Source organism: Seriola dumerili, unplaced genomic scaffold, assembly GCF_002260705.1.
Source record: "Seriola dumerili isolate Sdu_G_001 unplaced genomic scaffold, Sdu_1.0 BDQW01000309.1, whole genome shotgun sequence".
Classification (NCBI taxonomy): domain Eukaryota; kingdom Metazoa; phylum Chordata; class Actinopteri; order Carangiformes; family Carangidae; genus Seriola; species Seriola dumerili.
In genome coordinates, this window is record NW_019174564.1 from 2665728 (window position 1) to 2731762 (window position 66035).

The 66035-nt window shown below is 38.3% G+C and overlaps 1 protein-coding gene across 3 annotated transcripts; it reads left to right on the top strand.

The window, feature by feature from the left end:
* The first annotated feature begins 28872 nt into the window (after nucleotides 1–28872).
* On the top strand, nucleotides 28873–60455 carry elavl2 (ELAV like RNA binding protein 2). 3 transcript variants are annotated; one of them, XM_022758761.1, is made up of 8 exons: nucleotides 28873–29275; nucleotides 42387–42477; nucleotides 43661–43904; nucleotides 49384–49487; nucleotides 52406–52559; nucleotides 54679–54865; nucleotides 55659–55697; nucleotides 57705–60455. In XM_022758761.1, the coding sequence occupies exons 2-8, from the start codon at nucleotides 42406–42408 to the stop codon at nucleotides 58033–58035; spliced, it is 1131 nt and encodes a 376-aa protein (XP_022614482.1). In that variant the 5' UTR covers nucleotides 28873–29275; nucleotides 42387–42405; the 3' UTR covers nucleotides 58036–60455. The 3 variants fall into 3 exon arrangements, with proteins under 3 accessions (XP_022614482.1, XP_022614481.1, XP_022614480.1); XM_022758760.1 differs by having other exon boundaries at nucleotides 28874–29275; nucleotides 43664–43904; nucleotides 54679–54904; XM_022758759.1 differs by having other exon boundaries at nucleotides 28875–29275; nucleotides 54679–54904.
* The last annotated feature ends 5580 nt before the right edge of the window (nucleotides 60456–66035 follow it).

A 66035-nucleotide genomic window follows, 5' to 3' on the forward strand; every position in this document is an offset into this window, starting at 1 on the left:
AATGGGTGATATGAGCAGTCTAACATGTAACATACTGACTTACATACTCTACTGCTCATAAACTGTAGCTCTATAGATTGATTTGCATCATACTGAAGGAGGTCTTATGTGGTAAAACTCATGCTATTTTGGTGTGCACAAATCTAAATCTCATACACCTGACTCCAAAAACAGGATGCTGCTCTCTACAGTTTCTCTACGGAGAAGGGGGTTTGTTGCCATGACAATAGTAATGTCACTTCAATGGCAGAGATGTTAAGATGGCGGGTGTGTTGCATTTCATATGCAGGTGCTATGCACAGAGGAGAAGTGATACAGATAATGGAATCAATTTCCTGTGATTTCTGAAGCAGAGAGCTTGCTGAGAAATAATAAAGGAATTAAATGAGCTAGCGCTAAACATCATTCACCGGTTACCGACGGCTATTTCAGTTCAGATTGCTACTTAGCCGGTAGAATTGAAAAAAGCCAGACTTTGCTTCCTCTCATTATTCGCTGTGATTCCTTATAAGCTCACTTTTTACCTCATGAACAAAATGCACAGGGGGCTTTCAGCATTTCTTTTTCGGCCACATTTTTTAAACATGTATGAGAGCTGCTGTGTAGCAGGAACAGAAGGAGGAGTGCTTTTACCCTAAAGACAACAGCCTAAACCACTCTGAAACAATGAACTAAAATAAAGATCTGTAATTGACTCCACAACTGTGATAATTTCCCATTCAACGCATGGCTGACTTGCAGGTCTTGTTATTGCACATACAGTAGCAAGTAATCTGATCAGTTTGCTGCTGTATTTGGCTATCTGATAGCTTGTTGCAGGTCAATGGCAATGATTTTTTCTTACCATCTGCCTGTTCAATACTAACATGCTTATTTTGTACTTTTGACCTGCCCAGCCTTGAGAGCAGCAGTGTCCCCAGAAAAACAAGCATCTGTCACAGATTAGATTTTCCATGGGGAAAAAAAAAATCTCTGAAAGCTTGGTTGTATGCACTTTTTATTGAATCTGTTGTCAGCTCTGAGAGGACAAGGCATGACATATATAAACTGACGTCTAAAAACGATACTGGGTACCGGTTAGCTGAAAATGTTTAGGCCAGTAAATTAAATATATACTTATCAAACATTTGTCTGCCTTTGGAAATTTTGGATGGCTGTACCTTCATGAATTTGCGTTCGCTGCATGCCAGTATCCACTTGTGCCAGTGTCTGCCTTCACGTCAGTTCACTTCAATTTATGCCAAACCAAAGACCATGTACACTGAATGCATCATGATTTCAGGATGTTACTCTTTTCACAAAATATGTATATCAAGTAAATCCAGGTAAAAACATTATTCCATGTTGGATGCCCTAATTAACAGTGAGATATAAGCGGGGAAGCAGATAAGTTAAAGCAGCACCTTTCAATATTTTTATATTAACAATGGATCAAATGTCTATGTATAATGTGAAGGGGGTTGCTCATAGTGGTGCCACAAAGAATTATCATCCTGCTCTGTTGTTTTCGCCTCTTTGAACTGATTGTTGTGGTGTTATGGGTGAAAACAGCATGTTTTGGTTGAGTCTCACTGTTCTGTTTCCAGCTGCAGGCAGCTGTTTTCTTTGAAAAACAATCTGATGACCTCAGTGTACACAACCTGCCCAGCAACAAACAGCAGACAGATAAGGTTAGGAACTAGCTGGTGAACACAGAGAAGCATTTATGTTCGATATCTACTGTCAGATTTTTCTCAAAACTTGGTGGAGACCAAAACAGAGAGAGTACCGGATTTACGTTCATACTCAAAATGTATTCTACTGTTGCTTGATATCAGCTTGCGAACTGGCAACTGTTGACATTTGACATATCGTCATTATAAGGCTATTGGTGCTGCTTTATAAGAGAATTTATTACCTTACAGCCAGTTTAGATGTTGACGCTATAAAAGGTAAAAGTTAGAAAAATGCCTTATATATTTTGCACATTCAGTGTTTGTCTTAGATGATCAGTCTCTATATAAAAAAAAAAAAAAGACTTTCCTCTCTGTAACCATGAACATTCATTCTCATTTGTCCTGTAAATAGTCCACTTTCAATACTGTCTTGTTCAGAGAAAGATTTGAGCATGGTGTTTAGAATGACAGCACTAATCTTTTACAATTTTAACTCTCTTCTTGTGTGTACATTTTTCAACCTCTCCACTAATATCGTTCCACTTCTTTATCAAGCCAATATACTGACTCTGTAGTCTGCAGTGTTTTTCTTGTCCCCAACAATTTTCAATTATGTTTGTGCTATCTGGAAATAGCAGAGTAAAAACTATCTGCTTCCTCCTCCTCTCAGACTAAATCATGCAAAGACCGATTCGGGTGCTGCAATAAATTTAGCTCACCATTATGAAACACCGACTCATTTGGCTACAAGGTGGCTCGGTCTCCCAGCGCTGGACAATCCCATTGATTGGACAGTCCTCTGAACATAATTTTAGACGTGTTGAAAGGGACATTAGCTGCCTGTGCAAGCTGTTCTGGGGAATATTGGTCCTCTACATCAACTCAAAGAGGCTGGGCAGCAAAGCAATTCTCTCTAAGTCTGTTCAGTGACAGTGAGCCGAATTACAGCAACTTAATGTATGACGGTTGTTATGTTTACTGCACATCCACATGTGTCACTTCAAGGTATGATTAGTGTGGCAATTAAGCAATTGACACTAAATGACACCGCTGTACGTGAAATGTTTTCATCATTATTTTGTCTGTCTTGCTGCATTAATTTTTAAATTGATTTTTTCCCTAAAGAATTGAAAGTTTTGGATGCTTTTATGCTTTGAAAATCGATTTTTAACTTAAATATCCATCTGACTTTGTGTTTACCACATCAGTCAAAAATACATTAAATGTTCAAAAATCCATGTCATACCCGCCAATTGACTTCTACAGCTTTGGCAGGCCTGCCAGCAGACGATATAACAGGCTTATAGTGTGCTCCATATATCGCCTTAGTCAGTAAGCCAGGGATCATCTTTTTCACATCATTATATATAAGGGACTGTATTGTATGTGAGAAAATTTCCATTTACAAGTAGCACACTTGAACATGATTGACATATCAAAAAGGTAAATTGTATGTGCTTTAAATAAGCCTTATAGTTAGTTGACATTTATCTTCAGTGAAAGGATGTGTCATGTCGAACGTAACAATAAGGTACACATATTCCTGAGAAGTTACCAAGAGGCGAGAGAAGGACTCAGTTCGCATCGTGAATAGTTCTGTATTCTGATCCCCGTTAGCTTCCACTGCGTTGTTGTTGTCAGTGTAAAGACTTAGTGGAACATTTGACATTAAAAACCAAACATAAATATCAGGAAGTGAATAAACTAATTTCTCAAATGAATGGGTAAACAATGAAAAAAATATTGCAATGATAAATAAATTTAGTAACAAAAAAGATTACAGTACTGAATAACTGAATCAAGGTCTAATTAGTCTGTCACTTATTATGTATTTGAACAAAGAACAAATAAGATCTCAAAATTATCATCACATACACTAATTAATGTAATCAGAAGTAATCAAACAGAATCTACTGATAAAATGGAAACATTGCATATTGGATTGTTTTAACTCTGAGAACTGACTGAAGGACTTGTTGGCAATAGACTGAGCAATGTCAGTACTCTGGTATTTTGATTAAGTAATGGACCCTGAGACTTCCTACTTAGAAAAAAAGCCAATCACTATTTTTTTTTTTTTTGGTTTACATATAATAGTATTAAGTTTTTCTGTCCTTTATGTGTTCATTTGGCTTTTTGAATTATAAAAATATACAATGTGTTCAGAAGGTATTCAGACGCCTTCACTTGCGTAGATCCTCTCACGCTCTGTCAGGTTGGATGGCAGTTCATGCGTGTGTGAAGGTCTTCGGGTCTCTCAACAGATGTTCTATGTATGTATCTATGTTTGAGTCTGCGCGTTGGCTGGGCCACTCAAGGACAATGAGAGACTTATCCCGAAGTCACTCCGGTGTGGTCTCGGTTTTATGCTTTGGATCATTGTCGTGTCGCAAGGTGAACCGCCACCTCAGTCTCAGGTCATGTGCACGCTGGAGAAGGGTCTTATTCAAGGGCTTCTCTATATTTGTCTCCATTCATCCTTCCCTCAATTCTGACCAATCTCCCTGTCCCTGCTGCTGAGACGCCTCACCGTAGCACGACACTGCCACCACCATGCTTCACCATAGGGTCAATTTAAATGTGCTCATAGAACGAAAGTTTTTGGGTGTTGGGATAATTTCTTTCTTTCTTTATTTGTGCTGTTTCTAGCTTGTGTCATTCGTAAACCAATGATGCACCTCTCAGCTGGTTCCTTACTCGTAAGTACTGGTGAGGTGATCGTGAAGTAATGAAGCATTCCTGATAACAACTCAGCATAATGCGCTACTCAGGAAAATGGGACACAAAAGTAGTAACTAATGTGGAGGAAAGTAATGATTAATCAGTGGTTATGGGCCATCTAGCAGCTGATTTAGTATTAATCAGGAGTGACTCATTGAGAAAATGTTCAGTATGCAGATTCACATATGTAGGAACTAATCAAGAGACATTTGTTCATTAACATATCAGGCAGTTTGTTATCAACAAACTTATGATCTACTATGTGATTCCTCACAAATTACATAATTACTTACTATCCTTTAATCACCAGTTACTTCCCGAGTTATTTTTATTCATGCAGTGGTAGCTACTTAAGATTTTGCATATGCCTTATTCGAAAGGGTTACCTGATGTATCCTTCCTCTGAAATGATCCCTAACCTTGTAGAAACATGAAGTCAGTGAAGGGGATAATGTTGCTGTTGTATGTATGTGTTGTATATTTGCTATATTTCCATGGGTGTGTGTGTCTGTCTGTTAGCGAGAAAGGGGAAGAGGGGGAAAAAAAAACTGGTGAAGGAGAATGGGAGAGATGTGAGTGGCCCATCTATGAAAGCGCCATTAAATTGTCAGTTATGATGGATGTTCCGCCTTTTCTGCATTAACTGGTACATTAGAAGTCATTAATTCTTCAGGATGTGCACTGGAGATCAGAGCCTCCCAGGGGGTCTCACTGCCTTGATAAAGCAGGGGAGAAAAAGAGAGAGAAAGAGAGAGAGGGATGAAGGGAGAGATAAAGGGAGTGTGGCAGCTGAAAGAATAGAGAAAGAGAGATCCTTGCAGAGTGATGACCGTTTTTGATTTTGATGCCTGCTCAGTTTGTGTCAGTGGCCTTGAGCAGAGAGACTGATGCGAGGGCGACTCTTTCACAGCCTGCAGTGGACATCTGAGAAGCAGCCTTTTGTTCTGTCAAGGAGAAGCAGAAAACACAATTAGCACTGTTTACAGCACTTTGCTTCCGACAACAGATAAGTTACGTTTTGTCTCTAACAACTGAAGTATGCTTTTAAGATCACATAGCATCCTTGTCCTTTCTTTCAACTCGGTCGTGTTAGATGCACTGACAAAAGGTCACATACACCCTCAAAAGATGGTAAATAGCAATGCTGTATTTTCTCATGAACTATGTTACGCACCAATCGGGGATGATTTTTATTATAAAGCAATATGTTTTCAGAAAACAGCAATTAGCTCACTTCGTTTTTTCTAAGCATTAGAGGTGGATATAGTGGAATAGTTTCCCTCCTAACGTCCTTTGTAAATTGTCAAACCAGAAAACAACATTTCACCGCCAATTAAACAACAATTACTGGACATGGCGCACTTTGATGCGTGACTAGGAATTGCTCACAACATTGCTAATGTGTCTCTCTCCTTCTCCCACACACAGGCCTCTCTGATTTTTTTTTTTTTTTTTTAATGAAACCTTGAAAAGTCGACGAGAGCGAAGAGCTCTAACAAGAAGCCAACTAATGGAGATTGAGCATTTCTCTTGCCCACCTCGGTAGAAAACTAAATAACACCCGCAGGACTTGAAATCATTCGGTATAGCTCCTTGGGATTTTATTTTCATGACCTGCTTTGTACAAGAGCAACCCCACCATCTGTTGTGTTTAAAAGCAGTAAATATGTTAAATTGGGGGTCAACAGGGACAAATAGGGGAAGTTAACGCCTCATGGAAAGCTGAAACAAAGCTCCCATCAGTGTCCCACAATCCCCCAGATAAGTTCCAGTCGACCACAACCAGCGCCAGGTATTTATCATGCCATGACAGGAGGTCACAGGCAAGTCGCACAACTATTGTTACTATTCTCTGTATGAACTGTCAAACTTTCTGGGCTGAGGCCATGGCTGCTTTTTCTCTACTTTTTTGATTAATGAACCGTCGCGTCCTAAGAAGAGAGACACAGGAAGTGCAAATTGTTCTGAAGGTGGACAAGATTTCTTTACTGAAAGTGCGTATGAAAGTTCAGGTCTATCAAAATTAGACACATCCACGTCACACAACCCCTCTCCCATGCACAGTGCTTTACTCAAAAAGTTAAAATAAAAATATATTATTTTTGGAAATAATGGTAATTCCAGACATCTGTACAAAATTGGTTTCAACTCCAGTTCTCACCTATGACCCTCTCAGACTTCAAGTCCCCAATTTAGAAATCCAAAAAGCTGCTCCCTAAAGATCCCCCTCTCTTTGACAAATATATCTTCCTCAACTCCGACATACCTCAAGGAAAAGACTGGGCAATTCAGGTCTTTGAAATGTGCTGCAACTAGTTTTGAACATTGTATCATACTTTTTGCATACATTCAGTCAAACTGGTCTTTCCATTGCTTTAAATTTCTCCATTGCTAAATGTATTTCTTTTGTATTTGATATAAAAAATTATGACATAATTCACATGCAATAGCACAGTTCCCATTTTCTCTCTCTACATGAGTACATTTTTTATCAATTGGAAAATTACATGACATTACGTTTAATTTCATTACAACAATGGCAGGTTCATTACATTGGTGAATTGTTTGAATTTCACTTTTGTCATATGTCATATACACACAAATTGGCATATAATAAGTTAATTGGACTGAATGCTGTCATTTTAATATTGCCAGTCTTGGACTTCCACAGATTTTAAAGCGCCATAATTCTTAAAATGGGATGTTTTACAGTCTATTAGATTGATAAATGGAGATTTAATGGGACAAGCAGCAGGTTCATACAAGTTTGATCTTTATCAAGTCATAAGATTAAGATCTTGATTCAAAACGCTATCTCTTAATATTAGAATAGAATAATGGTTATATAATCTGTGTTCAGGTGCTGTTTTCTGGACTTGCTATCCAACCACAAGTTTACACACATTATTAAAGTACCCTTTTGGTGAACAGTGTGAGGCTTCAGACTATTTCAAGTCACAATTGCTCATTTTCACCATTGAAACGGCTTCTCCGACTCACACCTATACTTTTTCTCTCATCAGCAGGGAGCCATATGGTTGAGAGCTGAATGTTCCCACCTATTAAAATGTGTCAGAAATATTTCATGTCTATAACACAAGCGGAATTAAAAGTTATCTCCCGAATCTAGTTTGACTGCTCACCACATGTAGATCTTTTCCCCATCTCCCCCTGCCGCATTGAATCTGTCATATCTACGATGTAGTAGCAGCATGTGAGAGGAAAGGAAAGACCTTCCAGTGATCGTGTGTGTGTGTGTGTGTGTGTGTGTGTGTGAGTGTGTGTGTTTTTTCCTTTATGGTTCTTGTCTGATGATGATCGTGGCTGACCCCGGGGGCGTTAAGCGTGCCGAACCTTCACTCTATTACTGCACTTCAATGCAGCCCACACATTTCAAGCACAGAGTTGAATGGAGAGGGGCTCTCTAAGCACTAAACCCTCCACTGAGCCGGCTGACCTGTGGCAGATTTCTCTCATCACCCAAGACCTTCCTGGAATACACACTGGGCCTGACTAATTACTCTTAAAAACAAGTGGGATGTGGGTGGTTTGTAATTGGCAAGTGTCAGCATCCAGTGAAAGATCACTCGTCTTCAGGGCATGTGTGTCTGAGCCTCCCATTCATGTAGTCTCTCCTCAGCCAGCCGATTTCTGGTTTTGCACTTCCCCACTGTTTTATTCTGCACGCTGCGAATTTGTTTAAATCAATGACTTTTGTAACAGCGAGAATAGAATAAAAGCAGCTCTCACATGTCACATTAAAAAATGGATATTTTAATTACAGTTACAACCTGTTACAAGCAATTATTCAGATGCAGGCACAAAGAAAAGAAACAGGTTTTGTTTTGTTTTTTTTTACTCATAGCTGTAAATTGGCCGGCCAGCGTGGCCAAGCAGTGTGGAAAACAAGCTAAACATTAAGCTGCGGTGTGATCTCGAAGTGAGTGGGTGGGATGCCATACATTACAAGAGGCATATCCACTGACAGGAGGCAGCCAGAAAAGTGGCACTCTGTTTCCAATTAGAATCCAGCAGTGGCCACATAGCTAGTAATTACATCACTCTATGTTCTAAACTGGACGTTTCTTTTATCTTTTTGCAAAATGATTGCTAAATATTCTATAGGTCACGCAGTGATGCATCCAGCTGATGATATTTCAGTCGGAGATGGAATTTCTGTTTAGTAGATCAACAGCACGGCTCCTTTGGGAGTTTTTTTGTTTGCTCTAGGTATGAGTGGAAGTTGTTTTACTTGGTATGACAAGGACTTGTATCGACGTTCACTGAAACCTGCTGCCTGAGAATGTGGAACACCAGCCGTTGAAAATGTGAAATCCGTTTCTCCGCCTCACGACGAGGCGGGGGCCGAGGCCTGCTGTTTAAGTCAGCCTTCGTCGGTTCATCATTCTCAATAAAGCCATGCGTCCGATACCCTTTTCAGGGGAGGTATAATTACAACGCATTCAGGGCGATTATGCAGGGGCACAAAATGGCAGGGAAATAATAAAGGAGATTTCACTTTAGCTGTCACATGACATGCTGCTGAATGACAAAGGAAAACATAAAGAAAGAAGGAGAAGTAGGTCTCAAAAGACGTATATGAGATATGCCAAGTACATCAAGAGCGACCTTAAACTTTTAAAGGAAAAGATATTGGAAATGGAATTATGAACTGTCATGGGCAAAAGTAGTAAGTCATTTCCTTTTCCCCCATGGCCATTCATGGCCTTTGCAGTGGCTCTAATATTAGAAAATATTACTGCAAGAATTATTTTCTGACATTCAAATGTTATTGCTTCCACCAGCATGTGTGTGTTGCTGCTCCCTCGCTCATTTGGATACTTGACAAGTGTCAAGATAGAGAAAGAGAGACACTGCTGGGGGTTTTGTTGTTTTTAGCCGGTAACCCTTCACTGTCCCACTGGCCTAACTCTCAGCTGCTTCTTGGAAAGACCATAAATGTATCAATAATTGAGCGTCTTCACTAAAAAGGGTGGGGTGTGGGGGCATTAAAAATTTTATGGCTTGTCATTATGCCCCCCCCAACACCACCACCACCACCACCACCACCACACCTCACCTCCCATTTTTTTCCCTTTTCCCCTCAGCAGTGTCTCTCTTCCTCTCCAGCAGGAAGAGCTGTGATATGGAGACGTCTCTCAGGAGCTAAGTATTCCCACCTCGCCTCAGTCAATGCCCTCAGCTTCACAGGAGCTTTTAAAACTATCATCTTGCTGAACGCCGCTGAAAAGCCACGAGGAAGCGATGTGTGTGAAACAAAGTTGACTTTATCATGAGATGTCGAGGACCAGCGTTGTTCCTATGCAAAGATGGAGTTCTCATTTAATAAAACATACAGCAAAATGCTTTAATCTTTTACCAATGCTTGCACTGAATGTGAACATGTAATATACGTATTTATAGATCTGTCTACGCAGTAATTCCAGTCACTTTCAAACACCATGTTGTATAAATAATCCAACTACAAACTCTAGTCCACCTCCACTTTATGTTTTGCTTATTGTTGCTTCACTTTGATGTTTGACCTTCACTGTGCAGAGAGATGTCTTCACATTTCTCTGCTGAAGGAGGAAACTTTTTCTGTGCTCACCTTAAATCTGAGTTTAAGACGCATACACTCGAGCACGAGTGCGCGGCATCACAACAAGTTTGGAAGTCAATCAATAGAGTGGTACAATAGTTTTTCTTTTCATTTTTTTAAACAATATCAGACAAATTATTATTCAAAGCAGATTATTTTCATACACCTTAAAATATGACTCAAGGGACCTTTAAAAATATGATGTAAGCCTATCATTAAAGCAGTCTGGCAGTTCAACAGTGTAATTAACTTAATTAAAAAAACACATCATGTATAAATTAATTGCAAAGCTCTTAGGATGTTAAATTAAAATGGGTGGGTGTTAATAGGGTTAAATTCACATTAGAGTTAGTGTTTATATATCGATGTATTATATGACCGAAGGTAGTTTGAAACTTTAAGCAAAAGCACCAAATCAAGAGTACAAACTACTATCAGTTAGTATTTTCTTTTCTTTTCTTTTTTTTTTACTACTTTTACATTAAAATACATACAAATGCAAAAAATGAAAAAATAGGAACCAGCTAATTTAATGGGAAGTGTTTGTCAAGCTGAACTAATCATGTAAATACTTGAGTGCTTGTGCATCAACAAGTCAAGCGATAGTAATACAATGTTGTGTCTAGACACAGCATTTTGGGGTTTTTTTTTTCCTTTAGTTTTTTAAGGGAGGGGGGCTCAGTTGGTCAGACATTCAATAATTTATAGCTGTTTTTCGTTTTTCCCCTAGGTGCTGAGTTTCAGAGCTGGCAAACAAGCAGAGCCTGAAGTCTTTCTGTACATGTGTTATCTTCAGGTTTTATTGTGTTAGGGAACTGTGTGAAAAAAAAAAAAAAAAACCCATAGCCGTGTTGTCCACACTGCTGAAATTAGTTTGTGAATCTGTCGTAATCTGCTAATGGTACAAACTGTACTCTGAGTTTTCTTCTCGTTTGAGTTGTTTGAGGCGTAACAGAGTGGCTCGTGGCCTGCCTCTTCCCGCTGACCCGACTTGACAGGAGGCCATTTTGTTTCTCTCGGTATGTGTCAAGTTATCTTCAATTTTTTTTTTTTTTTTTTTTTTTTTTTTTTTTTGCACTTCACGGTTTCTCTGTGTGTACACTGTGACATGGTGGTCCTTGCATGTTCGCTGGAGCATAAAATTCCGTCGTTACAGACAGCAGGACTCTGGTACGGTACCTGGTGTTTGACAGCCTCTCACACCGTCTCTGCATTTGATGACAGTGCGTTCGTGCCGGCCGCTGGTTTTGGTTTTGGGTCCTTCAGCTCGCATACAGATTGTGACTGTGTTGCCTCTAAGCAGGACCCCCGCCTTTCGGGGAAAACTGTATAAATGTGAAGTTTTTTTTAAGGTGAGACTTAACAAATTCCCACCGTCGCCAGGATTGTGTATATGTTGGTGGTGTGTATTCATTCCCTCCACACCCACAGAGACTTTTGTTTTTAAACCGTGGGTGGCGGCACCTCCCTGGACTCGCACTGCAGTTCCAGTTACTTCCAGAAAAAAAGCCCAGCTAGTGAGCCAGTGGGTCGGGGGGATTCACCCTGCAGTCTGTCATGCCACAGCTTCCAATTATTTGTCTTTCACCCACCCAACCTTCCTCTCATGAAGCTTTGTTTTACCAGCACCATTCCCTGAAACATATCTCAGCTACACCAAACCTGTCAGTAGAAGGGCTTTTAGGAGCCCGCTTTGCCCTTCCTCTTCCCTACTTGTTTCTTTCCTCCCCCTCTGCCTCATTCCCAGAATCCTCCCCTCTTCCTACACTGCCTGTGTGTCATCCTTCTGTTCTAATGAGAGGCAGGGATCAGCAAGGCAGACCCCTGGAGTTTGACAGAGCTACCTGTTGTGCCTCCACATTTCCTCCTCCATAGCTCGCGCTCTCTCTTTTCCTCTCACACTCTCTCTGTCTCACTCGCTCTCTCTCCCTAAACACCAGAGCTGTCGACTCTTGGCAGTTTGATTCTAAACTGTTCCCCCGTGTCGGGAGTAGCTGCCATGACAGAGAATAAAACGAGTGAAATGTAGAGTTTGTAGTGAACAATGTGAGGATTGGCTTCCTCTCTACATGGCGTGTGGAAGGCCAGAGTATTCTTCGTGTTCTTTTTTTTTTTTTTTTATCCAGTCTAGCAGGGATTTCTTTGTGTTTTCTTTATTTTTGTGAAAGAAATAGTTCAACATTTTGGGAAATACACTTATTTGCTTTCCTTCCAAGAGTAAGTTGGGAAGATTTCTATCAATCTCAGGTGGCCTGAACCTGTCCAAAGTTAGAAATGCCCATTTGTGACTTTAAGGGGAGTTTTGAATGTGTCATCTCCTCCCCAGTTCTTGTGTTAATTTTGTCCCAGATTTCCTCCTGTTGTCCTTCCTCAAATCCCTCAGTTCTTAAAGCATCAGGCCCAGGTTTGTGTTGTCTGTATGCGCCGAGCTGTCTCTGTCTTCTTTGTATAACTTGTACTGTCCTCACTGCTTCTTCTTTTCCTCGGACATTGCCACGGCCCCCTGAACGATACTTCTACTACTGTACAACAGAATTTGCTGGGAGCACATTTCTCCACACCGTCATCTCCTGGCTAACCAAACCGTAACTCCTGGAGCCATATCTTGCAGAGCAGCAGAGTGGAAACCTCAGTGTGACCACAAGGCTTAGGTATGCTGCTCACTGCGCCCAGCATTCGTTCACCTTGAGTAGCCCCGGCATGTAACTCCACAACTTAACATTCACTTTGTGTATGAGTGAGGCGATACCATGTGTTAATTAATCTACTTTAAAGGTTGTTACTAGGCATATTTTTCACATTGGTCAAGGCCAGGCTAGAGTTTTCTAAGCTGCGCTAGGCTAAACACACACCTCCCACTTTTAGAACTCAAATAAGCATATTTGTAACATACAGGTTGAAGTGTATTAGAGGGATTTACAAATGCATCCTGGGTTTTGTGTTGAAGCAATTTCTTGATGTACAACGTGCTTATTTGGTCCAGCCAGAAAAGGTTGCCAGATGATAACTTAACAGATGTTTAGCAAAAAGTTGCTCAAACATGTACTCTTTTTTTTTATACTTTAGAGGTGTTGGTAGGCGTTTTTATTTATTTATTTATTTTTTTTTACTTTGGACATACCCAAGCTAGTTGTTTCCCCTGCTGCTGGTCTTAATGTTAAGCTAACCTAAACCTGAAGCAAAAGCACGAGACTGGGATCGATCTACTCATCTCACTCTCCGAAAAAAAGAAAGCAGATAAGTGTGTTTCCCAAAACTGTTATACTGTACAACCAGGCAGGATAAACAAACGCAGTCCAGTCACATTGGTGATAACAGATTAAAAGAAAACTAAGTTGCAAATAAGCAGCAAACTTTGGCATTGTGCAGAATGTGTCAGTGGGATCTGGCTTGTGTGAAATTCAGAAATGTCAGCGCCGCAGCAAGAATTCCTAAAGTAGCATAAAACGCAAACAAACTGTAGGATTCAACTCCCACCTCCGCTGCCTCGACACTTATTCACTCTCACATCATGGAGATTGAGAAATCACTCCGCAAACTGTGGCACACGTGCCATTGTGCTTTTAACGTCAAGTCACTCAGGTATAAGCCAAGGAAAAGAGAGAGAAAGCCTAACTCTTAACTTTCTTTTTTTTCCCGCACAGGTTCAGCTGAAATATTATTTAACGGGTTTTTTTAGCCTTACCAGCAGTTACCATAGCAGCCACAAAATGAGTGACAGCAGGAGTTTTTGAGCAGCCACCAGTGAGGTGCACTATTTCAGTCTGGATATTTCCAGTATTAATGTAGACCTGCTTCAGGTCAAGTCAGATTATCTTTATTATTTGAACTGTGCCACTTCATGAACTATCTTAAACAGCAAATGTTATCGTGTTCACTGTAAGAATTTTAGATAAGATGGCAGAGGTTTAAGTGGTGGCATAACTGCACAGCATCGTGTTTTACCAACTTGCTTTCAGGGGTGCCCTTGGCAACTTTTCCTTATTTTCCTTCTTGTCAGTGAGATATTGTCTCAAAGAGTTGTTTTCATTCAACCTAAATGCTTCTAATTTGATTTCTAAATAAACAAAATAAGAGCTGTGATATTTAATTAGACTCATGAAATTGATTTTTATTCATAGTGAAATGCCACTTTGTCCTTTATGGTAATAGATTTATTTGTTTTGCACTTCTCCATTGCTTTAGCACATACTGTGATTTACACAATGCAGCAAAACGCAAAATAGAGAAACAGAGAAAAAGAGGAAAGGAGAGATGGTGAGAAAGAAAAAGACAGACAGTGACTTCTCCAGCTCTCACTGTTCAGCTCACACACCGCTGTCAAGTAGGTCAATGCGACAGGCTTGACTGATTTCTCTTCTGTAGTGTTTTTTGTTCAGGCTCTCGCTGAGTAGGTGCCACGGTGGATTCACCTGTTTGATAAAGCTTGCACAAATGCAGAGTGAACTGCACGTCAAATCTTGTGTGGAGAGACCCCTGTGTGCCTCCTTTGGCCAAAGCAATAGATTATCCATTAACCTGAACAAGCAAAAGAATCACCAAATCACTTCAAACACCAAAAACTTTAAACAATGTAACGAAGTTCATCTGAAGTTCATCAAATGCCGTGGGACATATGATGATCTTTAAGCTTGGATGCTTTTTTTTAGGGACAGATAATCTCCATGGGGACCAGCTGAGCCATTCTTATTGAAGTCATCTTCCTTCACAGTCGTACATTTTGGAAAATGTTGAGCATAATGACTTGTACCCTCCACTTCACGGGCCCTCTTCCTGCACACTCGGCTGCTTCAAAAAGACCACATCTGACTCATAATAGACCTCATTAGACTTGTATTGAATAAGCTCTGAGCCGGCGTAACTTAGCCTCACTGTTAGCTGCTTTTTGCCTCTGTGTGTATGTTCCATTAGAGAATTAAAGATTAATTGCCAAATTTCTCCGGTTTAAAGCATTGATTAATAACACTGCGAATCACTGGTGGATCCAGAAGATTAATGTCGTGAGATTCACCCCCTTTAGATAGCTATTGATTTTGATTTGCTCAAATATGCCTGTCTTCTCTTCCCAGGAGGGCAGAGGCTGTATAAAGCACAAACTATGAGCCAGCCAGCTAAATTACATTTTGTGAGTCAAAGCTTAAAATATGAGCTTTGTGAATTAGGATTCACTTAATTGGGCAGCAAGTAGTTGCACCAAAGAGGTTACCAATGGCAACAAAGGATCAAATACTATATTACATAAGAAAACATATATTCAAATCAGCCATTAGCAAGGCACAAAAAGACTAAATGCAGCCTGAGCAACTGTTTTGATATCAAGGGACTCCTCCTAATTTTTAAAATGACGATTCTGTCTAGTTTCTATTTCAGGAATCACGTCTATCCCCTTTCTAGCTTCAGTTTATGTTGTCTCCTGCTGCCCACGAACCATGCACAGCATACAGTAGCACAGGCAAAGAGGAAGACAATTGTCTTTTTGTGGTTGTCACATTTTTACTGTTCAATTTCAGTCTCAGTCACAACAAATCAGAGCGACTGAAGCATTTCGTCTGTTTCAACAGGGGGTTCCTTATTATTTGCGCGCCACTGGGAGGTAGTCTTCCAAACACGGGATTATGCCCATTGTGATCTGCTTAAGCACACCGTATTAGCCATATTCTCATGAAATCGCATGAAAGCCACTTTGAAACGTAGGATGCTTCTGATATGCCTGTGTCAGGGGAACAGGCGCCATATCTGGGAGCGCGTGATCTCAGATTCAATTATGGTTCCATTTTAAATGAGATATCTTTGCTGTAAAAAATCCCAGATTGTGGTGCTTTGAAATGGAAAAGGGAGTAATTCACGAGACCTATGTGTGATCTGCAAAAAGGAGTTGTATCAAACGGATTTGCGATGCCAGTCTCTGTAGAATATTCATCCGTTTTTTTCACTGCAAGTGCAGGTATATTTAACATTGTACAAGAATGGGAGAAAAGATATGAGAGCATATACGACTGTGTCAATGGAAAATTGCACATATCCAGCTGCACCAAGTGTAAAATCAGAGCAAAAGCTTGTATTTGGAGACCATGGCACTGGGCTCAACGTGAGTGACAGTCACTGGGTGGTTAATACTCTCAGAATTATCTTCTTTCTTTTCTCTCCTCCTTCTATGATTCTCTCCATTCTCATATGTCAGTGCTTGAATATAATTCTTCAGAGACAACAACAAAAAAGTCTCCCTCTTTCTCCCTAGGTTCTGAGTTACCTGTCAGTTTCAAGTGGACGCCAGCAAGGCCCAACATCCCAAACCTGTTGAACTCAATCAATGGAGCTAAGATGGACCACTGGTTGCAGGTCACGTAATCTATGTTGGGGGAATGTTTGTCTCTTTGATTGAACTGTCCCCTGGGTCTACATTAATTGAGCTCCCTATAATCACAGGCAGACCCATATGATCAGTTACTGCAGCCCTGGAAAAGGTGGGTGAGATAATCCTCTCACCTGGATGTTCCATTTTGAGACAGAAATTGAAATAGATTTTTGTCATCTTCTATCACTTCCTGACTGACACCTAAAGTTCTCTGACTCACGAAGCTCCTCACAAACATGGACAATATGAAACTGAAACTTTTTGATAAGTTTTCAGTTAGTGTTTCAATGGCATTTATGCACGCTAGTAGATGGCAGTGTCGCTCTACCACACAGGCTGAAATAAAGATGGATGACGCCTCTCCACTTCCTCCCACTGTAAAAAAATGACGCCAAAATATCCTGAGTAAGAAACTGCGCAGCCGTGATCAGGGAAGTTTAGGAAAAGTTTAGGTCATCAAAAATTGGATAATCCTTAGTCCTTTTTCAGGGATTAAGAAATTGGTTAGCATACAGCTTTCCTGCAGCAATGGTAGTAAATGAAGAGTTTAAAGTTAATGTAAACAGTTTCTACGGCTGCCCCAACAAGCCCTCTGTCTGTACAAAGGTAGTGTTGGAACACTTACTACACCCTCTGATGCATTAGGAGTATACATTAATGCAACAAGTAGTGCAGTATATTGCTATCAAACTGGGGAGAAAAAGGCAAGTAAGAAGGGCAGGGAGACTGGTTGGTCAGGGATTCATCCCACATCAAGATAATGACCTAAAACATTAGAGGAAAAGAACGTGACAGTGGCTTCACATGATGAAAGAGCAGCACAGTCTCCAAACTTAAACCCCACGGAGCTGGTTTGGACAGAAGGTGAAAAGGAAACTACAATTGCAAAACGTTTGTTGGAACTTTCTGAACAATATTTGATTTCCATTGTAGGAAGAACGCCACGAGTGTGTTCAGCTGCTGGATGAGTCAAACACTTTGATTCAATTTAGTTGAGACATTGAATTATGTAAATTTAAATAACAGATGGAAGAATGCGAGTGTCCTAAAACTTTTGACCCGCAGTGTACATTTGCTCTTTTGGAACAACTTTCTGTTTTAAAATGCTACACTTACTTGCCCACCTTACCTTTGCTGTTTGTGTGTTTTGCCCCCGACATTCAGTGCATTAACTGTACACACATTAGCTAGCTAGCTTGCTAACTCACCACGAATTCCAGTTTTTACTGTTTTTTTCTTTTTTCTCCTGCCTCTTTACCGCCTGTATGACATGAAGACATACAGCCTCAGGATAAAAGCCAATTTTTTTAACTGGCACGGATGTGTCTTCGCCTTAATTCATGTTTCCCAGGGCAAATTTGTGTCTGTTTACATTGACTTCACATGCAGTCATGAAACCTCTAAAATTTGCTTTGTGTTCAGTTAGCATATCTTACAAAGTGCCCAGTAGCTCTAAATGAATGTGCAAGTCCTCCTTGTCCTCTATGGATGCATTTCCAATCACATCCCAATAAATCCTTTTGCAATAATGAATGAGATATATGCACAATTCATCTTCCCAGTAAAGCTGGGCTGTCTAATTTGGACAAATATTTCTTTGGGTGGAAGCAATTAACTGTAGTGATGCACTAATGTGACACTGCAGAGCTGAATCATACCTCAGACGGTGAACCAAAATAGGATCCAACGTGTTTCTCTTTAGTTAAATTCATTAGGGCGGAGAAGCCATTATCTCAGCAAACTGCCATGGCTGAATAATTAATCATCCCATCACTTGTTTGTTTGACCTGAATGTATAACATTTATCCCTCGCTCGTTGCCTCCTAATGAAATCCTTTCTTTAATTTGAGAAAAATGTTGGCTCTTCATGTTTAGTCCAGCAAAGCCCTGGCTGACTCTAGATTTGACTAATGCATAATAAATTGCAGTTATCTGGCACTTTTGAACTACAAGGTCAGAGACACCTTGAGATATAAAAGAGGCCTTATGGATTTCACAGATACGACCACATAATTCTTCATCTCGGATAAACACGTTGTGAGTTTTGCATGATTCTAGTTAGTTTCCACTGCAGTGGGGTCAGTTTTCATCCTTAGTGTCAAATGATACCCAGACATTTTCTCATCTCGATTATTGGCTTGAACATTGTAAAAGTAATAATTCAGTAGCTATATTCAGCCCAGGGCTGCCTGGTTCAAGCTCTAATGGAAGATCTTTTACCTAAACATAAACATCTTCATTGTGGGGAGATTACTTTCTGTTAATTCCTATAGAGAGGAACATATGTTCACATGATGAATTTCTGCTGCTGTGATGTGGTCGTGTCTCTGGTGGAGGTGGAGTCAGTCTCAGGACTCGGTCCCTTACATTAAGAAAAAGTAGCAATACCACACTATAAGAATACTCAATTACAATTACAAGTCCTCTATTGAAAATGTTGCTTAAGTAAAGGTATGGAAGTAGCAATATGTATTTAAAGTATCAAAAATAAAAGCATTCCCTGTGACTGTCGTGTAGGCTGTTATATTAGTAGATTATTATTCTTACTGACACATTAATGTGTAAGCAGTGATGTACTGTTGCAGAAGGTTGAGTTGGAGCTAATAAAGGGCTGCAGCTAATGATTGATGTCAGTATTGATTAATCTGCAGGTTATTTTTTTTGATACATCAAAACATTGTATGAATTGTAAACTGTCAGAAAATAGTGAGAAATGTCCATCACAGTTTCCCTGAACCCAAGGTGTCCTCTGCAAATTGTCATTCCAGCTCAAATTTCTTATATCGCATCATATTTTATGAGCTCATCATATCGTTTGTATGTAAATTATTCATTTGTAATATAGCTAAATGTAGTGGAGTAAAAAGTACGATATTTCCCTTGGAAATATAATGGTGTGGAATTCTAAAGTGGCATGAAAATACTCAGGTAAAGTAAAAGTATTATTTATTTAGTTACTTTCCCTTCAGAACTATTTAAATAAATAAATTTGTGGCGTTTGTATTCGAAGCCCCCAAATGCTATTTTCATGTTTGTTTTTGAAAAGCTGACATTTCAGAGCTGCAGCATTAGGCCTTCATAGTCCAACAGTCAAAGCACCACAACAATAGCAGGCGAAGGTGGAAATAGATTTTGGCTGACAATAACCACAATTAATTACACATGTGCCTGCAGTACAATAGGGTTTTCATGCTTTTAGGCTCAAATAAAACCACAGTAAAACACCCTATGGGCGCTCTTGTGTCCCTCATTTTCCTGGACTGATTTTTCTTACTGTAATTGATTAGTGGGTGAAATGATACGAGGACTGACTGTGCGGTGTGAGGCTGGTGAACAGGTTCAAAATAAAAAGATTGTACAGTAAATTGACCCGTGCTTTTGTCAGGCAGGTTGGCAGCTGAAAAATAAATAGCCTTTTAAAGGATTGTGCCATTCAGTAGAAAAAGAATCATTTAAGGAGCTTAGAGAAATTAGCTCATGACTAACTTTCCAGTAGTCACACTTTGACCCTGGTGTCTTCAGTGTTGAGTGCACAATGATGCTCTTGATGAAGCAACACAAGCCTGTGTCATCAATTAAGACACAATGTGCTAAAGCGTTACTGTTGTAATGGCCTTATAATGAGCAGGCACTACAGAAAACGAAATAAATACTGGAGACGAAACTGTTGCTAATCAAAGAGTTTATTTTCTCAAAAGTCAGTGTATTTTCTTGCGCCAGAGGTTGAAGAGAGAGACAATTGGCTTTCAATCAGACAAACGCTCAGAAATTCTTTCTACAACCTAAGACATTTGGATTTAAAAGGGAGCCAAAGATCAAATTGCACTTAAGAGACAAAGTGTGAGCAGTCTAGAGCCGCTGTTTAATGATGCCCTGTGTTTGTTTTGTGGGAAATTCACTTTCTAATCTCTTGGACTCTGTGAAGGCTTGCCAGGGAGTGGTGCCACATAAAACCCCTTGATTTCTTATTTTATCTGTGGACAACCAAATCGATCGTTGTCTCCCCTGCACCTGCTCCCTCCTCCCCTTCCCTGCACCCCCAAAGAGATAGGCCTATGCTGTCCATCCTGCTCTCCAATAAGACCATTTAGACCAGGCTATTTCAAGGGGAGAATGAGACACCGGGTGGTCAAGCGCTCCTCAGTGTCTCCCAGAGACAAGTGTGTGTAAAAAAAAAAAAAGCATTGAAATTTCCCAGGATCTTGACACATCTAATTGAGATTTCATGCCCTATTTTCTCAGAGATCCGAAACCTTGTTCTGTTCTACTGCAAGCAGTATTTCCCCAAGGATCGAGATGAAAGAAATTGTTTTCAGGTTTTATTTGGTTTTTGTTGCTTTAAGGGTTTTTTTTTTCTATCACATCGCTAGAGCAGCTTTTCAATAAAAGTGCCTTTTTTTTTTGTTCAGTAGACAAAGTGACTGCAGTTGATTTGGTTTGTCTGAAAGGTAGTGGAAAAAAAATGAATTCCAATAAAACTTTCTGTTTCTTTCATCAGAATAATTCATTTGACTGCATGCATAGGTTTGTCATGATTGTTGCGAAACAAAAAAAAAAACTGCAATACTTTCCGCAGCTGCACCCATTCTTGTTCATTTTTATTCATCTGACCATCACAGAACGCCTTCAGCTGTTCTTGGCTGTCAGTCAAAATGTTTGACAAGGGGTTTAAAAATTGATAATGCTCCTTTCAGTGTCCTTGACCTTGAATATTTGATCTATCTATTATATTTAAAAAATTCTTTGTCTAGATTTTCCCAGGTCTCTGAGGTCTTGAACAAAGCCTGATGTAGGCTCTTCTATTTTCGGCATACATTTTGGCAAAGGCCTGTGTAAAACAGTTTAATACACCAAATGATTAATTTTCAATAAATTACATTTGTCCCATATGGTATAGCCCATGTCAGTTTGTCTAGCTGTATTATGTGCTGCCATGTCACACTGTCATTTTTGTCTCTGTGGTCCCCGTGCTCCTGCAGTGACATCACCCAGTCTTGCATTACATAGCCGTAACAGTCACAGTGGGAGCACCAGCTTCCCAGCAGGACCCATATTGGATGCTCTACAATCAATGACATCATGCACAAGCATCAACCTCAAATACCATGGGGAAATATACAAAAAGGGGTAGTGATCTCAGCCCCCCCAAAGGCTTTTTTTCTTCTTCTTGTGTGAAGCAGGTGACATGACAGCAAGACATTAGCAGCACAAGAGCAAAGACATTAAGTGATTTTGTTCTTCGGGTTTGAGATTTGATGTTCTTTCTGTTTGTTCTTTTTTTTTTTTCATGCTTCACGTCTTCAGTGCTTACATATAAAGTCTGGAGAAAAACTATCAAGTTACCTTGAATGAAACATTTTTATATCCAAGACGACTGAAGTACAGTTAGGCCACATAAAAGAAAAGAAGATCAATGTATTTTTTTACTTTACGTACGGTATAGTACCTTTTCCAGTGCAGCTACTACTTTGTAGAATGTAAGTGCACATAGTACTGAGTGCTTATTTTATATAAGGGGCAGAATGTACTGGAAAGAGGGGTGACTTATGGAGTGACTGCTGTGTTATCAGTACATTGTTCCTTACTTCAATGTACCTAAAGATACGTTTTTTGTTGTTGTAACTTCTGCCAACAATGTTATGTTTTTATCTGTGTCTGTTTATTTGTCAGCAGGATTATGCAAAAAGTTATGAAAAAGAATTTTGGGGCAGATTCTGATCATTTACTATGAATTAATTTTTTTTTTCTCTGAAGTCTGGATGATGTTGTTTGACATAGACTTTGGCAGAGGTCTGCCCTCTCTGAGTGCCCTTCCAGTTGTTGTTGTTTTGAAGATATTCAGAGAAATATAATGAGACGTCATCACTGAAGGGATCAGAAATTTTGGTGACCCCTCTTTCTGCCCAAGTGTTCAAATCCAGGATCTTTTCTGCCTGAATAAATGTGAAAGTTTTAAAGGATCCAGTAGGGTCACAGTCTTTCAAGTCTGATTTAGAACAATAGTCAGTCAGTTTTATCTTGCTGTAATCATTCATCCTTTTCATATTGGCCATTAAGAGATCCTTTTATAATCCAATCTAAATGATGAGGGACAAAATCAACAGGCACTATTCAAGGCAAGTATTCAGAAGTTTGTCCGAAGTTAAGACGGTACTTCAGCAGTCTGAGTTAGACAAATAACATGGATGAAGTCTTTTATTACTAAGGTCCCTATTTGTGATTCCACAGACAGTATATTCCTACTGAATTTTGTACTAAAAAGATACATCTTTGGAAGTTATACAGTTTATTTGTCTAACTCAGCCTCATGTTAATTCAGATTAACTCAGGAATACATTTATAAACAGAACAAGACTGTGGATTTTGTCCCCAATCACTTACACTGGAAGCGTATTAGAGAGAACGGGAGCCAGCATGGATGATAGCAAGCAAGAAGAAAGACTTCTTGCTTGTGAATTGTGAACCTGTCCTTTAATCAGACCAGATATGTTAATTGTGATTTTGTGAGAAAACCTGGACTAGTTTAATCCTTTATCTGTGATGCATTACAAGTGAAAGTGACTATTTCTTAATGTTACTGTGAAAAAAATCTAAATGTTTCATATAACTGGTCACAGTTTAGTGGACATTTATGAACATATAGCATTTTCTCTGAAATCTGTAAATCACAGAGTAATCCTGTGGCTGTGATTTCACTGGAATGTAACATCAAAAGCTGCTTCCCATACATTACTTTCACTAGTTAGATACAAGATTATTTGCAACACAAAAATAACATTTGTGTTTTACAGTACAGTAATTGGAATCTCAGTTTGGTTCAAGACCTAAAATTTTACATCCTAGTGACATCACAAATTCGAGCATTACTTGTATCATATGGTGAGATATGAACTGCACTGAGGTCAGGTGTGGAACAGGAGTTTAAACTTGTCTATTCAGTCTTAATGTGAATAAAGAATGCTGTACTACAAAAACCAGTTGTTATGCTAAGAAATAATGGAGCAAAGCTTTAGTTTGGTTCCTAAAAGAGCCCATGACAAAATTCTAGACATGCCAGTTCATAACAATCTGTACTGCCCTGTTTCACACTCTGATCCCTCTGATCACAGCAATTTTTGGAGCAAAAGTGGAAAAGACACATTCAAAGAGATATTTTACCGCAGTTTTGCTTATTACCCTCTTTTGCAGCCTTTCAGGTCCCTCATCTCCACCTATTTTTGTCCAGTCCCAGCAGGGAGCATTAATAATCACCTCCATGCAACGCTGAGACCATTGTCACACAAGTGGCTCCAGCGCAGGGGACATTAATGTCTCACAGGAACCGCTATTGACATCTCAGTCTCTTTGCTAGAAGCTATTGGAGAGACAGAACGCCTGTGTGTGATAAAATGCAGGCCTGTCATCCTCGCAGGTTGCTAGTAAGTGTGCAGGGAGGGCGCAGAGGTCAAGAGCATTCACCCTTGACATTTGATAGCAAGGGGTGGGACCCAGTGGATCAGTCATACAGTTTATCAATAAGCAGAGATGAGATGAGAGGATCCGAATGGAGAGGGGATTTTTTTGTTTTGTTTTTGCCTTTATTGCATCAATGTGGTCACTTGTACAAGAAAGCATCAACTTTCATTAATAAAATACATTTTTCATCACCATAGCTTACAGAAACACATGAGTCGAGCTTCTAGTCATTAATTTTCATTCACTGTTTGTTGTCGGCCACCGTTTGGATTAATTATGAGCATTTTCCTTTGAAGTGTGCTGTGGTGGAGAAACATTTTTGATCTTTTAGTTTAAGTAAAAGTAGCAATACCACAGTTTAAAAATACTCTGTTACAAGAAAAAGTCCTGCATTAAACATTTAAGTCTGGCATTTGAAACAGCATTTTAATATCAGATCCTGCTGAACTGGAGCTAATGTTAAGAACTATATACTGTCGGATACCTTATATCATAATGGTCAATATATAACAGTTTATCTTACTTTAAACAATGCATTTTTATCTGAAGTAACTCTAGCTGAAAGATAAAGGTACTGAAATTTGACATTTGATATGTGATATTTTATGATTTATGAGTCTCTCAGACAGAAGAGAGCGCCCCCTGCTGTGCCTCATTATTGACCTGCTGCAGGTTTAAGAAGACCCCCATTCTCGACTGCTCGAATGGTTTGAGACTTTGGTGCTCCACATTACAAAGATGGATTAGGTTAATGACCCCGGCATTGACCTGCATTCCCTCCAAGTGGGTGTACATATTACATGTTTGTTCATATTTGTGGCCTTGAAATATAGATGGATATCTGATCCCCAGTCAGGTTCAGATGCTTGTGCTTTCTCTCCATTAGAGTTATATTGCTTTACAGTAAAGAGTCCCCTGATTAACCTGTTTGCCACCTTTTAGCCCATGACCAGTAAGTACTGTGCAGCATTACATAACTGTAGTCCTCAGATATTGAGGATATTGAGTTCTTGTAGCCAAAGTCCTCTGTTTTTTGTACTTAATTTTATTTGCACTTAATTATATACTTAAGTTTTTAAGGTGCTTAATTCTTGCTGTGATAAAAGTAATTTTGCTTGTAATGTCAGATTCTTTATTTCATCAAGAGGGAACATATAATAAGGTGAATGTCTAAAGAGGTATTCCTTTAAGGCCACACCCCCTCAGACAGCCAGTCATGGGTGTGGCCAGGAAGCTGTTGCTACACCATCAGGCTGCAGGTGAACATTAGAACAGGAAGTTCAGTTCACAAAGAGGAGTGTGTTAATCATACAAAACAAAGGCTGCTGCTGGTGCAACAACAGTGTAGAGAAAAAATTAAACTTGTGCATGGAAACTAAAAGCTGCTGGTTGAACACTTTATCCAGAGGGGACAGTAACAGTGTGCTAACCATGCAATTGTCAGTTCAACAGGAAAAATGAAGAGGAAGAGACAGAAGGGGAGAAAGAAGAAGAAAGCAGTGAACTGTTGTTTGTTTGCTGGTTTATCACAATGAAGAGTATTTAAGCCACCTGAGCTTGCTAAATCACTTTTTATTTGATTCATGAGGGCCATGTTCATATGATGCATTCTAGCTGTAAAATGATTTGTTCTACTCCCAATGAATGTTTTTTATTTTGACCAGCTAAAGGCTGCTTCTGACAAAGTCAAATATGTCCGTTCCCCCACACTGTGCCGTGCTTCTTTGTCTCCTTGGTGGAATCAAAATGGTTGTTTTCTTACTGCTGCCTGGGTGAGGTGTAGCTGGCCAGGAGCATGCTGTGAGGGCCTGACAGGAAAATGGTGCTGGACCAAAGCTACAGGAGTCTGGTAAGATTTTCTAATGATTGTTGCCTTGGCTGCCACGCAGTGAAACCTCCTGAGCAGCATAATATTTAATACACCAGTGCAACCCCAAGCCTACATTATTGACTGCTAGCCTCTGATAATGTCTCTGGGTGTTTAACCTAATGTAAGTCAGGCTTTAAGAAGGAGCCCAGCTGTACCTGAAGTGAAAGAGTTTGTTGAGATGACAAGAGAAATTAGCTCAGCAGCCCCTTTATTAGGTGTTAATTTGCTGCCTCCATATTTTTCCTGTCCAATTCTATTCCTGGAAACTAGTCACACAGAAGTACTGGTGCCCTTACATTTCCCAGATTTATCCTGATATATTGACCCTTCCCTGTGTCTGATCTTTTAAATATAATCTACCTAGCGAGTAAGCCTTCCTGACATTCTTTTGAGACACAGTTTCACAAATCACGATTAAAAATAGGGCCAATAGGTCCATGTTCTTTCATTTTAAGAATTCTTATATGCTATCTAAATGCTAATGATCTAATTGATATTTGTGGGCATGAATAACTTCCCTAAAGCCAGAAACCAGAGCAGGGAGACTTAAACATCTACTGTCAAGCTGTAAAGCCTGGAAATACCTTTTTAGAGGATTGATTTGGATTTTTTCTTCTTTTTTTTTCGTCTTAAAATGTTTTACCTTTGTCATGCAAATTCTGAGCAGCCTGAGTCAGAAAATTGGACATAACATCAAACTATCTTAATGGATTGTCAGTCAAGCTGTTTCCCAACATTACATCTGGATTACGTACTTTGTTTCTGATCATGTGTATGTTCAGTGACACATGCTGTACATCCTTTTATATGCTCATGTTAATGGTACACTGTGTTAGCAAGTCCAAGTCAAGAGATTGATGTGCTATATCATTTTGCACTAACAGGAAATGATGCATGGTGTGTGCCAGCAGATGTCATTCAGCTGTGACTGCGGAATGCTTACACCAAATTTAACCTTGAAAACATCACAAATATGCAGTAATCTGAAGTACTTATTGTTTTTTTTCGGTTTTTCTGTAAAGATTTTTTGTCTCACTTATTTTCCAAGTGTCAGAAGCTTTTTTATTTTTATTTTCTAACTAATTTATATTCGTACTTTGAGATAATCTGTTGCCTGGATGAGTGAGAATCTCACTAGACAAGTAGCACCTCCATTTTGTTTATGGAATGAACAAATATAAGTGTTCTGTTTAATATTTGACTGATCTCTATTATATGATAATACTAAATACAAAAATATGTTATTTGAAAGCTGTGTATACTATAGATGAAGATTCAGTGGAATAACAATCCAAGAAAAACTTTTTTAATTTTCAAATGAATACACTAATGTACTTACAAAATTTGCTCCCTGATATTTTATATAAGCTTTGTTTTCAGGCCATTTACATACTGTATAAGTTGTCAAATTTTAGTGTTTAGTTGACTGATCATTTTAGTCAAAGTATGTTGCCACACACCCTATGAAATTCCTAACATTGCATCGATTTATGAATTGGGTTTACTATAATGCCAATTGAGTGCTCAGTTATGCTTGTAGTGGCTTCCTATTTGCGGTGGTTGGGTCAAAGGTTACCACGGCCTATTGCAAAACTTTATCCAGCAAACTTTCTAGTTTATGTTACATCTTAAAATGAGAATAAAGATTAGGATAAAATTAGAAATCCAGAGAGGTGTTTCCTTTTTTTTTTTTTTTTTTTTTTTTAAACTCTGAAAGGTCGGCTTCTCTATTTCAGTTTGTATGTCCTTAGGGATCCCACTCAGTTGTACATCTATGAACTGAGACTACTTTCAATAGAATCGCATTAACTCAGGTTTCCCATTATTTGTACATCATTTTAAATACGATTGAATGTGTGTAACAACAGCAGGCATATTTGTTTTACACTATCAATTTAATGATTCAATGCTTTTTGTGTCTTAATATCCTTTTTCAATGAATGAGGTTTGTCAGTAGTTAAGGGATTTGTGAAGATTTATATGCAAACCATTTAACAGCATGTCCTTATTTAGAAAAGCATGCATCTGAACAGACATGTAATATGAGTTGATTGGACAATAATATCTTTGCATTTTTTGATTTTCACTAATACAGGTTCCATTGTTCTAAAGGGTTCCTGCAGTCAGCTTATGAGCATATAGCCTTTTGCCTGTGCTATAGCCTTAAACATTGAAACACTTTTCTGCTGAAAGCATCGATCTCCCTTCCCATTTGTGTCCATGCAAGCCTAACTGTTGCTCCACCCTCTGAGAGTCGAAAAAAGATGTGCATGGAATAAGTCTGCTGCCACTCCTGGTGCACAGTGTAGGCGACCTTAGCAGTGTGCATTGTGCTGGCACTGCTGTAATGTTACTACAAGTAAACTGGGAGAGAAAGCGTTCTCTGTTGTTTAAAACATGCCAGGGGAGCCCAAATTAACGCCCACCTTTGTTTGTAGTCTGTAGGTCGAGTATTGAGGGCTGACCATTGACTGTAAGTCTCTGGGGCAGACAGTGAGAAGCACGTAGGCAGCTCCACATCTTACTGTAGTGGAAAGCTGCGCTGTCCGCGGTGCTGAAACCTGCTGAATGCACACATGCCTTTCTGCACCGACGCAAACCGGTTTGCAGCAAAAATCAGGCGCCGATTTCAGAACAAGAGATGATAGGAGAGTGCTGAAATGGCGCAGACAGTGAAGGGACATGGTGTGGGGAAAAAGACACGGTGGAGGACAAGCGTGGTTTGGCCTGTTAGGAGAATCTTTCCGAGTAGTTTTATTGCCTCATGTAATAGCTGAAGTAGAGCATAAGCGTGAAAGCAGCGCACAAAGCTGAGGCGATTTTAATAGGGTCAGTTGCTCCTTTCTTGAAGGCAGTGGCAGTAGTGGTGGTGTGGTATAAAACACATTTGTGAGAAAGGAAAAAAAAACGAAATACACTGTAGCCTTGGTGTTATTCCCGCCTGCTGCGCTGTGCATCTGTCGGCGAGGCAATGTTTGACTTCAAATGCCATATTTAGGAAAAATGCTTGATCGCCGTGAGTGACTGGGGCGAGGACGAATGGCATCTTGTGATTTGGAAAGACGGCTGAGCCCGACGAGGAGCGCGTGAGAGCCAATAGTGTTGAAGAGCCTCTGTGTGCATAAGCGGTGGATGGAGCTACTCTAGGTATACTTCCGCGTCCAATGCGTGTTCATGTGTAGGTTGAATGGATGAAACGGGGAGAGCGGAGAGGTATAGGCATGCTGTGATACGGCCCTATATATTTGCCGGCAGGACTATCTTCCTTTTAAAGACAACCTCCTCCTTGCATTGGTTTCCACTCAGTGATGTCGCGTATTTGTGTGGCGCACCTGTAAAGAGCGAGACAGGCAGAAGCCGGCTTTTTTAATTATTTGATTCCTTTTATTTCTTCTGTTCTTTTTCCTTATGTTTCATGCATTTGCTGAAAGGAAATCATTTCTGTGTTTTGATTTAATAAATATTTCATTTCCTCATTTTATCTTGTTTGTGTTGGCTTTTATGTTTCCAAGTTTGAACTAAGAGAGCGGAATTCATCATTTTACACGCTATTGGCCAGGTGTTTCATTCAGAGATTGTTTGCCTAAGGACGTCCATAACTTTCATTTATAGAAACGGTAAGATATTTTTACACATTTGCTCATTCACCTGAAACATTTTAAATCGATTTTTTTTCCAGCCTATGTCAGTTCTTTGAGGACACTGTGTAGCGCAGATCATGCATTCACTGTAGTCTCAGGCTGTCTTATTGCATGTGAACGCGATAGGAAAGTCACCGTGATGCATTCATGTGTCCATTGACGGCTGATTTTCAACTCTGAATTGCGGTGGCTGGGCATATGATAGACTTACACGACAGGATAAGTGGGCTACCTCCGCACATGTGCTCGTTTCAAAAACCTCCCAAGGTTTCAGACATGGACGGACGCTTTTATTGCTCGTGTGTAGAAATATAGGCCTTGGTAGAGTGCTGAAACGTGGGATCCGCATAGTAGTCGGTTATTTTACCGCATATTAAATAAAAACGTGATCATATTGGAAATATTAGACTGGTAGCGCTGTTTTTTATATGTAGAATTTCATATTGGGAGTTGAAATAATAGCTGCAGGAAGCAACCTAACCACATTTATTAGATTTTTTCAATCTGAGCTTTTTCATCCATATCAAAACTTGTATTTTATTTAGGATCTAAACGGCTAAATACAAATGTGATTTAAACTTATTGGTAGGCTATTGTAAGGATAGGTTCTTGAATTTGAATGTAAAATAGCCCATAGGTCTGTAGACTCTGTCTAACTCTAAAAGGAGTGATGCTATATAGGTTAAGTGCAGACTGTGTGTTGCACTACTTGGAGTTGCTGGATGTTATTTTCTAAGTTCTGCTATCATAGGCATATTTGTATGCTATTTCTGAATTTTCATGCAGGTCTAAATTGTACACTGCATACAACCCTACACTTCCTATTCAAAAGATCCATTCTGGATTTCGATCCTAACCTTTTTTTTCAGGCTAAAGGCAACTTATCAGTAGGATATTCTCATTTGGTTAGGTTGTACCCTTTATACCGCTAATATTGCAAAAATACATATGTCTGCCGTGTAGCCGCAGGGATAACATTAGTTCTCACTAATGTTATTCTAATATAGAAACGGCAATACTTATAAATCACTATCGTAACTGTAGTGGATCAAATTAAACTATCTCTGATTTTGCTGGTTTCTTCTGAATACCCAAAGGACCCTTATGGTACCCAGAGGCAGCTTTTTGGGCCTCTGCTCCAGCAGTTTCATTGTTATATGTTTTTTTTTTTGCACTGACACTTTATTTGGCATGCATTTAGGTTAGGCAGCATGGAGCCAAAGTACACCTGCAGCAAATCAATTGTTATGTGTATTTCCGGGGTTGAGACGAGATCTTCGCTGATTGGCCGATGGTCTGATTAGTTTACTTAGGGTGGCCGCGTTCCCGCCACCGCCCCCTATTCTGCTGCGCAAAGACTGCGACCAAAAGTTTGATGTCTGCAGACTTTACATCAATAAATACCCGCGACGCCGATTGAACACCTCAAGGTAAGACACCACAAAGGAGTAGTGTAAAAAACATTAACTGCCAAAATTAAATGTGTCGAAAACGTGCACAGAAAAATTGCATTTAAGGAGTTACAGTAGCTAGCAAGGCCAAACAGAAGCTGGCGCAGCAAGCCACCATGTCGGACATGTTGCTTGCAGAACTCCATTGGAAATATTAATGTTTTTACGTGACATAATGTTTAACGCGTTTGTCTAACATTAAGCTAGCCAAATAAAACGTTATTGTAGTAGCAAGGGCAGAGCCGCGTCTCGGTGCTAGCTACCACGCAACACAACCCAATGATAAAAATTTGAGCCCTACAAACTGAGTTCGATAATTGCCGCAGTAGACACAAAACTGCTGGTTCGTCACGATGGTTACATAAATCTTTCTTTTGGTAGTTGTCTAGACCGCGTTCAGCTAAATGACCACGCCGCTTGCTGATGTAACTTTAAGACTAGCATGTAGTTGCTCTTTAAATGCTAAAACGAAATTTGGTATTTTAGCATGAGGTATAATTAAACGTGGCCTTGGAGTATTCGCTTTAATTTGGATTTAGCATGAACCGAGTTTCAGTCCCTGTTGGTCTTGTTGAGCAGGTTACCCACAGTAGCACAGGTGTCACTGATTAACTAATTCAACCAGCTTCACTTTGTAGACCCCCTAATTAGAAATACTTACTTAAAGACAGGTTACCTTTTAAACTCCGCAGATTTGAGCAGTAACTTTTACCTATTTTCTGATATAACAATGATTTTAATTTGGACCTATTTTAACATGCATATCTGGAGCAAAGCAGCAGGTGTACTTTTTGTAGTAGGTTTTACCATTTGTCGATAAATGTTTCCAGTCCTTTGCAGAAATCCCCAGCAATTTCTGATTAAACTACAAAATCAGCAGAATTTATTCTGTGTGCACACACAAAGGCAATTCTTTTAACAGTCACATTTTTTTTTTCTCCATTCAGAATATGAAACTGGATTTTCCTGTTTTATCTTTCACATTAGTGGTAGTATTTACACCTGATATCTGCAAGTGATGCCTTTACTCGTTGTTTCATTGTCCTCTTTTAAATGGTCAAAAAGGATGTATTTGGATTAAAGCAACTCCAGGTACAAGAACATTTTATTGTCTAAGGCTTTGAAGACAGTAGTAAGACTATAATCTCTGGTATAAACAAAGGCATATTTTTTGCAGTTGGCATTTTTTGTGCTTATGGGTGTAGTATGTGGCCTTGAATATTTAGCAGGTGAATGTGTTGTCTTCGTTATAGTTGGCAGTCTGCAGTGAGTAATCTTCAGTTGGTAGGTCATGAAAAGATTACATATCATCCAGCCAGCAGCTAAAAGCCTGACCAGTTAATTTACCAGGAGGCTGCCAAAACACAGGACATCTGTGGTCTTGTGGGTATAGGGGGACAGGCTAGCAAAAGGAAATGAGGTTGTTTACTGAGGATTTAAAGGTGTGATCGTTTTTACTGTAATGTAAGTGAATATATCTGGTATTCCTTAGTTTGAACATAATTTATTAGATTTAGTTGCTTTATTGTACATGTTTGTTTTGTTTTTTTATTTAAAACTTTTTGCAAAAGTATTGATTTGACTCAAAATGATAAGTGTTTTGAACAGATGCAATGTGATTAACAGAATAGAAATGTAATGTTTGTTGCTGAAAATTTGTTTGCTTTGCTGCTTTCTGTCCAGTCACCTGAGTCAATATAGTACTTATGAAATATCACAAGTCTTAGTATGCAGAAGACTGATTTAGAAAAAAAAAAGCAATCACGTTCCATTTTACTTGGTTTTTGGTATTATGGGAATACTGATACTTAAGTAGTGATATTACACAATTTTCCTCTTAATATTAGAAATGTTCAGAATACAAGAGATCTTAATTCAAATTGCATATCGTTGCAGGTCTAATCACAACTTCAGCTTTTGATAGGCGATGCCAATGTATTCCTATTTCTATATATATATATATATAGAAATAGCTGTTTTTAGGCATTTTTCCTTCTCGTGTATGTGCAACTTCCACAATTGTAGCAACCTCTGTGCTCCTGAGAGGGACAAGGGATAAGAGCGGTTGTCTTTATGTATTATTGAGCCCCCACGTTTGCCTTTCTAAATAAAGGCTGCTGACAGAGTGACTAAAATGCAGGACAGTGAGTGAACTTCCAAAGGCCACATCACTGTGCTCTGTGCAGCAATGTGTGCCGCTGTCAGAACTGGGTTAGTGTACAGTGGGTGGCTTTAGCTAAAAAGCAATTTTGCCCCCTTTGTCCTTCTTAAATGCCCATCCCCCTTTCTTCTCTTCGTAGCCTCTCCCTTTACTCCCCCGTATGCAGTTAATCTGGTATGGTCTCTGTGGATGGTGCACAGGACTGTTTTCATTCAGTCCTTATTGTCTGTTGGCCACAGGGTGGCCCTCCCTCTGCATGTGTTGGTCATCACTGGAGGCTAGCATTGCAGTGTCCCTGAACCCTGTCACTGCATCAGAGGCTTTAATAGATCACCATATTCTCTGCTCTGTATAGGCATGATGTAGTGAGTGTTGATTTGTATAGTACATGTAATGCTGGTTCTGTTAGTGTTTAGCTTTATGGCAGTGAGAAGCAGAGGTAGTGTAAATATGCCAAGTAGTGTCTAAACATTATTTTTAATGTTTAGTTGTTGAATTGAACCTCATTATTAATTAACTTTATTTAATGTCTAAATCCAAGTTAAGTGTTTGGGCCTTGACTACTAAACTGAAAAGATCAAAGTAACTTGTTTTTTAGGTTAATAGTCTAAGACCACCAGTGGAAAACAGTTGAAGTGGGTGAGGCACTTAAGAGACTGAAACATCACATCCTCTAAGATAAACCCAGTGCTAAATGAACAATCACAAGTGTCACTTTCTTTTAGCTTTAAACACTCTGACGTTCTAAGTGTGTCATTTGTATAGCTGTTGTTTTTCTTGCATTTCCAGCTATTGTCAGGTAAATCCGGAGCACTGGCATCAATATCTAATATTAAGCCAAGCTTTAGCACCACACTGTCAGCCTTTTTTATATATAACATGTACACCTTTTTATATAATGGCAGATAGACCAGTATCTGAAAACTATTTAATATTTATGTCAAAGTAAGCTCTTTCATTATGGGTAAATTGTCAGAATCGGTATTTAACATGGATTACTTGGTATTAAATACTAATCAGATTACCCATGAGTTGATACTCATTCATAACTAATAGTGTTGGTAATTAATATGATCATAACAGTGATTTTTTTGTCCTATTTTTAATTAAATAAAATTGAGAAAACAGAGCAGCAAATATGAAAAATATTCTTTTTCACTAGCAATGACTTGTTGATATTTTTCCATTCGTTTTCTAACAGCATCAAGCTAGAAAGAATAAAAAAAAATGCCTCTGGTTAAAGTAAAGTCAATATTGATGAACATATGTTTCAGTGTCTTGAGCAATACAAACTACCCAATAGGATTTTTTTAAAGGCGAACTCTAGTGAATATGTTTTTGTTTTGTTTGTTTGTTTTTTCTACCAACATTGTTGAATTATTCCTTTTTCCAAAAGGGCTGGTGAGAAATTGTGCACTTCTACATTGGAGGCAGACTGCCAATTATGACTCAGAGTTGCGTCACTTTTCAGTATTTATTCTGATACGCTCCCGCTGGTGCTACCCAACTCTCAATCCTATCCACTGTAGCCTGTCACCTTCAGGAAAAACTTGATACATCTAATTTGATACTTTTGCTAATCTTTAAATGTTGAACTACAAAGAAAGCAGGCTTGCTAGTAGGAATTGTAGAGCAAAGACATGGTGAAACACTGCAGACTTTTGAGGTGTGGTCTGCGGAGCAACATAACCTCTAAGAGATGGAGTTGTCCTGCTAGCATGTGATGTAGTAAATAACATGCAACTTGCTTTCAGTGAAATTAAGATGATTCAAAGAATTCACCAGGCCAGATTCAATTAGAGTGGAGGTGGTAAAAATCTTTGAAGTTTAAAAAGTGTGTATTGAGATCCTTTTTTATGAAGAGAAATCAGTTCAGTGTCCATGGTTGGGTGAAGCTTACACCCAGAAATATAACTAACTATTAGTTTCACAGTGTTTGCACCGCAGGGCTGCCATCACATTACACCTTATTTTTCTCATCAAGGTAGAGGTGGTGCTGAACTTTTTTGCAGCATTTTATGTTGTAGAATTTGCCTTTGTACTCTTCAGCTTGTGTGTGTGTGTGTGTGTGGGTAGACTAGTCACATCTATGTTTTCAGCTGGGATATTTTGAACTTTTACTTGTGGGCTTTTAGTTTTCAAGGACAGGCCGTGCATGTCAGTGTGTGCACTCTGGAGTTCTTCACTCTGCGGCTTGTCACGCATACTTGGTCAATTTAATCCTCTGAGGAGCTAGTAGCAGAGATTCGTGCCTCCTCACTTTTAAGTGCTCAGTGTCATAAAAGTACATGCTGATGTCACTGTTGGCTTCAGGTTCAGGTTAAAGAAGTTCTGCAGTTAGTCAGATCTGTAGATCTGATGCTTTTCAATTTAAATTTTCAATTATGTATATCAAAATCAAAACTTTATTCTACTGCATTTCCCCTCAGTGGTCTAGACAGCCCTTACAGTATATCTATTTTTTGTTTTGATCCCATTAAAGGGGAAATTGACAGACTGGCTGAAGGAAACAGATGCCAAAGGCCTTTGCAACCAATGCGTCAACAAATACAACCGATTTGTGCAATATTACTGGCAGTGCTTTGTGTGAATTGGTGTGGTCATACTAGAAAGGGGAAAAAAATTTAAATCCCAATATAGTGTAGGCTGACATTCGCGGCTTTCTGTTGTGAGTGTTAACAGAGATTAATGTATTTAACTCCCCTTCCTCATAAATTTCAAATCTTTAAAAAGGGACAATAACTATTCTGAATCAATATTTGCAAGTATGGCAGTCATATAATGTTCTTTAACTAGAATAGATTGCATGATGGCCTTTACTCAAGCTGATTTTAATTGAAATTAAAATAGCAGTCTAAGTATCCTCAAGTGGCAGTGGTACCTTTTTTTTTAAATACATCATTTGGATTGATTTTAATTAAGAGGCTAAAGGAACTTAGCATTTATAAGTTGTAAGCTACGTTTGTCATAAACGTCTGTCCTCAGGTAGTAGTGCATTTTGCTGAGTTACACAAGTGAACAGGATTGGGTAAGCAACTAATACATTTTGTTCATCATGAATTAATATGTTATTTTTATGGTTAATCATTTAGTCTAGAAAATAGAATTTTGAAATTGAAAAACGCCGGAGCCCAATGAGACATCCTCTTATTCCTTGATTTGTCTAACAGTCCAAACTCTATAATATACAGTATAAAGTACAGAAAAAGCATTGAGTCAGCAGATGGATGTTTTTGCTTGATAAAATAACCTAAACAATTAATCAACTGTGAAAATAGTTTACAATTAATTTCCTTTAGATTGACTAATATAAATCAATTAATCTACTCATTGTTACCAATTTGCTCCAAACAGGATACAGGTATGAAATGTTGCCAGCTTGCGATTGATTCCGTATCAGTTGATTGACAGCTGTACTTCAGTCAAGAGTTTGATCAGCTGTGAAATCTTGGTTCCAAACTCCCACTCAGTCACGTTTCCATGTGATTAATTAGCAGTCAGTAAGCTGCTAAGACAGAGCCAGTACCGCCAGCTTCAGAGGTTGAAGGATGATGCATGGCTAAAACACAAAGTATATTTGTTGAAGTATTTGAGTGCACCACTTGCATGTAAAGTAATGCCAAAGCTTTGTCATTAGTTTTGAATGTCCCTTATGCTTTTTGCATATTGTCATCGTGAGTGTATAGATTACTAAAGCCTATGTGTACTTTAGGTCACTATATTTGAATTGGGAATCATTTTATTCTCCTCATTGTAACAATGCATGCAGAGGCTTTTCTCCCCCTTGTGAGAAGGCTGTGGGATCTGAGTGTACCAATAACTAAACACAGTACACTTTAATGAGTCCCTAAAAGGCAGCTTGCTCAGTGGGGTAAAATTGTGGAGGTGGATGGTTTATCTTAGCAGTGATGGGGAAACAAAAAAGAACCTTGTGGTCTTTATCTAGGGTTGGTTTCTGACGAAAACCATGAGGCACGGCCTCAAGGGGAACAAGATGCTCCGCACTGAAATGCCTGCACTAAAAGGAGGCTGCTGGCTGGCTGCACACAGTGAAAGCCTTGACTGAAATTTTTGGGGAGAGGCGTCTTGCCAAGCTTCCTCTTCCAAGTGTTTATCTAATGAAATATTTCTGCCTTGTGGCACTATCTCAGTCGGGACAATAGCCAATGTTTGTGCTTTGTACTTAGAATAAAAGGTGAAACATATGAAATAGATTGAAGTAAGTCATTTTCTTCAACAATATGTTCTCTTGTGGCCTGCTTTTCCTCTGTTACTATGCACGTGGGGGAGGCTGCTTCTGGAGTGGGTAACTGCTTTTTGCAATTTTTGGCATATGAAACATTTTGGATGAATATCACTTAGGTTTTTTTTTTTTTTAATTTCTGTCCTTGTATTCTTTCTGTCATGTTAACAAAACAGCAAAAAAGTTGAAATGTGAAAGCAGTACTTAAGTTTTGCAGTCACTTACTGGTTTCACTTTGAGACAAATAACAGATGGAAAGAGCAGCAGGAGGGTGAAGTTGACCCTGTGAAGTTTAAAACCCCATACTTGTGCAACCGGAATGGTTGCAGTGTGTTTGATGTAGATGTTGACTGTACTTGCTGCAATTAATATAGCTTTAAGTACAGGTTGAAAACTGATGAGCAAACTCTGATAGAGCATTACTGATGTTATTGGCCTAAATCAAAATATCTTGACTACTGCCCTGAGGGGAAACCTTTGTGTACAGATAACAATCTTTCAGTCTGTTTGGGTGTATGGTGATGATTCAGTATTATCAAGTATCATGTTTGTTGTTTTAGTCAGATGTAATGCATAACACTCAAATCATAGTGCATTTTGCCTTGAGCTGTGAAGCAATATTCATATTTGATAGATGCTGTCTGGAGTAGAGTAAGAGTAAAAAACTATGCTTATTTAGAAGTATGGTATCTATGATGCCCAGATAAGCCACTAACAAGTGTGTTCTTTGTAGTATATCATGGCCTGCTGCCTTTTAGTCCTTACCTGCAGTTAGTGTGTCTGCAGCGGTGAACAGCAAAGCATGTCAGTCACAGTCACAAACAAGTCAGTCTGTACACTACTTTACATTATACTCCTACTGTCACTACATTCTCTGTACACAGCAACTTTTACACATCTTCAGTAACAAAGTTACAGCTTTTAAGGGATGTTAATGATTAATTGAAGATTGATTTTCCACCCTGGTGTATCTGTTCTTGGGTGTGGTTTCCCATAAGAGAAGAGTGGACAATACGGATAAAATACACTCATTTAGTTTTACAGTATAGTGTTGATATACATTGTGATAAAGTAAATTTACTGACATATCACATATATTACAGAAACTGTTTTGGATAAAGTAAACAGACATTAATTCACAAATCTCTCACAGTTGACATGCATATTTTCTCATGGTGTTTACCCTAGAAGAGGAACAGTAAAAGTTGAGGTTTACACCTTGATATGGTGGATATTGAGTGTTGAGGCATTAAACACTTGTCTGCAGCAGTCCATCCACTTGAACTAGTTTGCTGCTTTGCCACCTTTTACCATCTCTTTGCATTTGCTGAAAAATATTTAACACACCCATATCACTTGTTAGAGATGCTCATTCCTCATGTGCCCTAGGAGATTGAGGCAGCTCTTCTTACTAGTATGAACCTCATGCATGCATTTCACCCTCCTGGTTAAGATCCTTGGCTGGCAGGCGAAAAGATGTGGCTAGCAACGCCATCTGTGTCGACAGGAAATGGCAGTGAGGTTGGCAGAGAGACATCACATTTGCATAGAACTGGCCGTTCCTAAATTTGTAAACAAAGTTTTGATGCTTAACATTAATTGTAATTAACATGAATTTAGTGCTTGAGCAACATTTTGCTTTAAGGGAGATTAGTATCTGTCAGATGCTTTTTCCTTGGACCATTTTGGCAAGTCAACTTTATATTGGTCTTAATGTCCTTTCAAGGCTTTAAATTTATCATACTGTAACATTCTCTTGTTCAATGTCCATGTGTCAGTCACATATACTCTGCTGAGGGCATTTTTTCTTTTAATGATTGAAATTTATCTGTGGTAATATGTCCTGTGGGTTGAAGCTGTTTGCTGTATGACTGTAATTTGTATTTTTTGCTTAGGTTATGTAGTCAGTGGGTTTTGACCTTGGTTTAGGAACATGACAGCGAATCAGATGACTCATGTATTTGCATTTGCGAACTGCAACATTGCCTATGCAGTTTGTTCACAGAATATTTACAAGCCTGAAAACAGTGATGGTAAGGATGGACAATATTTCATAAAAAACAGAAGTAAAACAAATAAGTTTATCCACATCTCCCCAACCTGCAAGGAATGTTGGCCTGAATGTACAGCTTTCACATAAATGGCATTGTGCCACTTCATTTTAATTTGTAAATGCTCCTTTTTATAATTTTCAGTTGTTAAGATGTCAGAAATAAAGACAAAAGTCCACTGGAGGTTGACTGTCTTTAAAATTGCTTGTTTTGTTAGACAAACAGTCAAAAAAGATATTCAACTTCCATTATGAATTATGAGTAGCAAATCTTATCATTGTCAAGTTTAGTTATATCACTGTCCAGAACAAGTCAGTCAGTAAGCATAGTCATTATGAAGCAGCAAGCTGTTAAATGATGCTGCTAGTGTAGACTGTATTTTTATATGTGCACTTTGAAACATAGGCCATTTTAAACATGGCCTCCAAACCACTTCATATCTGCAAACACTGGGGTGAGCATGTGGTGTGTGACACGGGATGTTGTGTAATTCAGTGAAAATGCACTGTTGAGGATGTTCTTGCACAGACTTCGCCACTGGAATAACAGTTCTCAAAAACTGCTGACTCAACTAAAGTATTGGCTAAAGTCCACTGTGGTCCTGTCACAACAGTGGATTCTACAAGAAATAATGGGTAAATAAAAGTGACCAATTTTTTTGTTTAGATGTACCAAAAAAAGCACAGAGACCACTGTTACTAACTTAATAATGGGTTATGAAGTGAAGTGAATATGTTGGTAATGTGCTGGCAGACAGTGGTCATCTGATCATTGACATGTGGTTTCAGATTGAGTTGGGGAAAAACAAACTTCCTGAAACTCTTTTAGAAATCAAACTGTAACATGTAGCTGACATGTCTTAAAGGCAGATAAAGTTCTTGGTCTTAATACCTGGGATGTGTTAAATTTGAATGTTTTTCATCAGTTTGCAATGTTTTTATTGCTAAATAATGTGCTAAGTGAATGTTTTGCAACAGTGTTCCTGTATTCCAAATACTGTTTGGATCCCACTGTTGGGATCCCTCATATCATCTATCTATATATCTATATATATATAGATATATATGCCATTGCTTGTGCATTTTTTGTGCGCTTTGAAGCAAATGTAAAATGTCATGTTGATAAATGTGAGCTATTCTGCTCTTTGTAATTCTGATTAGTGTGCTTTGTGCAAAAACATACATATTCACCCTACTGTCAAGTTTTGTTGTGTACACCAAGATACACACTGACATTCAGAGTAGAAAGATGTGTGTGTGTGTGTGTGTGTGTGTGTGTGTGTGTGTGTGCACATTCATTTTCAGTCAAGCCATCAGAGTGGACTCTCACATGCTCACAATAAAAATCCAGAGGTTGTAATTATTTTCTAATCAAATAAGAATCCAGAGTAGATCTACAGCAGTTTGATCCGACTGACACTGAGCTGTTTACTGCAGTTTGGCAGTTTATGTGCATTTATGTACATCATAATGTGCAGCACAGCTAATCACTGCGTCTGTCAGTGACAGCTGAGTGGTGGCAGAGTGGTGACACAATTAACAGGCAGAGAAAAGCAGCAAGCGAAAAAGAGACGGCTTGTTCAAAATATCAAAGGTCCTCTTCTGTCATGACGACTGCACTGACTTCATTTTGTCAAGATTTAAAATACTTTTAAGTCAAGATATATCTAGTAGGACAAAAATCTTTCACTGAATGTGTAAAGGAAGCAAGAGGAAAAATATGTTCTAGCTCCATTTATTGAAATCAGATACTTGTATGGACCACAGTATGAGAGCACAGAATAGTATATTTTAGATGGCAGAACAAAAATTGAAATGAAAAGCAGTGCAATCAAGATGACATCAAGAATTTAGTGTCCTCTGGTTTTCTGAAATATTAGATAAGAAATCTTAAAATTTTATGTTTTTAATGAATACATTATCATTCTCTATTGCTGAGTATGGTGAAATACTAAAAATGGCACATGATTGACTGGTTTGCGATGCTCTCCATTAAGAAATATTGATCAGGTTTATACCTGTCCATCTGACAACTGCAATTCTGTTTTCTCCATTTGACTGGAGAAAATCAATTTGCATTTGAGTTATGGCAAGCTGACATTTTCCCTAGATGCAACCAACAAGGTGGAACAAATTCATAAATAGGACTCTAACCGCTCAGTGATCTGTGTTGAAATTTTGATCATTTAAAAAAAAAATTTGCCACCTTTGCATCTAAAGTCTTTTTGGATTTGTATTAAAAAAAACAATGTTCATATTGGCACAGGAGAGAGAGTTGTTTGTCTTAGGCTACATCTTGACATTTATACTGCCAATCCCCTTTTGTTTTGTTTGACAAGCTGAATATCGAGCAATTATATAATTTTCAGCTGTGATCAATTTTATGCATTTCTATTTTAAAGCTAGTGTAACTAATGTGCTAGTTGTTTTTAATGGTGATTGTGACTAGTAAGGTTTTCCTAACAAATTTGCTTTAGAGTATATCAACATGGTACAATTTTAATTGCTGTGGCTTATTTTTTTACCTTGTTTGTGATGGTGATTTTTAGTTAGTTGTTAGCCTTAGTTTTGTTATTCTTGTCTTGCACTGTCTGATGATTTGTTGCTGAACTTTTATCATCCCACCTTGGCGATGTCCTGAACCTGTGTCAGTAGTTTCTTTTAGAAGTATGTGTGTGTTAAGACTCTTGGGAGACTTGTACAATATTCTGTTGTGGATGTTTGCAGCTTTAGTGTGTTGTGTGCTAAAGACTGGTTTAACAAAAGCAGGATGTGTCAGCATAACATAAGCATCAGCTCTGTTCCTGGATGTGAGCAATCTGAGCAGATCAATTGATTTGTGCTTTCCAGTTTTAGTGAGCATCTTTGTGCCGCAATCCCATCCATTTTACTAATTGCCATTCCTCATGCTTATTGTCCCTGATGTTGTGGCCAGGGTTCTCTCTTAACTGAACACTCTACACTTCTCGGTTCTGCTGTTTGCTCCTTACTGAAGATGAATTGTGACTAAGTGAGACATTGCCTTTTGCCTTCTCCCTGGTTTAAGCCAATCTGCATGGACAGCTAGTTCAAAAAATATAGCCTCCTTCTCTTCTCCCCAACAATGACATGTGATCACCTCTGACTGTTGCTTTTGTTCTTGTTGATCTAACATGAAGTGCTTTTTGTGTCCACATTTTCAGACGGCAACTCCAAACTAACATGGCAGTCAGACTGTGCGATGTGGCTTCTCTGCTTAGAAGTGGTTCGTGGGCGCCTGAGCCTTGGACTGGGGTCTGTGGCACTTCTTTTTTGAAATCATATGGCCAGTTCGCCTGCTTGTTGTGTCAGTGCTCAGGCCATACCAATGACGTTAGCTCTCTCATATTTCAACGTTCAAACCAAATTAATCACGTGTTCAATTTGGAATTCAGGCACTCTTGGGTTTTGTGTATGAAAAGCTCCCAAGTTGTTAATGTTTGACTCTATTGGTATGGTCTAAACCTGTCTGCTACTCTGATATATTTCTCTCATAGAAATACTTTTTCAAATTACAATGTCATGGCCCCTGTGCACAAATTAGTCAAAATGTGATTGTCTCAGAATAATATGCATCGTTGTGTGATGACACTGCTTTCTGTACATGGTGAATCTGTTAACAAAGGATGACTCTTCATACATTAACTTGTTGCTGGTTGCCTTCACTGATTATTATGTCGTTTAAGGCCTGTTGTCCGACGCTAGTGTACTGATGGTTGCAGATTTGGTGCTGCTTTAGGCTTTGCATATCTAAGTTTATTTTGTAGAATGAAATGTTTCACTTTGGTCGCCACATTTAACCTTGAAAGATATGTTTAAACACACCACCTAAACTTTAATATTGCTCTCAATCATCGAGCTTCTGACAGATTAATAGACCGTCATATTGCTTTCTTTGTAGAAAGTTTCCTCTGCTTGCCCAGAAACAAAAGCAGCAATCATGAATAGCAGAGAGGGAATTCATTGTACAGTCTTGTTTTCCTAATTTTTTTTCACTTGTGGTAGCAATGTAGGACCTAACATTTCACATTGAGACAGATTTTTTTGCTAAAGGCACACATTTACACAATTGAAAAGCCTACCCCAACCCCCTCAGAGGGGGACAAAGTATTGACATTCACAGAATTACATCTTCTACGTTTTATAAATGTGATGACCTACAATGTTACTTCTAATTTCCTACACTAATTTATGGTAATGCACAATTAAGAACACAGCATGAAGAATCATTTTGACAGTCAGTGTGTTTCCTGCAACTTAAGTGCCTTATGATCTTTTGTGTTGACGTTAAAAAGGAATTTAATTTCGTTCAACTAAAAATCACCGAAAACAATGTTTCAATGTGTGAAGAGCGTCCTTTTTTAACTATCTGTTTTTTTTATGTTTTTGTAGGATTTGAATGTGGTTTTGACTAGATTTTTTTTTTCTGTTTCTTTAGCAGGTAATTGCTGCCATGGAAACACAGCTGTCCAATGGGCCAACTTGCAACAACACAAGCAACGGTCCTTCAACAATTTCAAACAACTGCTCCTCACCTGTAGAGTCAGGGAGCATAGAGGACAGTAAAACTAACTTGATAGTCAACTATCTGCCTCAGAACATGACCCAAGAGGAGCTGAAGAGTTTGTTTGGGAGCATCGGAGAAATTGAGTCCTGTAAACTAGTTCGAGACAAAATAACAGGTAACGCATCTGATTGTATTGCTATGGCTGGTTAGTAGCTTCGGCCCAACAGATACTATGTGCTCTGAATTTATTGGCTGCAAGTATGTCTGTTCATTTTGCCATTAAATTGGCACACAAATAAATTCAGAAATGTTCAAATATACTAGATTTAATATAATGAATACAAAATGGTTTTCTTCACTTACTAACATCAACATTGAATCCAATTAATGTATCAGTGGGGCCCTACTAATAGTATTGTCCACGTCTAAGATTTTGATGCATGCACATTATGTGATTTCCTCTCTGTATATGTGACGTGTAGTTTTTTTGCCCCCAATAAATGCAGAGGCCTTCATTTTGATAGTCAGCCAATCATTTTGCATCTCATTGCAGAGAATATCAGGCACTGTCTTCACATAGCAGCTATTGTAAAACCTGCCAAGCAGCAACATAAGGACTGATTTTAATTGCTGTATATGCTGCTTTAATATGTAGGATGGTACTAGTGCCACTAGCAAAATGGCATTTCCTAAAAACTGGGCCCTGGGGAAATTGAAATAGAAATTGAAATACTATAGGATACAAAGAAGGTATTTCCTTTGTTCTCTACTAGAAGAATTTCAAGGGAAACTCAAATTTAATTGCACCATTATGCTCGTTATATTTGGACAGGTAAAAGACTTGCATATGATTTCTTGTTTGTTGTTTTTGATGGGAGAAATGCAGCGTGCGAAGGGCGCACACTGATGTGGGCCTGTGTGACACGAGCAGGTAGATAATGGCTGAGGCTGCTGAATTCTTACTGCTTGCTGTTTTGGTCAAGGTTACCAAGAACTTCCTCCATCTGCTTCTTATAATGCAGTCCAGTGGTCAGGCACATGAGCCGCTCTGGCCTTTTTAAGGATGTATACACACATCTGTTTCTTTGCGTGTGATCCTGACACATCAGCAGCCATGGCTGGCTGAACATATCTTTCTGTTGAAAAGAGGCAGGAGGGCAGAAGGGCTCTCATTGAGAAACACTGTTGAACGAAGAGGCAAGAACTTTCTTAATTATAGATTACCTTTATTCTGAGACTCCAAGGTTGTCATTTTCATTAAATTAACATTGAAGATGTGTGCCCAACAATGTTTAATATTTCACAATGCTTATGTTTAGCTGACCATTATTCATAAGTATGTCTTTCCATGGTCCCTACTTCTACTGACAGCCTAAACTTGAAAAATGTAGTCAACTGTGCTAAATATGTTTAGCTGAAATATCTTTTGCCTTGCTTCTGTAACAACACTATGCCGTTTTCTTTAGGTTTTCTTTAAAAAGCATTTCAATTATAGATACATTTGTAGTAATTAGCTTTTTTAACTAAGTGGTAGCTCAACTAGTGTGGCACTGCATAAGTGCTCTTAAAATCAAAACTTTAATATTTTGTCACTGGAAACAAATGTCAGCAGGAGGTAGACCACAAGCTAAGGGTGGTGTGTTTGTATGGATGGAAGGCGTGGCGTAAATACATAATGAGAGCCTTATTATGTATTTACAGAATTTATACTTTTGGCATGCAGTGATGATGAAAATTGTCAAGTGTTAAGTCTTGTGTGGAATAAAAGCCCCTGTGTAACCATGCATACAAGAAATGCATTTGATAATGTGTGAAATGGGTTGAGCTGAATTGACAAGTGATCCTCGTTTAAAATCAGTGTTGTGCACAGTCTGCTTGGGTGATTGAACATAATATGTTAATATGCAACATGATATGTTGCATGTTTAGTGGCGCAAGTGTGAACATGGCACGTTTGTGAACATGGCATGTTTGAAATCAGCTTGCCCTTGAGTGAGAAGGATTTACTAGGCATTACTACCTGCCCCCCTTTTTAAAGTGAGGCAGTTTGAATGTAGACTCTGATTTAGCAGATAACTTAACAACCTTTTCTGGTTTGAGCAAGAAAAACATTTCCTGTAGGTCCCCTGATGACTCAATTTTATAGACTAACACTTGAAAATCAGGCTTGATATTTTAGTTGACCTGTACACAAAATAAATAAAAACATTAGTTTCCTCTATGTCACCCTTCTTCTTACTTTATAGAAATGAGTGGTTTTTAAAAAGTGAATTAAAAGCAGAAAAGACTAAAGTATATCCAATCAGACTGCTTGACCTTGTAGACTTGCTCTCCTTCAATTTTTATTTAACACCTGTCACTTGTTTACTGTAAAATAGTTGAAGGTTTTATGAATTTTGATATGTAGATGTTTTGAGTCCCTTTTTTAAAACAGACAAACATCTGTTAGTTTTGAAATCTAATGTATGTCTAGATTATATTGTGCCTACATCCACAGCCACTAAAGTAAGTAGAGGATATTGGAAAAATGTGCCTGGGAAAACCTTCTAATGAAAAATGTATTTGGATCCCAAACACTGAAGGAAGACTTCATTTGTAATCATTGTAAATCATAAGTGGGGAAAAAAAACATTTATTTTGGATCATCCAGTTATGAGATAGTAAAAATATGCTTCAACAGCACCAACCAAATGGCAAACCAGATTTCCATTTCCCCCCAATTAAGTTTGCTTTTCTTGCATTTTAGTGACCACAGGCATTTGAATACCCAGCTTCACGCTACACAATATGTGACCACACATTTAGCTGTCTTCCTTTTCAAGTGCAATCTAATCTCAAATCTCTTTGAGTCTGAGTATTTCAGATATTTTCTACCAGTGACATCTGAATTTGTATGATTTTTTTTTTTTTCTTTTGTTTTTTAAAGTAGCTGTTTTTAAAAGCTGTAACATCATTGATTGCATTAACAGATTTTTTTTTTTTTTTTTTTTTTTAGGAAAGTTCCTATGCTCCTTTGACATGGTGCTGTGAATGTGTCAGTTGTTGATTTGATTTGGTCTTTGCCTTAAGCAGCCATGGCAGCTTTTAAGTGGAGCTGTTGAGATTTTTATGTGTGTTCATGCGTACCATTGCAGTCATGTTCATCTCATATTTAGTTGTTGGAAAATTATGCACATTTGTGAAAACTTGTCATTGTACAAAAAGAAAGAAATAATGAATAGAATTAGTTTTGTTTTGTTTTCAGAATGGGACCTTTGGTTAGGTTGGATTAGTATGCTAGTTGTACCAGCATCTTTTAGTGAAATAAAGTATGTCGATGGGGCCTAGTAATGGCACATTTCCAAAGCTCTTAGCATCAGTGGTGAAATGTTTTGGAGTAATTAGTAAAATAAAAAATAGCCTTTTTATTAAAGAAACACAAATTTAGCCAGCGGGAAAAGGGTGAGTTCTTAGCTCTCTGGCTGGCAGTAGATGTCTTGTCAAACAGAACACCTAAGGAAGACAGATTTCTTTTCAGGTAAATGCATAAAGGCTCATTAAGGTGTTTTAGTTAGAACTAAAGAGATAACATGTCTGTGGTTATAGTGCTTGACCTGCAGCTAAACTTATAGTGTTCCCATTACTACATTGTGTGCTAATGCTCAATTTATTTAGTGTCTGTTACAATTTGAGTTTCACTTGTGTTTGGTCGCAATTGTAAAATTATGGTATAGAAACCTTCTTTTTAATCCCAGGACTGAATCAGAAAAGGCGCAGTGTTTTTTGTCAATGCAGGCATTTATACAGCATCCATTCGATTATACACAATGCAGTACAGATTGATATTGCATCTTTGCCCAACAACAGTAACTAACAAGCATGCTATCATAAAATGAGTAATAAAACTTAGCATTTTTAAAAAAAATCCTTTTTAACCAATAAAAGCTTGAATTGGGGCAGGAAAAACTGACTTGAGACTCAGTTGGGAGAAAAAAAAAAATTGGCTCTTAATGTTATTCAGAGCCTCCAAGTCATTTCTCAGGAATGATGCTCTGATTTCAATTTCTGCACTACATAAAACCCTATCCCCTCCAGACTATGTTGCTTTTGTCTCTCCCTTGGCCCTGTGGCAATGGATTTAAGCCAGCCTACATCTGTGTATTGGTGCTACATCAGATGCTAAGTAATCACCAGAGAGATGCATGCTTCCTCTTTGCTTTAAATGTTCTCGCCTTGGCTGCTACTACTGCTGCAGCGGCTTAGTCTTTGTGTCATTTTCCTCCCACTATGGGCAGCACTAGTCTTTTAATGGAAGCTGGGTGCAGTTGTCTGTTTGAAAGTGCGTCCCAGCATACCTCGCCTCCTTAATGACGGCTAAAGTTGTTTGTTATAGGAACATGCTTAGGGCCTCTCTGTTAAAACAGTGGACATGGGAAATATTAGACATTCCATAGGAAGACATCACTATAACGGCGTAGTGTGCCCACATACAGCATGTACAGTAGAACAGTGTGGCAGGCAGTTTGCCCTCCAGGTTTAAGTAAAAGTGTCATTTCACCAGCTCATTTCAAAGGCTCAGCATGTTTCTCCTGGCTATAACAGTCCCTGAGATGCAAGGTGAAATAAAGTTTATGAACTTCATTTGATCACAGATGAACAACCCATGAGAGCAATGACTCATGGTGGGAAGACAGATAAGACAGTATGATGCATATAGGGCATTTAGATATACAGTAAAGCTAACTTAATAGCAATCCTGCAAGCAATACTTAACAGTTGGGTGTCTGTATTTTCCATACTAATACACCAATGTATTCTTATTTTAATACATAGTTTTTTAAATATATATCAAATATGCATTCTGTCACTATGCACATGTGCAAATGTGTATGTTTGCTTTTTCGTCGATGGTTAATTCCTGAACTAAAATTATTTGAAAAAAATAAAAGAAAAAATCGTATGGACCTCTTTTAGATTCCTTATCACAAATTCATACTCCCTTACGTCTTGCTGAATCTGTTTTGTGCTTAAATGTGATATTTGGATATGTGAAGATATAAACTTCATTTAATCTTATAGAAAGTTGTAGATAAAATTCAAGTTACTTATGTTCCGTATTAATATGCTGAAGCTGCTTGAGCTGGTGAACTTGACCGGCAGTAGAATTGCGGAGAGACCCAGCAGTGTGGGTGGAGGAAATTGAATTGCCTCTGTGCACATAAAGAGTGGGTGTCAATCTATTGTACATTTTAGAGATAAACTGTAGAGAGGGGGGAACACATTGCGTCTCAGCTACTGCGCTATGTCAGATGAGTTGGTGTGAGAGCAGAGCAATTGCTTGTCGTTTTTAATTTAAGACATGTATGTCAAAGAGTTGGTTTGAGAATTTATGTTAGGTTGTAAGCCAAATAGGTGTTTGTTGGAAATGAGCTTGTGACTTCCTGTGTTTTTTATGCTCTGCCAGATGACTGTCTGACTGTTCATTTGTGTGTCCTTGTATTACTGACGCTTTAATTTCTGGGTAGAACTGCACTGACGCCATTCACTAATTACTCCCGAAAGGCAGTTTTGTCCATATGTAGTAGTAATACATTGTTGGTGTTTGTATTTAGCAGCCACTTTTCACTTTTTATTAAGTGTGACATTGAATGCATTTTCTGGTCTTGTGATTGCAGGACAGAGCCTAGGCTATGGATTTGTGAATTACGTGGACCCGAAGGATGCAGAAAAAGCCATCAATACTTTAAATGGCTTGAGACTTCAGACCAAAACCATCAAGGTAAGATGTCATCATTTTTTTAAATTGCTAACGGGCATTGACATGTCCATTCTAATCTCCAGTAAGCGAGTTAATCAAACATAGTCATATTGAACTCACTGAAATCTGTTACCATCCATGACTGTTTGCTAAAATCCAAGATATGCTATTCATGTCTGGCTCTCTGGGTTGGAGTCGAGGAATAATGAGGCTGGAGAAATGTAGGGTGGAAATGAAGCCTATTGTTAATCTGGGCACAGGCAGCTTTGCCTGGGCCTCAAGTAGAGCAGAACTGTTTCTATGGTTGCATGTGCTGTAGCACTGCTGTATGCCTTTACAGGGAGGTGGCTGCCATTAGCATTCATCAGGCAATGTAGCACTCGATGTGCTGGATGAAAAACTCATTTGCTTCATATAGTGCTGCAGGATTTGTGGATGGTGGAGCGAGATTATTAGATGTGATATTATTTCAGTGGCCATACAAGGAGCTAGCCAGATGCCTTCTCATGTTGGACAGAGGGTATTTAAGAAAATGTCTGTGGGCAAAAGCACATTTTGTGATTGAAAATCATGATTGAATCATACCAAATTTGTAAGCTGTGTGCTTGATTATTTCTGTATTCAACATTTAAATATGCACGTGAAAATGTAGCATGTTATGACAGTGGAAGATTTGCCATTTTATGAACCATTCCATTTTATTTCTGTGAATCAAACATTGAGCACATCCTTCTCTCCACCTCTTCTTCACTTCATACCTCTAAAAGTAGAACATGGGAACATTTTTTTTCGTATATCGCACATCCAAAATTCTCTGGCTGCTCTGTCAGAAGTGCAAATAAACCCCAGTGAGGTAGAGGAATATACTTTGCAAATATTAGCATCAAATGAAGTGTGAAGGTGAGACTAGGAGGGAGGCAGGGATGAGAAGTGAGGGAGTTGCCTGGCTGTGGGCAGGGAGCTTTAGCTTTCACGTTCACTTTGTCAGTCTTCCCTCCAGGGCAGAAGCAGGGTGAGTTTTGAGATAGGGTGACCAAGTGGAGTTCGTATTGATCTGAGAGCATAAAAGAATAATTAAATTGCTTTTTTTCATGCAATTCATTGCATAAGATTGCAGAGAGGGAGTTGGTATAAGACCATTTAACACGTCCGACACTGTAATTAAATAGCTGTGGTGCTGTTCAGGTAATTGACAGTCAAGTCAGAAGAACCTGCAGCCACCAGACGGAGGGAGTAGCAAGATGCAGCAGACTCTTGCCTGCATGGTTTCTTTCTCTCCCTCTCTGTGATTCTCTCATTTAGGCCTCTACACCCTCAATCCATTTTTACACATTAACTACTAAATTTAGGCTGAATGGGTTCCTGCATATTATTGTATAAATGTCAACGAACAGAAAACAGGATGCACAAAGAAAATGAATTTATGACTACTCAGGGGTGTAATGATGTATTGATCCACAGGACCTTGATGTCTCTCTGGTCCCCTCTGTGTTCAATACCTTTGTCCATAAATACAGCAAAGTAGGCTGCATGTATGGACAAAGGTATGCTGCATGTTTGTAGCCTGGTGCTGGGGGCTCTCTACATACCTTCTGACTTTGGACACAGGATTAGATGAGATTAGTTTTAAGAGGCAGCCATACTGCCATGTCTACAGCAGTTTGCTAGAAATGTTAAATTTATTTTTAAATGAGAGCTGTCTAGACAGGCCTGATGCTACATCTATCTATGTCAGGTTTCCAGCTGAGTTGATGGACAGAAAAGTGCCAGTTTAACTTTTTTTTGGACAGGCTGCTTTGTCACTGTCCATTTAACTGATAAGAGTCATTTTTAAGTTTGCGCTGGGGAAAGAAAAGCAGGATTACAAATCGACCATGGAGCAGACACATTGCAGTGCACCACCCTATTGTTGTAGAACATAAATGATTATAAACAATCAAAATGGTGAAAAGCTGGCATAGCAGTGGGATGAGCAGATGTTTACTATATTGTAAATTTACAAGAGCACAGATTTAAACCAAACATGTTTTGTATCACCATTTTCTCTTCTTTTTGTCCCACATTCATGTTCCGTGACAACCTATCAACATCTGTCAATGTTTAGTCAACTCTTTGACAGACTACTGTGTTTCCTCCCTAAAGATTAACAGGAAGCCCTTTTTTTAGTGAATTTAACAGCTGTGAAATGTTTTTGTAGTCTGTGTTTATTAGCCACAAACAGCCAATGACAGCAGGAATGTTTGCTGGAGCAGGCACCGACTGTGTGTGTGTACGCTACAACTCAGACTGATGTCAACTCTTACCAGAAACTCAGTTTGCTTATTTTCTTCAGACCCTCTCCCTTTCCTCTTGCCTGCACATTCATGGAGTCTGATAGCTTTGGGCTAAGAACTTGTGCTCCTGTCCGCTCAGTTCAAGTCACAAATATTTGCTTCATTTAGTCTTAACACACCTTTGGAGCAATTTTCTAAGTCATTATGCAGGCTTTTATTTGAACAAGTAAATCTTGCATTAACAGGAACTATGAACATTGTACAAGTAGGTTATCAGTCTTAGAAATACAAGTTTCACCAATTTATTGAAATGGTATCAGCACTGTTATGTTCATGGTCTGCTATATGATATTTAATAAATAAAACATATAATCTAGGAGAGCAGCTTTTTGCCTTTTTTATTTTTTGGTCACATGCACAGTATCGTGGTCTGCATAACCTGAGTATATTTAAAATAAACTGTCAGGTTAAATACCTGGTAGTGTTAACAGAAATGGATCATTGCATGTGTTCTTTTTGTTTGCACAAATGTACCAAAAAGCTGATGAATAGCCTCCCCTGATCTCAGACAATAGTATTAGAGGTATGCAAGTTCTTTGCTGCATGTGCTAGAACTGGTTGTAGTGATAATATACCAGTGGTCATGTGAACTGTCTCTGCCTGTAGGTTTCCTATGCGCGTCCAAGTTCTGCCTCCATCAGAGATGCAAATTTGTACGTCAGTGGCTTGCCAAAGACCATGACTCAGAAAGAACTGGAGCAGCTCTTCTCTCAGTATGGACGCATCATTACCTCACGTATTCTGGTGGACCAGGTGACTGGTGAGTAGAACGTGACAGCTGTCCCATGGTTTTGCACCCCCAGCCCATCCCTCACATTCCTTTTTTACTATGCCTCTTTCCTCCCCCTCCGTTCCACACTGACTCCCTAACAAAATGACACAGCTAGGCCTGAGAAATATATCAGAGGTGGTGGTTTGACGTCCCCAAAAAATGCAATTTTCCACTAGAGGTGTTCATAAATATGCATAGATGGATAGAATATGAAATGGGTGTTTAAGTAGCAGGACTCAAAGCTTCATAATTTCTTTTTTCCCTCCAATCTCCCTTCTGCCTGCACTTACCTTCTCCTGCTTTCTCTCCCTTTCTCTTCCCATCCCCAAGGTGTACATGCAATGCCCGTTTCATGGCAAGAAATTAAATGCATTTAGAGTAGTTATATTCTCAACTGTCATGTGGAGGCAAAACCCTTATGAAACACTAATAAACAGAATCTTTCACAGGGACATTTCCCAATGGTTCTGTCCCTGTGTGCTGCTGAAACATATAAAGTTCCTTCAGGCATGCATTATGGGAATGGCTGTCTTTATTTCTCAAACATAAAACCACTTGTTCCAAGAGAATTCATTTTCATTTTTACATTAGTATGAATGAAGCAAGCCGTGATCCAGCTGTAGGGAGAGGAGAAACGCAACCACCAAAAAACAAAGCAAGATTGCAACCTGCTTATACTCCCAAGCTAATGGATACAAAGTTGCTTGTTTTCTTATGCATTTTAATATAGTGGCTCTCAAGGATAAAATGAATAAAATAATTAATCATTATGGGAATACACTCCAAATATTGCAAATACTGGTGTGCATACAAAATGCAAAGGCACAAACATTAAGAAAAATGCAGTTCTTAAGAAGAAACAAAGCAGATATCAAAATGACGAATTTGCAGCAAGTAGTAGTACCATAAGCAACACATGGGGCTGGAGTGATGGACCGCTTTTTGACTTGGCAAAGTTACTGAAGCTCAGGGCTCTTTGGCTGACAGCATGAAGAAATAAGACCGAGAATGAAAAGACATGTATGTATGGATGTCCCAAGAGGGTAGTATGAGGTAAAGAAGTTAAAGGGATAATATTGAACTTGGAACATCTGTGGTCTTAAAGGGAACAAGTTACCTTATGAATTGTGGGTTATTATACAAAATGGCTAGATAACACTGAAAAGCAATGTAGTTGCTAGATAATAATGGTAACTTGCTAATGTTGGCTTGTAAATTACTATCGATTAACACAAAAATTACTAGCAGTAGTCAATATAATGCTACTAATCTAGCTGTCTGTAAAGTTGGAGTTACAGTGGTGAATTGAGGGTTTCTGTTTTTTTCCCACGTCTTTCTGTCGTGTCTTGGGACATCTGTGCATGTCACGATCTTCGGTCTTTTTCTTGTTTCTCCTTGCTGCCCACCAGTGTCCTATGATGTGAAAGTTTCATTTTGCTGCTGTAGCTCCATCACTTTTCCACCTCCCACATTTTTATTCTCTTGGTACACATGTTTGGTATTTGCAACTTTCCTCCAATTGGAATGGGTTTGTTATGCATCGTGTTTCGGTATTTGCAGTATTTCTGGATGTGGGTCACATTTTCTTAATGTCATGGTCATGTCAGCATTCTTTGTGAAACATTCAAGTGAAATGGGCCCATGAATTGAATGACTGACTTACAAATCCACAAAATGCAAATTTTGTGTAAAAATGTATTTAATCAAGTTCGTTATACATCCCCAATTTTTATGGCCAAAAAAAAAAAAGTCTCATAATCAGACTTTTGTCTTTTTTGTCACTTAAGATAAAAAAACTTTGAAGCATTGCTGACCAGTAATGCACTCTCAGAGCACCGGTAATGCTCTGCACTTGTAGACTTCCCATTGTTTATAGAGGGTGTGGGTAAAGTAATAGTCATCAGATAACAAATCACTGTTAAAAAAAAATGGCAAATTTGTAATCAGCTAATCTATCCCTTATAAACTCACTTTTATCGACACTTAAGAAACTGTTTAACCTGTTTCAATGAAGTTCACGCTGAACTTCAGTACTGAATGGCTACTTACATGGCTGTCAAGAGAAATTCAGCATGTAACTAATATTATGGCTTTATACTCTGTTCAGGCGTTTCCAGAGGCGTTGGCTTTATTCGTTTTGACCGGCGAGTTGAGGCTGAGGAGGCCATCAAGGGTCTGAACTGTCAGAAGCCGCCTGGTGCCACTGAACCCATTACAGTCAAGTTTGCGAACAACCCAAGCCAGAAGACCAGCCAGGCACTGCTGTCCCAGCTGTATCAGTCACCCAATCGAAGGTACCCAGGACCCCTCGCACAGCAGGCACAACGCTTCAGGTAAAAGGGGCACACCAAAAAAAAAAAAAATCTGATTAGAGCCAAGCACAGTTAATACTGCTAGTGATGCTGAATCTGTTGACCCTCTGACGTGTTTTGAAATTAGCATTTAAATTGTCTCACAGCAGTATTATGAAAATATTCTGTGTTGGAGCTCATCAGTACTCTGAACAGAATAATTCATCCCCATATTCACATTTTCAACTTTGCTGTGTTCCTCCTGTTGCAGATATAGGCCTACCACACAATTGGGCTTGAGCAGATTTTGACACATATGGAAATGAGATGAGCAATACTCTGGTGGATAATTCAGTAGATGGTCTGAAAGTTTTATTGACAGTTAGCCTCGTTATTCGTCATAAACGAATTTGCTCCTCAGTCCACTGATTGACCTCAGTGGTTTAAAAAAAAACTAAAGTGGCAAAAAAAAAAAAATCACAATTTGTGTAAATTGAATTTCCATGTAATATGTTGTGAAAGCTGCAGTATTTCCAGCCTATCTTGCGCTTTCTTTATGAACTGATTGGCTCTTGTTGTGTAGGTTGAATATTGATAAACAAGCTCAGTTAACAGGTAAAGGACAAAAAGTGTTGTAAAGTGTTGTGATTGACTTGAGTGGAACAATTGACTTTAATTATGGTATCAGAACTATTATTCATCTCAGTCATCCTGTCAAAATGCATCATCACCTCCATAAACAACTTTCTTAATGTTGAAATGAATGTAACATTGGTGTTTGTTTAATTTTTTTTAGGTTGGACAATCTGCTGAATATGGCCTATGGAGTCAAAAGGTAAATTGATTTTCTTTTTTATATTTTAAAGGCTGCTTTAATTGATCCTGAGGGAGATTCAGACTTAACAAGGAGCTGATGGGATTTTTTTTCCATCATGAGCTCTTGGCAATACAGATAGGGCAGTAGAAAACACTGCATAAGGTAAATCTGATTCAGTATTAGGTTGTTGATCAAAGTAATTAGTGCGTTAGTGCTCTCTACAAATATATACATAATTCAGTTGGTGTGTGTGAACCAGGCTGTTTTGTCTTAACAACAAGTGTATATGTGTTAGTGTATATGCAGGAGGGAGAAGCGGGAAGGGAGGGCCAGAGTCAAACGTGGTCAAGTGGTGGGTGTCACTACGTACTCTTCTGACCCGGGACAATCACGTTTCCTCTGCATCAATAGACTAGAGTTGATGAAAGCTCAATTCCTGGGGCTAATTTGAGGCATAAATGAATTCTGCTGATAGTCACACATTTAGTATTTAGTTTAGTAAGTGGAAATCGTGTGAGACTGGTTTATCAGTTATATTTAAAGTTGGATTAATATTTATAGCATTTTGTTTGGGTTTTTTTTAAACCATGTCCCGCCCAGAAAAACTGACAAACAAACTGAAATGTCACATTTTTCTACATTAAATTAATTCATTCTTGTGCAGAGTAGTGTCTACACTGTGCTGCTGGCAACAAATTGTAATAATATTTTTCTGAATTACCACAAGCAAGGTAATTTTCATACCTGCTAGCATGTACGCTGAAGCTGTATATTTGAAGAGGTCACGATGATGGCTCTCTATTACTGTGTGTATATTGACCAGACTGTACAACATACTCTTGTACAGTTCCTGATGTTAAACATAACCATGTGCAGTCATTGGCACTTTAAACTTAATTTTGATTGATTATTTAGTGTGTCCCTTTCTAAAGTAAGGTTAGTGACAGTGATGCAGTGAAGTGCTTTAATCCCAGCATAATGTCACAACATGTCTAGATTAAAGCATTGTCTACACTGCTTGTCTACATAACAAAGGACAGAGTTTTACAACCTCTTTCTTGCTATTGCACAAAATTGCATACTTGTATTTTGAGCTACATACTCTTACCTTGATCTATTATGGACAGCCCTGTCCTGTTTAAAGTTGGTTGCGTCAGACATCTTTCAGGATTCGCCAGGATACCAGTTTGTCTAAGTTCAGTTTTATAAGAATGCCTTCCTCGGGTATGATTGAAGTCCAGTCCCCTGAAAGCTCAAAGGCCCGTCACTGGCGACAATAGACTTGTGATTTCTTTTCTGCCCTGCTCGTCGGCTGACGTTTTGGTTGCCAAATCTCTCTCCGGGTCCTTGATGCTGGGAGCACACCTGTCATGGTGGATGTTCCCTGAGAGGCCAACTGGAGCAGCTAATCTTACATGACACCTGCTGCAATAATTCATAGGCTTTCTATGCACTTAGAATTTTGTTTTTTCTAACTGCAAAACCACATTTACCTAAAGCCAGGACTTTGCGTGCTGTATTAGTCCAGTCTTGGCACAAATTCCAACTTGGATATGGTGCTTATTTACCATTACTTTTCCAGTTTTTGGTTTTGATAAAAATTACTCTGTCCTCCTGTCTTTGCAGGCCCATGGTGAGCTCAAAAAGCTGCTGTAATTTGATTTGTCTGTGAACTGCACTGTTAGCTGCAGAGTCAGAATGACAGCTCGGCTTTTTTTTTTTTTCTTTCTTTTTTTTTTTTTTTGGATGAGGCTGATTTTATAACTTATTTCCATGCTGAAGAAAATATATTTTGACTTATCAAAGAATATCTTGTTCATGTAATGATTTATGGAGAAGTGTTAACACTGTGACTAAGAGCAATGTAAACATGGCACAGAATGAAGTGTGGCTAGTGCTGATCCCTGTAGAGACTTGTCAGATTCTGTTAGGCTTGTTGGCACAATCTCTTGTCTTATAAAAAGGCCAGTTTTACCCTCATTTTGGCTCTTGCCTTGAACCATGTTACTTTTTGTGTTTTTACAGCAGGTTCTCCCCCATGGCCATTGATGGGGTGACCAGCTTGGCTGGCATCAACATCCCGGGGCATGCAGGGACTGGCTGGTGTATCTTCGTCTACAACCTGGCTCCAGATGCAGATGAAAGCATCCTTTGGCAGATGTTTGGGCCGTTTGGTGCCGTCACAAACGTCAAAGTTATTCGCGACTTCAACACAAACAAGTGCAAAGGATTTGGTTTTGTCACCATGACTAACTACGATGAGGCAGCCGTGGCCATCGCCAGCTTGAATGGATACCGCCTCGGGGACAGAGTGCTGCAAGTCTCGTTCAAAACCAACAAAACACACAAAGCCTAATACCCACTGAGATTGTTTCTAGAAAACTCAGCAGAAAATGGAAACAGAAAATGGAAGCGTACCGACCTTTCTACATTAGTAAAAACAGCTTTGTAAATCAGTGTTACGAAGAAAAACAATATTTAGCGTCCAACAATGTGATTTCTTTTCTTTTTTTCATTGCTACGCTTTGAATCTTCTCAATATACTTTAAAACTGGAAAAAAAATACTGCAGGTTTTATTGCCTGTGATGTTGAATTCTCTTGCTGTCTTTACAGATGGACCATCTAAAACATTACTATAGGTTTTGTCATTTTGTTGCACATCTGCTTTGAAAAAGTAAGTCTTGTAAGGTTATGTGTAGTGATTTTCTTTGTATTTTTGTGTCCTGATTTGCCTTAGGTGCGTTATGCCTTCAGTGGTTAGCAAGTACTTATTTTGATCTCTTTGCGATTTTGTTGATTTTGCAAGTGTTCTGTTTATTGTAATATGAGTTGGTTATTGGTTGGCTGCATAATGTTGCTTATTGTAAACTTAACGGATAAAAGACAAAAAAAAAATTCTTAAAGCAGTACCTTGCCAAAGAGCTAAGAACCTCTTTGATGTGGGTTTAAAAAGCATCTATTTTTATAAAAAGAAAAATTTGGAGAAACTTTTTACTGGACCTGGAACAAAATATTTTGACTTGGATACTTTGAGAAATATCTTCATATGACACCTTGTGAGCTTTTGAACTTTACAAGAAAGTTTGCAGTGGTTGAAATTTCTGGAGAGATTTATGATGTAAAAGATACCTTTTGAGATCTTTGTATTATCTTTAGATTATAGAATCAATGGCAGTGCTGGTTTCATTTGTAAAATCATCTGTGGGTCCCCCTGTCATCCTGGTTGTTACGACTAGCAACTCGCTTTCCGATTTGATTTGGAAACGGACAAAAATACAAAGGTTTAATCGCAAAAAGTGCATGCAAAATTATAAAGTGGAGATATCTCTTAAAAGGTAAATGGGGGATAAAAATCAGTTCTTCCTAAAGGATTCCCTTCAGACGGAGCTCATGGTGTTCTGTGGTGTACCTACGATATATCATTAGACTGATTTTGTCTTAATATCAACCAATAAGGGTTTTTACATACTTTGTATGAAAGAATGAGGACAAGCCAATGAAGGCAGCAGCTTAAGAAAACCTAGTCTGAAGAATAGAACGGATTACTCCTGAGCTTTGAGCTATGTAAATAAGTCCTTTTTTATGTTGAGTATTTTGCAAACTTCTTTTGGTTCTAGTTTGGACTTCATTGGAAAGTGTGATATTATATATATCGTTTTCTTTTTTCTTTTATGGAGTATGTACGGTATTTTCATTTTGGATATTAACCTTTTTCGTTTCAGTTTCCCTTGAGTTGAAAAACTTGATTTGTTGTCCTATGGACTAGCATTACAGTGCATCAAATTTGTTGGTTGTTTGGTCTGTAGATAGTCTTGCTTCGTAAAAAAGGTATTAAGAAACTATAGACATTTGTTTTTGTTTTTTATATATAAACATTATAGATATATATTTATGTGGTAAAGAATGGATATAAACCACAGTTTTGAACTATTTGATTTTTCTTTTTTTTCATACTCATATATATATATACGTAATGCATATAACCTGTCTTTAAAATCGTAAAAAGGTGTATATTGCTTTATTCACTTCAGGGGAAGGTCAGTGAAGCAGTTCCATTAACAATAGCAAAATTGGTCGCAGGAGTTTGTCAAACAACATCTAACTCATCTTGAACAAACAAATGGAGGCTGTCGAGCCTTAGATGCACTGAATACTGCACCTGCATCCTGCTTGGTATTTAAACCAATTACTAGTCATGCTTCCCCTTAAATGAGCAGTGTGCTATGCATTATATAATTATCTTTGCAACTGCTTTTTCTTGTTTATCTATTCCTTCTTTGTGTTACTTGTAAAAGTTAAACTTTAAGTCTAGATGAGTTGTGATACTTGCTGCTGTGGGGTAGAGATGACATTTTTCATGCCTGACCTGTCATTGTTGAAAATAACTTTTCTTTTTTGTAACTTCTTCATGATAATTTGGTCTTGACAAATTGTGCTGATGGTCTGACATGAAAAAATGTTCCCTCCCACCCCTCTTATCTCAATTCTTAATATGAGAATGATTATTTATTTGAAGTTGTATAGTCTGACTTGGTTCACAGCATTTTTGGAATAGAATATCTTTTGTTGAGTATTTAAAAGGATGTACATGTTCTTTACTTTGTGTTTGGATACTTTGGATTTTTTCCATGTTCGGTACATCAATAAATAAGTTGAAGGGCAATGCAGCTTTGTGAATGGATCCCATCATTCCTTTTTCTTGTTTGCTAAAACCAGTTTAACATGTAAACATGTCAGCAAGTCATATTTGCCACTCTGTGTAGTAGAATTTAAATGAATTTAAAACTATATCCATATGTTTTAGTTAAAGGTGAAAGGGCACCCAAGCATCTTAGATTGATACCACGTCTGTGTGGTGAATATGAAGCTACAGTCTTGATATCTTGGCATTAAGACAGGAAGGAGGGGGAAGCAGGACAGAGCCAGGCTAGCCGTTTCCTCCTCTTTTCTAGTCTTTATGCTAGGCTGACTGTCTGCTGGCTGTAGCTTCATATTTATCAGAAAAAATACATAATATTAATCTTATCTAACTCTCAGCAAGAAAGTGAATAATTTACCATAATGAACTATTCTTGGGTAATATGGTTCTTTTTTTTTTTTTCTTCTTGTCTGTATATTAGTATTATCTCACTTTTGTTTCTAAGTAGCTTCAGAACACACAATGCTTTTTGATTCTAGCAGTCAGTGAATGAGTGTTTGGTTGTCTGTTTGCTACACTGCTATCAACTGATATTTTCTAGTGTAAAGTTTAATCTTAGACCGTAGATTAGATTGTATTTTAAATCTAACAGTGTAGCAGTGTAGCAACAAGTAGGTGTTTAAATAAACTGTTTTACAGCTTTTAGCTTCAACTGACTGAAAAATGCTAATCTGTCTTCAAATTACGTCATCAGATAATTTGGTCAGAGTTCAGGTGCTGGCTTGAATGTGCAGTCACAGGGAGCAGCACACAGCTTGAAGGAAGAAGCCTGATAGAGTATTGATTTTTTTTTATTTTTTTTTTATCTCATGCTCCACTTGAGACCGACAGCCTCGCTGAAGATGAAATGGCCTGCTTTGAAGTGCGCTTCCCTACTGCGCAGCCACCTCACACTGCTCGACTGTCATTTTAGGGGCATTGCAAGGACACAGATGGAAGTCGCTGAAGATACCACACTGCCTTTTTGTCTGATGTATTCACTGTTTGGGGGCGGGAGGGTTCAGCATATCGCTCAATTTAATGAAAACTGTATTTATGGCATCCTCAATCATGTAGTCATACTTGCACTCTGTTTGGCTAGCAGAAGATAAGGAGGCTAATCTGTGCTCTGCTTAAAAAGCTTTCTGAGTCTCTCCGATATTTACTGTGCCATTAGCCTGCATGTTGGAACAGAAGTAATCTTTCCTGACAGCAGTTTCTACTATGAAAGGAGTGATTTTTACCATTTAAATGCATCCCATATGTCAATATTAAGATTGCATAGCACTTCTTATGTTTGTTGTGCTTTACTGGAAACATACTGATGTCAGGAGCTTTGGCTGAGTGACAGTATGTTTGGTTTTTCTGTCATGTTTGAGGCGCTTCTCCCAGCTCAAACTGGTCTTACCATGGCAGACAAGTTCTATGATAGGGCATCTTCTAGCTATATGTTGTGATTACATGCTGCTAGTAAAAATGGGATTCGGCTTAAGCAGTTAATGGCCATCACAGAGAAGTTGGTATAAGTCAATGTCACATCCATCTTAGTTATTTGACATAAAGAAAGGGATTTTCTGTCAGTGGGTTTCCTCCTGCGGTGAACTATATCATCAGTGTTTTGACTGCTGGTTGAAAATTACTTTGACACCTTTTTGAATGCTTTGGGCAAGCAGTCATTCAGATCACACGATGAAGCAAAAGGGACAAAAATTAGCTTTTAACTTTGAAGAGGACACCATTTCATCCTAAGTGACATCTTAGTGCTTGGTATGCAAAGGCCAAAAAATTAAATTGTGTGTTTTAAAAGAAGGTGCCTAATCAAAACTAACCCAGACCATAAAGGGAGAAGAAGTCATTACCGCACTGTGGCACCATCTGATCAGGCTCAGGCAGCGGTTCTCAACCTTTTGTTAGACAGCCCTGTCAAAAGGACTCAGCTGAACTGCTTTTAAACGACGGCGGTGGAAGAAGTATTAAGATACTGTAATTAAGCAGAAGTAGCAGTAACACAGTGAAGTAGTTACAAGCCCAACATTCAAAATATCAAGTATGCATTATAAGAAAAAATGTACTTTAAATATAATGCAGAGTGAATCTGTCAGTGTTATAGTTTTTATATATTATTGAGTTGTTTCCACTGAAGCGTTCTCAGCTGCAACTGCTCAGTTGTACAGAGTTTGGTGAAATCACATAATTCCCAGCATAGTTCTGCCCTATTCAAGTTCTGATTGACCAGAGAGGCTGAAAACACCAGTGAGGATGCAGAGCGTTTAATTTTCAAGGTAACTAGTAACTATAGCTGTGAAGTAAATGGAGTGAAGTAGAAGTTTGAAGTAGCGTTAAACTAAACTAAACTAAACTAAAGTACATGTATCTCAAAATTTTACAGTATTGGAGTAAATCCACTTATTAACACTGTTAAACTGTTATTTACCATTACTATATGCACTTACTGAGCACTTTATTAGGAACACCATACCAATACTGGGCAGGGCCTACCTTTGCCCTCGTAAGCTTCAGTTCTTCGTGGCCTGGGTTCCACAGGATGTTGGAAACTTGTTCTCCATGTTGATATGACTGCATCACATTACTTCTGCTGATGTGTCAGCTGCACATTCATGCTGCCAATCTCCTGTTCTACCATGTACCAAAGATGCTCTACTGGATTCAGATCTGGTGACAAAGGAGGTCAATGAAGTTCACTGAACTCGCTGTCATATTCATGAAACCAGTTTGAGACGACATTTGCTTTGCGACATGGTTGTGGCCATACACGGATGCACCTTATCAGCAAGAATACTCAGGTAGGCTGTGACATTCAAACCACGATTGATTGGTATTAAGTTGCCAAAAGAGTGCCAAGAAAATATTCCCCACACCAAGGCAGGTTGGGTCCATGGATTCATGCAACCGTAGCAGCTGCAAGCCTCCACAGAAATCCAGATTCATCAGACCAGACTATGTTTAGTTTTGGTGAGCCTGTGCCCACTGTACATACGTCAGCTTCCTCTGCTTTTGTAGTCAATCTCCCTCAAGATTCAACGTGTTGTTCATTTTGAGATGTTTTTCTGCTCACCACAGTTGTAAAGGCTGGTTATCTGAGTTACAGCAGCCTTTCTCTCAGCTCAGACTAGTTGGGACATCCTCCTCTGACCTCTCTCATCAACTATAATCACTTCATGTATTTTTGTTTCTCACCCCATTCAGAGTAAAAACTCTGGAGACTGTTGTGTGTGAAAATCTCAGGAGATCAGCAGTTTCACATCACGCCATGGTCCAAGTCCCTGAGATCCAAAAAAATTCAACTTTTCTTGAATGACTGAGAATTTTCACAGACATCGGAGATTATTTTTCCCCATTCTTATGTTTTATGTGAACATTAACTGAAGCTCCTGGCCTGCATCTACAGGATCTTATGCATTGCACTACTGCTATGTGATTGACTTATTGAAAGAATGAATGAATAAGCAGGAACAGGTTTTTAATGTTCTTAATAAAGTGCTCAGTGACAGTAATAAGGGGCAGAAGCTGCACATTTCAACCATTCATCCATTATTTTTAGCTACTTAAACTATTTATCTATTTGTTGCACCTCTCTATTTCAAACATTTATCCATCAATTTAACCTTTATTTTTTGCATTCAATTGTATTTTCTATTTTTTTTTAACCCCGCAACTGCACATGGAAGCCTGGTTAAAAATCTAAGGAGCAGTAAAATGTGGTTGACGCTGTCTCTCTTTTTGAACATTGATTGCATTTTGTCTATACAAAAAACTTTATACTGTAGAACCTTGTAACATGTAAACATGTATTTTATTAAGTCTGTTTATAATATAGGTTTGGAATACAAACACATGTTACATAAATATATATCCCTCCCAAAGCCTGTCAGTATGTTTTCATTAAAAATGAAGAAAATAAAAATGAAAAGAAGATGTATGACATATATGGTTAAATTTAGAAAGAAGTTATTAAGAAAATCATGTACAAACATACAAAATTTTAATAAAGTTGCATTTTGCCATGATTATTTCATTTATTTTATATTTAATATATAATATATATATATATATGTATGTAATAATGTATACTCTTATAGATGACACATATAATGCCAGTTGCACCGAACATGGACTCATAAGAACCAGTGGTGAAGGACAACACGGTTTTCTTGTCCTTGAAGATTCCATGGCTGTATCGCTTATCATGCGAATAGGCAAAGCCCAGAGTGAGTACTTGATATAGGGACAAAAATGAGATATGTACTGTATATGTCATGACTCATGGTATAGTAAAGCATAAATAAGTCATAAAGGAAGGCCCTAGGCAAAGGATTTGAACCAAAAACCCTCTCAGTGTAAGTCAAATGTTTTTACCACTGTCAAACCATGCTGCCCAATCATAAAGTCATAGTATACTAAGGCATAAAGAGATCATAATATAATAGGGCCTAAAAAGTCATGGTATAGTAAGTCATGTGAATGTCATTGTATAGTACCACATAAAAACGTCATACTATGTAATGAGGCATAAAAAGTTATTGTAGGCTAAAAAAAGGTCATAAAAACGTCATAGTATGACAAGGCATTAAACATCAAAGTATATTAAGGCATAAAAAGTCACAAAAACATAATATAGTAAGTCATAAAAATAACAAAAAACGTCATAGTATGTTTTGGCATTTTTATGACTTACTATACTGTGACGTTTTTTGGCATTTTCATGACTTACTATACTCTGTTATCTATGCCTTGGCATAATATTATGTTTTTATGACTTTTTATGCCATATTATACTATGACGTTTTATGAAATTTTCATGCCATACTATACTATGACGTTTTTTGGCATTTCTATGACTTATAATACTATGTTGTTTGATTCCTTGCCATACTAAAACGTTGTTATGACCTTTTATGCCTTAATATGCTATGTTGTTTTTTTGTCATTTTTTGCCATACTATACTATGACGTTTTTTGGAATTTTTATGACTTACTATACTATGAAGTTTTTTGACATTTTCATGACTTACTATACTCTGTTGTCAATGCCTTAGCATAGTATTATGTTTTTTTTAACATATTATGCCATACCATACTATGACGTTTTTTGAAATTTTCATGCCATACTATACTATGACGTTTTTTGAAATTTTCATGCCATACTATACTATGACGTTTTTTGAAATTTTCATGCCATACTATACTATGACGTTTTTTGAAATTTTCATGCCATACTATACTATGACGTTTTTTGAAATTTTCATGCCATACTATACTATGACGTTTTTTGAAATTTTCATGCCATACTATACTATGACGTTTTTTGAAATTTTCATGCCATACTATACTATGACGTTTTTTGAAATTTTCATGCCATACTATACTATGACGTTTTTTGAAATTTTCATGCCATACTATACTATGACGTTTTTTGAAATTTTCATGCCATACTATACTATGACGTTTTTTGAAATTTTCATGCCATACTATACTATGACGTTTTTTGGCATTTTTATGACTTATAATACTATGTTGTTTGATTCCTTGCCATACTATGATGTTGATATGTCCTTTTATGCCTTAATATACTATGTTGTTTTTTTGCCATTTTTTGCCATACTATACTATGACGTTTTTTGGCATTTTTATGACTGACTATACTATGAAGTTTTTT

Coding starts and splice junctions, on each gene's coding strand:
- elavl2 (XM_022758759.1), top strand. CDS start 42,406: ATGGCAGTCAGACTGTGCGATGTGGCTTCTCTGCTTAGAAGTGGTTCG. Junction 43,905..49,383: donor AGTTCGAGACAAAATAACAG/GTAACGCATCTG, acceptor TTGTGATTGCAG/GACAGAGCCTAGGCTATGGA. Junction 54,905..55,658: donor CAGCAGGCACAACGCTTCAG/GTAAAAGGGGCA, acceptor AATTTTTTTTAG/GTTGGACAATCTGCTGAATA.